The 72,089-nt window shown below is 44.0% G+C and overlaps 1 protein-coding gene across 2 annotated transcripts; it reads right to left on the bottom strand.

Annotated features, from left to right (window-relative positions):
• Positions 1 to 15,163: 15,163 nt before the first annotated feature.
• TNNC2 (troponin C2, fast skeletal type) lies at positions 15,164 to 45,384 on the bottom strand. 2 transcript variants are annotated; one of them, XM_044297749.1, is made up of 6 exons: positions 45,306 to 45,384; positions 17,479 to 17,533; positions 16,363 to 16,506; positions 16,022 to 16,136; positions 15,776 to 15,912; positions 15,164 to 15,651 (listed from the first exon to the last, which is right to left on the bottom strand). In XM_044297749.1, exons 1-6 carry the CDS (start codon positions 45,306 to 45,308, stop codon positions 15,620 to 15,622), a joined length of 486 nt encoding a protein of 161 aa, XP_044153684.1. In that variant the 5' UTR covers positions 45,309 to 45,384; the 3' UTR covers positions 15,164 to 15,619. The 2 variants fall into 2 exon arrangements, with proteins under 2 accessions (XP_044153684.1, XP_044153683.1); XM_044297748.1 differs by lacking the exon at positions 45,306 to 45,384 and adding an exon at positions 17,974 to 18,079.
• Positions 45,385 to 72,089: the final 26,705 nt, after the last annotated feature.

Below are 72,089 nucleotides of genomic sequence, written 5' to 3'. Positions count from 1 at the left end.
AGAATGATTGTCTTGGAGGAAACCCACTCCTCGCTGTACAGAAAACCAGAGGACTGTCTCTGTCCGTCTGGTGAGTTTAGGGGCGCCAGGCTGGGGGTCATCTAGGACCTGCTTGACCCTGTCCTCTATCGCAGTTTTATATTCCCATGGGGTCTGGGCGTGAGTGGTTATCTCCAGCGGGACCTCAGAGTCAAGCTGTCCTGGCCTGGGGCTGTCTTTTCTGGGCGGAGGAGTGGAAACTCCGCCGCACCAGCAAGCGTGCGGAGCGGGGCCTGTTCGCGCCTACTAGAAGTGTCGGGACCCAGCGGGCGAGGTGCAGGGGCAGCTACTGGCTGGACCGGGGCCTCAGGGAGCGGGGGTGCTACAACCTGTTGTTGCGGCCAGGTGACCGATTCTGGTGCCTCCTGTTGGTTCTTGGCGGTGGTCGCGGCCGTCTCTGGAGCTGGGAGGTCAGTCGCTGGAGGCGTAGATGCGGTCGGTGATGCAGAGAAATTAAATGATTTCCACCCACCAGCTAAGAGTGCACCCCTTGGGATTTGTGATAACAAGCAAATATCTTTAATTTTAAGAATTCAGGGCTTTATTTTAGGAGACAACCATGAGCCAAATTTAACTTTTTTTTTTTTTTTCGGGAACCTACACTGACCTTTGCCTTGCACCCACTTTGTATAGTATGGTTCTACCTATTGTGTTCTTCCTTTGTGGCCATATATCAGTTACTGCTGGAGGAGATGATAACTTTCCTTAGTTGAGGGATGTTTCTGCTCCTGCTTCTTTCTTCTTAATCCCTCCCTGCGTCCTCAAACCCTGTTTCTCTCCCCACATGGAATGCATCTATTTTGGGAAGACGCTACACATCCCCCTCCTCTGTCCCTATGGGCTGACTCTCCCTAATTATAAACAAGCTGAAGAGGGACATGCAAGCCTGCCGGCTCAGAATAGTTCACATTCCTCTGAGAAAGGATCTCTGAACGCTGCACCTGCCTCCAACACTCCCACACATTTTGAGCAGAACATCTACCGTTCTCTTACAGCCGGGGGGCGCTATACATCTGTCATATAATATGCGTACAGCGTCTTCCTGCTGTGTTTGGAGGATGGTTGGACAATGGAGTGACTTTGGATCTAGTTATTAAAGGATTAAAATGATGATACTACTTCCTACTTCCATTTTCAGCACTGTGACAACCAAGATCCAAACGTGTAACCAAAAGTCACCTATGAAAAAGAAGCCTAAAGAGCTCCTCCTAATCTAAAGAGCAATCCACCATTTACAAAAAAAAACATCTTTTTAATTGATATCAAGGTTCCAAATAATCTTGTGGAAAGTTGTTGAAAAAAAAAAAAAGACTTCTCACACTATTGCACAAATAGGATTTTTTTGGGAGGTCCATTAATATAACATGACTAGAGGCTCCCATACACATTACTGTCAGCTAAACCCTCCAGTCAACAATCAAATGTGTATGGTGAGCTCCTGACTCGACCCTGACAGGTGATGTTCGGGGAAGAGAAGGATCAGGCACATTTTTTATTACCTAGTCTTTTTGTTCCCTGGGGGGGGACTTTTTCCTCTCTCCCCAATGAAAACACATACATGGTCGGTTGAGTGTGTATGTGTATGCGGGAGATAGCTGTCGGCTGTAGGTCTATGGGGGAGATTGCTGTCAGCTGAATGATCATCCAGCTGACAGCTGTTTCAAACATAGCTAGGACCAGTCCTGTACCTCACATGGATCCAGAGGTCCACAGGAGCCCAGGGCAGGCCCAGGAGGCCTTCCAAACTGTAGAACTGTAGTAGAAATACCCAGTCTGCACTGCTAAGCTAAGAGTTAGGCTTAGCAGCGTGACTGAGACAGAGCTTAGCAATGCAATGGGGCAGCTTTTAGCAGTGTGATGGTGGGATATGGGCCAAATTCACCCCTATGCCTACCCTCATTGATTAAGTGAGTGTAAATTAACACCTCAAATTCATGCCCATGTCAGATGCTGGGATGGTCCATACCTGAATGGTGAGCTTTGGTACTACTCAGGACACTATGGGAGCCTTATACTGGGAAACATTATTACTACTGGGGGCACTATGAGAGGCATTATTACTATTGGGTACAATATGGAGGGCATTGTGGGAGGAGCATTATTACTACTGGGACACTGTTGGGAGGACTATTACTAATGAGGGCACACTGGAAGAGAATTATTATTTTTGGTGGGAGTTTCGGAAGCACTATTGCTATGGGGGAGGGGGTACCCTGTCACAGTAACTTCACTAGGCACTATAAGGCAACATTGCTGGATGAACATTACTGGATGAGCACTATTACGCAATCACTGCTTGGGTAATAATATTGTCAGGGACACTATTTACTTTTCAAAATTACTATATTATCTTTATGGCACTATTATTTCTGTAGTATAGTTATTGGGCAGTTGAGGCGCACAGCAGGTACAGTATTGGGTGAAGCAGCAGAATGACACTGGGATCACCAAAATGGGGAGTTTGTGCTGAGAAAGTGGGGAGAATAATAGAAATGTGAGGAACCTAACGTTTGTCTGACAAACTCTGCAGAGATGAGACATGGGTGGAACAAGTCATCATGGTGGACTGGGTTCAATGGAGAAGATGGGAAAAGAGAATGTCTACATCAAAGGAAACGTCACTGAATGTTATAGGTACGTAGGTCTGTATTCTCCTGTATGTTTGGTAATTCTGCATGTTATTTAAAAGTTATATCCTTTCAACAAGAACATTTCTCTTTGGCTCAGGGGGAGGGGGAATGGATCCAGAATGATTTACTGCTTGGACCTGGGTTCTTTTGAGGCCCTGGCCTCCTCCTTACACATGTACAGCCTGCTTGCTATAAATCTTACCTCTCAGCATGCATATTGTTTTGTCTAGCATTACTGATATGCAGAAGAATTACATCAACTAAACTACTATACAGTGAGCAGTGCGGTGAGAGATTTATGGAGAACTCTCAGAGAATCTGACTCCATATTTACACATCCATTAGTCTGTGCCTAATTAGCATCTTACGTAACAGCACTGTAATGGGGCCAGCCCTCCAGTCATCATAAATCACAGCTCTGTTATTGAGTGCAGATTTTTCCATAACATTTTAGAGGTAAGATGTCAAGGTGACTTGATATCCTCTGATAAAACATCGCTGAGATCCTTCCAGGTAGCTGACTGGCCTAATTTCCTGGAGGCTGAAGGCACATCAGTTTGATGGTTATCTCGTGAAACATTCAGTGTGTGTTTAGGAAATGGAACTATTCTACAGGAAGAAAATGCATCCGGGAGGAACGCGGACACATTATATTGTGATTTTAGACCACTTGCAGAACACTAGAAGAAGATGGAGGGAGTGTATTATTTATATGCGGGTAATCTAAGACTGACTTTAGCACTAGGAATTAGGGATGAGCAAATTGATTCTAACTAATTGATTCGCCTCATTAGCAAGAGTTCTTCGCCTGTAAAGAGCTGTCCCCGCAGGTAAGGAAGGGACCAGCTGCCTGTTGATTGACAGGGCAGTACATCTCGCCTTGCCCTTACAATATACGTCCTGCAACACTGTCCTGAATAGTGATGCGAGCACCGAAGCTCAGGTTCAGCTTCTGGAGCAGCGACTTTGGGGCAAGATGTCCAGCCCTGTTGATCAAGAGGCAGGTAGTCGCTTCTTCACCTGCGGGAACAACCCCTCACAGGCGAAGAACTCCATCTAATGAGATGAATTGATCCATTAGAATCGATTTGCCCATCCCCACTAGACAGTGGTGTACATAGAGTAGTAAGGGCCCAATAGCAAGGATCAAACCAGGCCTCCCACACAGGACAGAAGGGTTTCTGCCTAAACTCCTTTCAATGACCCGTGGGCCATTTTTTTCCACTGACTCATTTGCCTTAAAGTTGTTCCTTTAGAGGGTAGAGTCCTGACCAAGTTTTCACTCCCAGTAGAAGAGGAGATGATCAGAACTGGGCCCCATAGCAGTCGCACGGTCTGCCGCTATGGTAGTTACTCTGCTACTAGGAATATTACCTTACATTAGTGCTGTCTACTGTCTTGTGCTGGTGACCATTCATCTACAATCAAATCTGATTTCTATTGATTTCTGGCCACTACAGAAAGAATGGAGCTGAATGAAACCACTTCTACTTTTAGGCCACCTGCACACGTTGCGGAATATTTGCGGTTTTTCCGCGTGGATTCCCTTGCAGAAAAACCGAAGCGTATTACAGTACCAGCAAAGTGTATGAAATTACTCAAATATCATGTACACTATGAAGATTTGTTTTTCAGAGCGAAAATTGACCTGTTCAGTTTTTAAATTTTATTATGTTTGCGGTTGTAGTTAAGGATTTTACCCTTTTCAATTGAAAAAAAAAAACGCACTTAAAAACACTTAGACAATGCAGATTTTGGTGTGAATATACTGCAGAAACGCACCTAAATCTGCACGGAAATTCGTGCAGATCTTATGTGCGTTCGCCCGCACCCGTGTGCAGGTAGCCTTAGAGTACTGCTACAGTAGTGTAAATGTTGCAGATTTTCTACAGTGGAATTGCATGCAGAAAATCAACAGAGTTCACAGTAGCAGGACAAATCTCATGCACGCGCTGCGGAGAGTGTCCGAACAGGAATCTACACATAACTTGACATTCGGTGTGGATTTAAAATACGCATAATTTTAAATTTCTAGAGCAAATTTCTGTCATGGATTTACCCCTTGTAGATCAGGGGGTGAATTTCTCTGGCATTTACAGAACATATCCTCAGCATAAGTCATCAATATGAGAAGATCATCAGGTGTCCTCGAAGCTTACCAAGCACAGCACCATACATAGTATAGTCGCTGTGCTTGGTATCACTTGACTGGGACTAAGTTGCTCCCAGGCCATGTGACCGATGAACGTGACATCACATCTCCTAGGAAGATTCCTAAGCGATCACGGAGCTGATCGGCGGGGATGTCAGATGTCAAAACTCCACCGATCTGATATTGATGACCTATCCTGAGCATTGGCCATCGATATGCAAATCCTGGAAAACCCCTTTAAAAGTCCATTTAGCTCAGCGGCTAGAATTTAATATGGAGTGAGGCTGTCGTTTATAATTTCTCTATATTTGAGTTTATTTCTACAAGCTATAAGTGCCGGATTCTATCTCAAGGGAGTTTTAAGGCAAGATTAGCATTCACTTCAAAGGAGTTTCTTCTTCCTTCAGGATTAGCAGAAGAGGGGATATAACCAAAGTGGAAGCTTATCGTGGAATTTTTTTTAACATACATTACTATATTAATAGTGTAAAGGAATATAACTGTGACTCTCTTGGGGTCTTAATGAGGAGGACACCTGTTTCACCCTTCATATGCCACTAACTCTAAGCATGAGCTGTATTTAGAGATGATGAGGACGGACGGTCATTCACAGGCACAAGAATGTTAATCACAATGACATCTGCCATGGTGACCATATGGGCATACACATTGTGACCCCTTGTGTGGGTCATTAAGCACATACGATACATGTTTATTTGTTCTTCAGCTGCAATTAGAAGTCACTATTTCAATTAGCTCTACCAGGCTGGAGATGGCAAGCACTGAAATGTGATCCTTGGCATTTTGTAATGTGACCAGTCTTCTTATACACCTATCAGTCTTAACTTCAATATTGTGATGGTTCACCTTGTGTTGGCAAAACATCTCTGACCCGTTGAGGTATAGTTCCACAAGACCTCTTAAGGTATCTTGTGGTACCTGGCACCAAGATGTTAGCAGCAGATGCTTCAAGTCATGAGGACTTTTTTTTCCCATTAGATCCCACAGATCTCTGGTAATCTAAAAGCCAAGCTCTTTGTCACGTTCCAGCTGTTTGAACAGGCCGCGGCACAGGGTTGAGAGCTGTGGCCTCCTCACACCATACCAAACACAGAGCACTACATTGTTTAGTGGCTGTGCTTAGTATTGCAGCCCAGGCTGATTCACTTGAATGAGACCAAGCTGCTCCTATGTCCTATGCCATGGAACTGGCCTAGGAAGATGCCACAGCACAACTTAAAACAGCGGATCGGCAGAGTGGCCAGGAGTTGGACCCCCACCAATAAGATATTGATTTATCCTGAAGACAGGCCATCGGTATCGAACTTCTGGAAAACTACTACTACTATAATTTTACTATAATAATATATTGTGTCATATCATGCTTCTTCAATTATTTCCAGATCCTTGGTATAGCTAGGAGTCAATAGACAGCACAAAAATGCATGACATTTATATAACATTTTTGAAGGGAGAGCAATGGTAGAGCAAGAATTGATTTTGGTATAGGAAAGAAGATTTGTAAATCAAAATGTTCTTACCTTTTACATTGGTGGTCATTTGACGTTCCTCCCCTGTTTACCCATACTATAATGTCAGTGGAGAGAAAGGGGTTCTGCACATTTTCACAGGAAGGAGCTGAGCCACGTAGATTACTGTCTATGTTATGTATGCCCCAAACACTCCCAAAATTTCGAAAGATTTGCTTCATGATGGCTGAGATGCTTCTGCAACCCACATTACTCCAGCGTATTAAACTGCTGTTCTTATAAATACAGAATATCTTTCTCCAGAATCTCTAAAATTATCTGCATCTCAAATGCAATTATGTCTGGCTTCTCAAGATGTCTGAAGGTGTGGACTATTTTGCATAAAGTGCCTATATGACGAGCAGCTGCTCTCAGAAGACATCTTGCATTTTAGGATTAGTGGGCCTTTAAGGCCTCTTGCCGTTTACGTAAAGTTTTTTGCATTCCGTTTACGGATCGTATACGGAACCATTTATTTCAATGGATCCACAAAAAAAGGGAAGGTACTCCGTATGCCTTCCGTTTCTGTATTTCTGTTTCGTTCAAAGATAGAACATGTCCTATTATTACATAATGTAATTATGTTTGCTTCATGGATATGTACCTGTGATTCTGAAAGTTCTAGTCTAAATTTTCTTGCAATGTCCTATAACAGACAAGGATAGTACTGTTCTATCAGGGGCCAGCTGTTCTGTTCCGCAAAAAAAACGGAATGCACACGGACGTCATCCTGTATTTTTTGCAGATCCGTTTTTTGCGGACCACAAAATACTGAAAAAGCCATACGGACGTGTGCAAAAGGCCTAAGAGTTTACAGAAATGTATTCCTTGACAAAAGGGCTGATTGTCTGAATTTATATTTTTGCACGTATGAATCATCCATCATCGCACACGATACTGTAGTTTTTTTGGGGTTTTTTGAGACACATGAGGATTTTATAGACCCTCAGAAAGTTCACCTTAGCTGCCTCGACAACATAGTGGTTGTGAAGCTGTTTGGTTTCAGTTACATGGCCTGGTCTCCAGTTTTGGAAGGAGAGAACATATTTCTTCTCTTTTTTTTTTTAATCACTCCTTGTTTTGTCTTCCAAAACTGCATCAGGAAACCATGTGTTTAAGGGATCTTCATCACTAAAAAATCTCAAATGAGCGACTTATGTGGAGATAGCAATGGCATAAATGAGTGTTCACTGCGGACGTGCATGCAAAACTAAGTCAATTCCAAACAGCTCAAGATCTGCACTAAATATGTTCTATAGTAGTGTTCAAAAAATACCAGGCCGACATCATTAAACTGATAAATCACAGTTTTTGGTAGACATGATATTTCTATATAGCAAATAATTTGCTTGTAAGTGTAGTAGAGTAATAGAAAAAAATGACCCAACAATTAGGACCTGCATGCCGCTCACTCTGAGTAACTGAATCATTAAATAAAAGGGGCACACTCAAAATATTAGCAGGAAGAGTTAAATTGGCGAAATCATTCATTCTGTGGAATTGCAGGTGTCAATTTTGGTGTGTGGCAAATGATGCACATGTTGGTTATAGTGCATTTCCTTCTGAAATACTGGGGAAAATGGGTTGTTCCAGACATTGTTCTGATTAGGCCCCATGCACACGGCGTGTGCGGGCCGTGGAACCGCGGCCTGGATCCCTCCTGAGAGCAGGAGCGCACGGCGTCACTGGTTGCTATGACGCCGTGCGCTCCCTGCTGCCGGCACAGTACAGTAATACACTGGTATAGATCATACCAGTGCATTACTGTATTGCGGCGGCAGCAGGGAGCGCACGGCGTCATAGCAACCAGTGACGCCGTGCGCTCCTGCTCTCAGGAGGGATCCAGGCCGCGGTTCCATGGCCCGCACACGGCTGTGAAACACGGCCGTGTGCATGGGGCCTAAAGAACATACTTTGATTAAAAAGTTTATTGGAGAGGGAAAACATATAGAGAAGTGCAGCACATTATAGGCTGCTCAGCTAAAATGCTCTTAAATGCCTTAAAGTGACAACCAAAATCTGAAAGATGTGTAAGGAAGCAAGGAAATACTGTTTGAATGGATGGATAAATAGCCAAAATGGCAAAGGTTCTGCCAAAGATCTGAAGTTACCATTTAGTACTGCTACAATCAGAAGAACTCCTTGCAATGTCCCATCGTTGAAAAAAATATATCCACAATAGGTTCAACTTTGCCAAGGAACACATTAACTGGGCGAAAAGAGAAATGGTGCAACATTTTGTGGGCTGATGGAAGCAAAATTGTTCTTTTTGGGTCTAGTGGCCTCAGACAGTATGCCAGATGACCCCCATTCACTGAATTCAAGCCACAGTACACTGTGAAGACAGTAAAGCGTGGTGGTGCAAAACTCATGATATGGGGATGTTTCTTCTACCATGGTGTTGGGCCTATTTATCGCATATGAGGGATCATGGATCAGTTTGAATATATCAAAATACTTGAGGAGATCTTGTTGCCCTAAACCAAAGAAAAAATGCCATTCAGGTGAGTGTTTCAAGACGACAATGACCCAAAACACACCAGTAAATGAAGAATCTCCAGCCTAATCTGCTGACCTCAATCCCATAGAGAACATGTGAGGTGACATCAAAAATTTGGTTTATGAGGCAAAACCCAAAAATGCTGAAGAACTGAGGAAAGCAGTCCAATTGTCCTGGACTGGAATACCTGTCAAGAGGTGCCAAACGTCGGTTGACTCCATGCAACACAGATGTCAAGCAGCTCTCAGGAACAATGGTTATGCCACTAAAAATGAGTCCAGTAATTCAAAGTAGAGTGAATTTTATTTTTTATTTTTTCATTTTATACTTTACATTTTGGAGTTTTTATGGAAAAATGCTGGCAATGCTATATTTTGAACAGCTAATATTGCTTTTACATGACTTTCTGTAAAAGCGGGGGCGTAACTATAGGGGAAGCGGCTGCTTTGGGGCCCTGACCCAGAAGGGGCCCATCCAGGAGGAGGAGGACTAAAAGATTTTGTCAGGGCCCCCTTAACAGTATTGCACAATGACATTATATACAGTGGCAGTATAGTGTATAAAACGGATGGAACAGCTGCCGGTCCTGGCCTGAGAGAGCGATTTTTACTAGCCACAGGAATGGGGGCGGCATGAAAGGGAGGGGTTGCAAAAATTTCTGTGGGGCCCAGTCATTTCTAGCTACGACACTGTGTAAAGGATTAACTCAAACTGGAGAAAGTTGTTATTGGTTTGATTTGGAATTGAATGTGTTGTATTTCTAGAGCATTTTTGGGGAAATAAAAGTTATGATAATTTAGCGATTTATTTGCTTTTTTTTAACTCACTGCAAATTTTTAAACACTACTGTAAATGAGCGCAAAGGAAAAACAAGGATGAATTCACATGCCGCAGATTTGTTGCAGGAATCTAAGGGATTGTTCTGTTCATCTGCAAATATCCAATGTGCTTGCCTCCAAAACAACCTACCCGGATGTATGAAAATGACTCTTGGTGGCAGAAATTTCTGCAACAAATCTCCCATGTGTCAATAAGTCTTTACTGGCAGTTTCACGTGTAGTGTTTTGGGGGGATAAAATGTTTTATTTCCGGTATTTTTTCAGTTTAAAAAAAATTATTCTGCAGCTAGCTTCATAGTGTTTTTCTTCCGTGTTCGTTATGGTTCCGTTCCGCAATTTTTGCGGACAATGCACGGACCCATTCATTTCTATGGGTCCGCAAAAATTGCGAATGCCTTTCATTGTCATCCGTGTGCTGTCCGTTCCGTTTGTCTGTTGCTTTTAATTTAGAACATGTCCTATACTTGGCCGCAAATTGCGGTCCGTGGCCCCATAGAAAGTCATTGGGTCTGTAAAAAACGGATAGCACACAGAAATGCATTCGTATGTCATCCGTTTTTTGCGGACCCCTGGACTGAAAACATTCTAAGAAACCCCATTTCAGTTTGAACGGATGACACACGGAAGCACCACGTCCGTAATATAGGGACTTACGAAACGGAAAGATAACTGAAGACATACGGAACACACGGATCCGTGATTTGCGGACCGCAAAACCAACACGGTCGTGTGAATGCTCCCTTATTGTGAGCCAAAACCAGGTGCGGCTCTAAACACAGGACAGGTGCAGATCTTTCCCTTATACTTTATCTCTGTGGAGACTCCTTTTGGCTCACAATGACTGATAGAAATCACTGACCAAAACACTGATGTGTGAATGAGGGCTAAGTATGGTGTTTTTTTCCATAAGTTTCTTTATAGAAAAAAAGAACCTAAAAAAAGGCATGTCTAAAATAAAAGTATTTGCTTAGTTTCTAAAACAGTGCCACGTTTGTCCATAAGCTGTGTTTGGTATAGCAGGTCAGACTAGTTTTGTGGGCACAACATGACTTACCATAATTGTACAGTTCTGTATTTATGCTCTGCAATGCAGGAACTTTATATGTTACATAGTTAATACGGTTGAAAAGACAAACGTCCATCAAGTTCAACTAAGGGATAGGTGGGGATGCGAATCCCAAAAGGAATTGAGACTTAGATTTCTACACGTTTTCATAAGCATTAATGTTTTAAGAATTAGTCTAAACCCTTTTTGAAACTGTCTACTGTTCCTGCTGTGACCACGTCCTGAGGACGTCTATTCCACAGCTTCACAGTTCTTACAGTAAAGAAGCTTTGACACTTCCGGAGACTGAACTTTTCTTCTCCAATCGGAGGCAGTGCCCCATTGTCTTTTGAGCGTATTTTACATGGAACAGCTTTTCACTGTATTTTTTGCATGGTCCATTTATAGATTTTTATAGGTTAATCATGTCTACCCTTAGACGTCTCTTCTCAAGACTAAATAAATTTAATTATTTTAATCTTTCTTCATAACTAAGACTCTCCATGCCCCTCATCAGTTTAGTCGCTCTCCTCTGTACTTTTTCCAGCTGCAGTGAATTCTTTCTGGTGCCCAGAACTGAACTGCATATTCCAGATAAGGCCGCACCAGCGCTTTGTAAAGTGGTAGTATTAAATCCCTGCCCCGCGAGTCCATGCCTCGTTTAATGCATGACGTTATCCTGGTGGCCTTAGAAGCAGCTGATTGACATTGTATGCTGTAATTTAATCTACCATCCACAAGGACACCCAAATCCTTCTCCATAAGTGACTCTCCCAGTGTTACAGCACCTAGGACATATGAAGCACAGGGATTATTACTACCAAGATGCATAACTTTACATTTATCCACATTGAACCTCATTTGCCAAGTTGATGCCCAATCATTTAGAGTGTTCAAGTCAGCTTATAGTTTATGGACATCTTCCATAGACCATACAGTTCTACACAGCTTGGTGTCATCTGCAAAAATAGATATGGTGCTATTAATCCCGTCCTCAATATAATAAATAAATAAATTAAATAATAAAGGGCCCAGCACTGAACCTTGGGGTACATCACTTATAACCTGGGACCATTCAAAGTAGGAATCATTGACCACAACTCTCTGGACACGGTCCTTCAACCAGTTTTCAATCCAATTACAAACTATACTTTCCAAGCCTATAGGTCTATAATTACCTGTGAAGGACCTTGATCCTTTTTTGAATATGGGCACCACGTTTGCCTTGTGCCAATCACTTGGCACTGTACCAGTACCTAGAGAATCTTTAAAAATTATAAACAGGGGAACAGCAATGACTGAACTGAGCTCTTTAAGAGCTCTTGGGTGTAATCCATCTAGACCCGGAGCCTTGTTCACATTTATCTTATTTAACTTAGCTTGGACCATAACTACAGATATCCAACTGAGTATATCACTGGATGTACTAACAGCGCCAGCACCACAGATATCAGCTCCTTTATCTTCTTTTGTATATACAGAGCTAAAAATCCCATTTAGTAACGCTGCCTTTTCTTATCTTCAGTAACTGCCCCAGCACCACAGATATCAGCTCCTTTCTCTTATTTTGTATATACAGAGCTAAAAAACCTATTTATGAACTCTGCCTTTTCCTTATTTTCAGTGACTGCCCCCCTTTACCATTATTTAGTGGACCTACCAGCTCAGACCTAGGTTTTTTAGTATTTATATATTTAAATATTTTTTTGGGGATTTGTTTTGCTTTCTTTTGCAACCTGCTGTTCGTTTTGTATTTTTGCTAATTTTATCTACTTTTTACAGATTTTATTAATCCCTTTGTAATCTTCAAATGCTCCAGCTGACCCCTCAGATTTGTATTTTTGAAATGCTCTCTTTTTGTCTTTTATTGCCCTTTTTACAGTAGCTGTAAGCCACGGGGGGTTTAATTTTAGCCGTTTATACTTGTTACCTAAAGGGATAATATTTTGTGTGCAATTACTCAATGTGGATTTGAAGCTCTCTCGTTTATTATATACCAGACAGATTATGTTATATATCATATACAGTATGATATACTCCCAAAGGGCAGAAAATTAGGTTTTTGCCTGTGAGGTGATGGACCAGGTACAGGTTTGTACTGCAATTCAGGAACTTGAAGGTATACTTTTGCTATATGTGAGAGATTGACCCCTTCCACATGGGACAAGGCTGCCCAGGGTTTTCACCCTGTACAAAAAGTATACTGACCCCAAACAAGGGAAAAATGGATTAGCCCAAGGGTCATACCGTTTCTCGTCTGCTGGTTCATTAGAAAGGAAGGGTTAATGTGAGCCTGCAAAAGAAAGAGTTGTTCCTTTCTCATTTTGCTATGCCCCCTTTCTGTCTGTGTGATATATACAGAAGACATGTTAGATATTGTCAGTGGTTTTCTGAAAATTTTGCATGAAATAGGACAAATTATTAAATGATTAATAATAATTGTTGTTGTTGAATAATTATTACGGTAAATTATTAAATATTATTGTATAAAAGACCTTGAGATACAATAGAAGTGGTTTAGATATCAATATATGTCTCAGACCAGAAACTATTACATACATGGTCCGGATCTACCTAAAGCAGATGTTATCACAGTTCCTCAAGCGTCTAATGTTAATTTCCATTTTCCATTAGTTTCTCCCGCTGTAACCATAACTGATTGATGTGACGCTATAATTCAGTATTTGTTCTGGGAAATATAGTTATTCAGAAGCCAGAAAACCTACTTTCCATATCGGGAGACACTTGGGCTCCTTTCACACGAGCATGACGGATTGGCTCCGGATGCGTTCAGGGTGCGTTCAGTGAAACTCGCACCATTTTGCAAGCAAGTTCACTCAGTTTTATCTGCGATTGCGCTCAGTTCAGTTTTTTTCCGCGCGGGTGCAATGCGTTTTCATGTGTTTTTCACGCATGTGATAAAAAACTGAAGGTGTACAAACAACATCCCGTAGCAACCATCAGTGAAAAACGCATTGCATCTGCACTTTCTTGCGGATGCAATGAGTTTTTCACTGAAGCCCCATTCACTTCTATGGGGCAAGGGCCGCGTGAAAAATGCAGAATATAGAACATGCTGCGATTTTCACGCAATGCGGAATTGATGCGTGAAAACAATGCTCACGTACACAGACCCATTGAAATGAATGGGTCAGGATTCAGTGCGGGTGCTATGCGTTCACGCCACCCATTGCACCCACGCAGAAAACTCACTCATGTGAAAGAGGCCTTAAAAGATTTCATGTGGTCAACCGGGCCATCTGTGCTCTTCTTAAGTCTGGTTATGGCAGATAATGGACTTATGCTAAAGCACGATTAAAGATTTTTAGAAAATCTTTTTATTTTTTCCTGAAAGATGAAAAAGACTAAGCTCCTTTTTAAAAAACACTGGAGTATATTTGAAAGCTGGCAATCAGATGATAATTAAGCTACTAAATTGGATTAAATGTATATGTAGGCAACCAAGTCTATTTGGGTTGGCCAGGATTCACTCCCATTCTTGTCCATAGGCTTTGTCTGGTATTGCACCTCATCCCTGTTCATTAGATGTAGGGGCGAACTCCAATACTAGCCACAGCCCATGGTCACATCCCATGGTCAAACCTTTACTCTAATTCCAAGAGTCAAGATAGGTTGAAAGGTGTTTTGATGCAGGTCTCGTGCATAGACCGTCAATAGCTGTCAGCCTAAAGCTTGTTAAAGGGAACATGTCACCATGAAAATGCAGTGCAGTCTGCGGGCAGCATGTTATAGGGGGGAGCTGAGCAAATTGATGTATAGTTTTATGGGAAAAGATTCTGCAAAACTTGTATTTAATTGATTTAAATTCCTGCTCATTCTGGGCTTTGAAGTTCAGGAGGCAGTCCTATCAGTGATTGACAGCCATCCCTTTATGACTGTCTATACACAGATAGCTGTCAATCACTGATCGTCTCCTTAACTTTAAAGCCCAGAATGAGCAGGAAATTAAATCAATGAAATACAAGTTTTTCTGGATATTTACCCATAAAATTATATATCAATCTGCTCAGCTCCTCCCGCTCTATAACATGATATATTCGGTTTACACATCATGTTCAACGTGACCGGTAACCTTTAAGTTGATAGCTATTCCTCCCGACTCCCCTATGTATATACTCTCGCCAAGCACACATTTGTTCCCAGTAGGCAGAGGGAGGTAAGCTGCTGACAGACGCCTCTAATGCTGGCTCTCTTCTGAGAACAAAGGATTGAGCATGTTGAAAGTCAATATGCCTGATCCTTCTTTCCCCTTATATCATCTGTCAAGAACAGCAGAGAGGCATCATCTGTCGAAATAGTGTTTGGCCAACATCCAATGTGTACGGCCCGGTATCAACGACTCTTACGAATAACACACCAATAATGGACCTTAACGTTTCAAGACAATAACATGCAAAAATCATTTGAGTCTTTTAGAAATAATTTGTCATTTTATCAGTTGTAATGCATTTGTGAAGAAAAAAAAATTTGATTGAAAACAAATGATGACATTAGCCTGTTGTCTACTGCGCCCAAAGAAGCTCTCCTCCACTATGTACTTAGCATATGAGGGTTTTGAATGCAGCCCAGAGCTTTGAAAGGTTCACTAAGACTTTTAATGGTGGTTTTCGGTTTCATAAATAACATCTGAAAGTTGAAGAAATTAAGAGTGATGTAGAAAGCGGAAGATCTGGTTGAGAAAAACAGAAAATATTCTCCGCAGGCTGAACGTTGTAGATGGTGTTCATTGAACAAAGCTGAGACATGGAGGATTCTGGGAGATGCAAGATAGAGCAGGGGGAAATTACTCCATCCAGCAGAAAAAAGTAAGACAAGTATAATGTACAAGCTAGCGTCAAAACGCTCCAGAGGAATGTCCAACAGCTTATTGTACACCTTCCATCATCTTGAGGAACTCTGCAAAGAAAAAAAGACAAGTGTCCATATGGTGACATGCATGGAATGTTTTAAGGTATGGCATGACTGTAGAGAGATGCCGATGGCTTTTGCCTAACATAGAGGGGAGTTACACTAAACTTACCATCAAAGTCAATCTTGCCATCATTGTTTTTGTCTCCATCCTTCATCAGCTCATCAATTTCCTCATCTGTGATACTCTCACCAGAGGAACGGAGGATCTCTGCCAGCTCATCACTATCGATGTACCCATCAGCATTCCTGAGAGGAAACATGAGAAACCATCAGCAAAGAGGCAGGGAGACATGGAGAAGGTTACCCACATACGGGTCTATTTATATACTATTGGGTAATGAAAGGAGATACTCACTTGTCAAAGATGCGGAAGCATTCAGCCAACTCCTCTTCACTTTTTCCTTGCGCATCCTCTTTCATCTGGCGCACCATCATGACCAAGAACTCTTCAAAGTCGATGGTACCGCTGCCTGTAAGACACCATTATTAATTCTTCAGCTATTTACACACCAGTCACATCTTAACGATCAATAACCAGAGTATCACTCTCATAAATGATCATTAACTATCATATAGAGTGTACACACCATAATGTATGGACTATAAGGTTAATGGCTTCTACAAAAATAAATGGGTCCAACAGTAATATAGATTTGCTAGCATCTTCATAATTCTCTCATTTCTGCCTAAACTCACCATCTTCATCTACTTCCTCAATGATGGCATCCAGCTCTTCTTTGGTTGGGGTCTGTCCAAGCATGCGCATAACAGTACCCAACTCCTTGGTGCTGATGTCTCCACCGCCATCTGTGTCAAACATGTCAAAGGCGGCCTTGAACTCTGTTGCAAGAAGAAATACAACATTACCATCTCTGTCTCCTGGCAGGGCCACGACATGTACAATATATCTTCTCCAACTTGCACTTGCCCATGTCTTCAGCTTGGTGGTCTTTATCTCAACCTTTGGACTACATTTCACTTATGAGATAATCTAATTTTTAGTATACATTTTTCTGCCCTGATTATGCTATTATCTATTAACCTGCAGTTCTGATTTCGCAACACTAAAAAGTAAAGTCTCTTTCTTTGACAGCCACACGTCCTTTACTGCTCCTCAACCTTGTCACGTTGATGAAGTTTGTACCTATTCTATGACTAATTTTCGTATTTCGAATTCGACCTGATATTCTTTAGAAATAATAATACATCTTTGGCCATTCTGTCTCTTCTTCAAATTAATTTTGAGAATTATTCCAATATTATTCATTTTTTTAATATTCTGGACACTTTTATTATTCCCTTTTGGCTATTTTATACAATTGTATGCCATTTTTTATGCAGTTGTAAAGGCAAACATAGGAGTGGATGTAAAAGGAAAAGTTATACTTCTCCTTTCTTTTGTATCTATTCCAAAAAGTGCACCAAATACTGCATCAAAAACTGTATGTATGAACTCAGCCTAATGCATCAGGGTTCCCACCTTGTATATTAAGTCCTTGTAACCGATTTCCTGTATTTTTCATAAGTTACAGTGGCTTCTCATGTGCACTAGATAACAGGCCTAAGAAAAATATTCCATCAAAGCCTCTATACCTTGGCTCTTCTTAATTACTATAGCCGCCATTTTGAACCTTTATAAAATATGGCATCTGGGCAGTTTTTCTCTAATGCATACAAGTTGATTGTCCTCACCAGTTTACGGATATTACAGAATTACACACCTATACTCAGATACAACAAAACATACTTTTGGTATAACCACATGAGAACATATGCAAACACAGGTGAAAAAAATCAAAGATAAATTCTTACCAGCGATCATTTCCTCGCTGAGGAAGGACCTCGCATCTTGCTGCTGGTCTGTAGGCTGCAAACCAAACAAATGCATAATATGAGTGCTGGTAACCACTGATGGGGTTCCCCAACCATTATTAATCCATCCATTAACTGGGTGAGAAGAATAGGCTACAGGAGAAGGAGCTACAACTCTACTCCGCTCCTTCTAGGTAAGACACAGAGTGATGGAGTAGGGCCTAATGGTGCAGGTATTTTTCAAATTCCTTAAACCAATCCAAATTTTAAAAAGCAATCCAGGTATTTCGCGTATCCGTAGGTATTGGCTATTTCCACTGCCAGATCTGACGTAAAAAGTAGAAGAATCCCACCCATTCCCAAAAAAACCAAGGGAGCAAAAAGTAAAGAATCAAAAGAATAAAAGTAAAAAAATAAAAATTAAGACACAGTTGGGTAACCCATAAGCAAAGGTTCTTGAGCAAGGCTGGTGACACCCGAAGAATGCAGACTGACCTGCGGCATGGTGGCTAAGGACACAGGGCTTTGTCACAGCACTATGTCCACAGATGACTGAACCCCAAGAGGTTGCTGCTGGTGCCCAGAAGATAAGAGCTGGTATAATTAGCAGACTCTTCAAGGCTCCTTATAGGGAAAGGAGCTCAGAGGAGGATAGTATTACCTTCTCACATATGAACCCCCTAAGACTGGCAGAGAAGGAGATGGTTGAAGCTGCCAAACTACTAAATATACACTCTGCAGACAGGGCAGGTTTCTCTAAAAAGCACATTTAGAATTCTGTACAGACAGATCACTTCAGGCCCAGAATGCTTTGTTTTCTCCATAAGCTGTATGGCTACCTTACTTTCTATGATGATCGGTGTAGAGAAGTCAATCTATGGTCTCTGGCAGTAACTCACCTCAACAGAAACGAATATACCAAACGTGCAGGTTAATGGGGAACCAGTGGTGGTAATTGTCGGCTGAAGATCCATTAGTGGATGTCTGTGGCAAGCTTATTTTGGCAAGTTTAGATTCTTAAGAACACTTAAAGGGGTTGTCTCACTTCAGTAAGTGGCATTTATTATGTAGAGAAAGTTAATACAAGGCACTTACTGATGTAATGTTATTATCCATATTGTTTCCTTTGCTGGCTAGATTTATTTTTCTATCACATTATACACTGCTCGTTTCCATGGTTACAGATCACCCTGCGATCCATCAGCGGTGGTCGTGCTTGCACAATATAGGAAAAAGCACTAGCCTATGTGAGCACCCATGGTCCCGGCCACCAGAGAGGCTGATGCTTTTTCCTATAGTGTGCAAGCACGACCACCACTGATGGATTGCATGGTGGTCTGTAACTAAGGAAATGAGCAGCGTATAATGTGATGGAAAAATAAATCCATCCAGCAAAGGAAGCAATATGGATAATAATAACAATACATTAGTAAGTGGCTTGTATTATCTTTCTCTACATGATAAATGCAACTTACTGAAGTGAGACGACCCCTTTATGTGGTCAATAGACTGCTGAAAGATTTATTTCATTAAGACGGACAATTCCCTCCATGACATTCATGGTCATCTCAGTTACTTTTAGGGGGACTGAGGTGGAGGAAGGTGGGCTTCTGCCAGACACTTCAGCCGACACCTGTCTCAATGGAGGCAACTGAACTTGTCCAACAGTGTGGCAGATTATCAGCAGAACCTTACAAAAATGGGCAAAAATGTTACAATGTTACCACTTTAGCATAAGCTGGCCATATGTGTTAGATTAATGTTGGGTGAAGTCGCCAATTTTGAGGCAGAGAACGATTAGGCTGTTGTAAATGAACATGATTGATCATTTTGTTCTCAGGGGAAATCCTTTATTTTTTTTAAAAGCCTGTGATCCTGACTTTCTTCACCCAAGTGATATTTCAAAGTGCACAAGTATGTGGTCTTGCGCAGGCCCTTTTCAAAGTAACCTCTACAAATCTTCCCCAACCCTTACAACATGAAGGCCCTGCAAGGGTCAGATAGATGGCCTCCATTTGCCCAATTTGGGGAAGAACCCACCTTGCTCCTGGCTGCAGCCTAAATCCCTGCCAGAGGTGTCTGGCAGCAGCTTACTCCCCTCTCCACATTCAGATCTCATACACTCTCGGCCAAGCCCAGTGTGCAGGTGTATGGGGGATAGCTGTTGACCAAACAAGTGTTTGGCTGACAGCTATCTAATGTGTATGGTCGACCTTAAGCTGGATTTACATGGACCGATTATCGGGAACAAATGTTCCTATGAATTCTCTTACTCAATAATCTGCCCGTCTAAAGGTGCCGCAGATCACTTGGTAAGTGAGCGAAACGCTCATTCATGGTGTGAACACCTCAATCATTGTTCCCGGGCAGCAGATCGAGAGGTCTAAACAGCACTATGCTGCCCAGGAGCAAAGATTTTGTGTGGGGACAAGCTTTAGCGATCACTCCTCCCCATACTGTGGAGAAGATCAATGCATGTAAATACAGCGCTTCACCTCCACTTAACAAGCAGCCTATTGTCGAGAAGGAACTCTTCCTTCCCAACAATTGGCTGCTCATTGCAGCATCTAAATGCGCCTTTACACTGTATCCCATGGTCATCTGCAGGTGGATATGGTGGGAGTTGTATTTCAGGAATTGTATTAATAGAAAGTAGTTTAAATAGCACAGGTGGGGAGCGTTTAATTATTTAAAAATGCACAAGGATTGTGATTAGAAAAAAATGTGAAAGAAAAGTAATTAGCCAGATGTATAATTACCTGGTAGTTTAGGCATCACGTTAACTCTAATGTCATTTCTACACAAGCAATCAGAGGAAGAAATGCATGAGCTTAAAGAACAGGTGATGCGCATATATTTCTATAGACGCTCCATGTCATTTCATGCACAGCTTGAGTGATAAGAGGAGGGAATCTCCACAGAATATCAGCTTTTTCAGTAATAGGAGAATAGATAGAAGATAGATATGAGATAGATAGATATAAATATAGATAGATACAGTAGATAGATATATATAGACAGATATATGATAGATAGATAGATTTAAAGATAGATATAGATAGATAGATAGATAGATAGATAGATAGATAGATAGATAGATATATGATGTATAGATAGATAGATAGATATCATTGTCACTAAATATATGGCTGGTGAAGGACTTGTCAGCCTAAAAGGGTTGAATTGGACTAGAACCCATTTTCTCTACAAATAGCGCCACTCTAGAGGCTGGGTCTGGTATTACAGCTCAACACTACTGCATTCTACAGATTGAGGATAAGACCCAGGTCATGGACAAGACTGGTGCTGTTCCTCAAATTTTTTTTCTCATGTCATACCACCCTTTTAAGAAAAGGACCAGCTATAATCTTCAGACAGACAGCCACATTTTGGTTCATTATAGTCATTTTCTACCAAAATATCCAGGTATTGTAGGGTTTTCTGTACATTCAAAATCCAATAGGACTGGGAAAAATGTCACTGTGCACCATAACAACTAAGCTAGGATACGTTCACACTGCGAAAAATGTGTATTCTTAGAGAAATACGTCAGATTTTGTACGTGTATTTTGATGTGCTTTTGATGCGTTATTTGACCCGTAGTTTGATGTGTATTGTCCATCTCGGGGTGTATTCCATGGGGAATACACATCAGAAGTCACATGTTAATTCCTATGTTTAACGTGATTGTAATAGTAAAATTGCGCTGTGTGAATAACGCCACTTTTCCCATTTAAATCAGTGGGACGCTGTTTGTAGGAATTTTTAGAATTTATTGCGTTATATGCACGTAATAGATGCTGAAATACACGTGAACAAATGCACCCCAAAAAATGTGTGAAAACATGTGTGAGGTCATCGTCAGGACATTCGGCCAGTCCACCATACTGTGAGTTAAACTGGTCAACGGGAAGAACAGGCGGTCATCTGTATGGTCATCACTAGGATCTAAGCTTCCAGCATGGTCATGTAGACCATGGACACTCTTTTTGGAATGGGCAATGAGTGGAAAATATAAAACTCTACCATAGTTTCTCGCTTCTCATGACTCCTATTCGTTTCGTGCAGACCTAAATATAGCTTCTATGAAGTCATCCACCTATTGTCAGTAACACTGGGTATTGCCATATTCAACCGGCAGAGGTCTTCCGAGAGAAGACATCAATGGGTGTTTATCCTTCTCAGGCTGTCATAAGTGCATGGCGCGAAATAACGAGCACAGATATCATAAGTATCCTGGGTAAACAGATCACGCTGATCTTTAAAGAGGTCATCTAATAAATCTTAAACAGAAAGCAGCTTCTTTTACACCCGGCGACCATCAGTCATCACCTGGGAAGGTGCATCTCATCAGGACAGATCCACCAGAGCAGCTCTCCTTAGGGCTCATGGAGAGGGGTCCAGAGCGGGCACACCCTCTGTAATGTCCTAAGCCTCACTAGAGAATATGGACAATGGGGATCTTTATGAAACAACCCTTTAAGGAGCTTCAAATCAGAGGTACAGCGCGGCGGTGGGGCATCCAATATATGGCGACAAGACTGAAATGTCATGCCGTCATTTGGTGATAGCTGGTGTGCCACTTCTTGCACATGTGCCAAAGGTTGCCGACCCCTGATATAGCACCATACAGGGTCTGTGCCTAGGTCTGTGCATGTAAAAAAGCCCACTATAAGGCTACATGCACACAACAGATGTTTTTTTGCCTCCGCAAAAAAAAACTGATGCGGCCTATCCTTGTCCGCAAATGTGAAAAAAGTAGGACATGCACTATTTTTTTTGCTAAAGGGAAACACGGACAACGGATGCGGAACACAAACGGATGAACTATCAGCATTTTTTTGCTGACCCATTGAAATGAATGGGTCCCCATCCTATCCGCAAAAAAAACGGAACGGAGGCCGAGAAAAACAACTGTTGTGTATATTAGGCCTAACCAGAAGAAAAAATAAGTGTCCTGATTTCAGGTATGTAAGTATGTAAGTTTTTAAAAATGTTATTTACCACCATGAAAGGGGTTTTCTGAGACTTTTTTTTTAGTGATGGCCTATCCTCTGGATAAGTGATAAGTATCTGATCGGTGGGGGTCTGACACAAGGGACCCCACCAGGGGCGTAGCTATAGGGGAAGCAAGGGAAGTGGCTGCTTTGGGGCCCGAGCTCAGAAGGGGCCCACCCAGGATGAGGGCTAAAAGATTTTATTGTCAGGACCCCCTCAACAATATTATAAAATGACATTATATACAGAGAAACTGTAGGAAACGGACAGAGCGGCTGCTGGGCCTGGTCTAAGAGAGCGATTTTGACTAGCCACAGAAGTGGGGGTTGCAAAGGAGGAGGGGGTTGCAAAGAAGTTGCTTGGGGGTATTCAAAAATTTGCTGTGTGGCCCAGTCATTTCTAGCTACGCCACTGGACCGCACAGATCAGCTGTTTGAGAAGGCACCGGCGCTTGCACTAGCGCTGCCGTGTTCTTTCTGCTTACCAAGCACAGTGTCGTCCATTCACTTCATTAGGGCTGAGCTGCGCATAGGCCACGTGACTGATGTCTTCTCAAACAGCTGATCAGCAGGGGTCCCTGGTGTTGGACCCCCACCAATCAGATACTGATGACCTATCCAGAGGATAGGTCATCAGTAAAAAAAAGCTCTAGGAAAACCCCTTTAAGTTCAGTAGGGGAAACTGACAGAATGAGCATGTTGTCAATCAAAAAAAAAAAATCAATGCAAGAACACAAATAATTAGTTGCGATAAATAAAATGTTAGTTGTTATGTTAACTTTATAAATAAGACGGATACTAAAAAATGAAGTTGCCGTTCGGCGCTCATTGCCCAGATGCATGGTTCACTATCTCAGTACGTTCACCACATTGGCTCACTATCACTGGGCTTACACCCATCAGATTAGGCAAGGTGCTGAATCTCCTTAAAGGGGTTCTCCGGGAATTAAGAAAATTAAAATACGTAAATATTACTTTTAGGGATGAGCGAATCGACTTCAGATGAAACATCCGAAGTCTATTTGCATAAAACTTCGTTCTAACACTATACGGAGCAGGAGCTCCGTACAGTATTAGAATGCATTGGTTCGGATTAGCCGAAGTTATTACTTTGCGAAGTATCGCGAGACTTCGCATAATAACTTCATAAATCAATTTCCTCTGTAAAAAAACTTTTCCCGAACTCGGGTTCGCACTCTTCAAACACAAATAAAGTACAGTAATGCCAAATTTATAGAAAACATTCTGGTGCTAATGCAATGTTTATTCAGCAAATTTGAGATTCTTGGCAAATACACTTTGTATAAAATTATTTGGGCCCGTCTGCCAAACGTCAAGGAGATCTCTGTAAGATGGGAATCTAATGATAAAAACTAACACAAGTTCAGCTAATTAGCAGATACTAACATATATCTGGGTTAATAATCCAAAACTAAGCTCCAGCAAAAAAATAACCCTTAAAACTAGTATTCTTTATTTCACTTTAAAAACTGGGAATTGACATCCCAAATTCAAACAGACAGTTATCAGTGTGGGTCTTAAGTGTACAGACCAATAATAAGCACCCAGGGAAAAAGGAAGGTGGGAAATCTGTCCCTGTTCCTCTCCCTATTCTATTCCTCAGCCCAGGGACAGCCCCTAATGATGGGGATTCCCTGTCCTCGAACCTGGGCTAGTATCGCCCTCACGAGACCCTGGGGGGATACCAAAAAAGCATGTGGATAACTACAGTTCTCTAGTTAAGGTGCTTACAAAAAAATGTAAAAAAGACACCCAACCCTGTTAGAAAGGCCTAAGGGTGGGTCGCATTCACACTCACAGTCAAGATATTGTAGGGGACCCGGGAGTGAATGCGTAATCCACCTGTTGATTTAAATAATGCGAACAAACCCTGACGCGTTTCCCCCATTCACAGGTTCATCAGGGGGTCAATAGGATTTGGGTGAGGGATGCCAGTATATGGATAATCTGGCATCCGCAACTAAAAAAAAGATACCAATAAACATATGATAGGGCACCAATAGCCGATGGCAGGAGGAGCAATCTATTATTTACAGACAAATTGTAGTAATATGACCAAAGCCAGCCCCAGTCAGTTATTGTGCCAGTCACAGGACCTATGCGAAGTCCACGGCAGGTATCTGTAAACAAAAAATACCTAGGGAGGAGATGGTATCTCAAATAAACCTCCAACAGATTCCCATAGATATGAAAAAAATTACAGTCTGCATAAGATAAAGCATGAATCATCACAGGTCCAATGGGGGATGTTATAAAATCCTTAAAGGGATTCTGTCACCTCCCCTAAGCCAAAAAACGATTTTAAAGCAGCCATGAAGCACAGCTTACCTGGATTAGGCTGTGCTCTTTTATCTTGAAATCCGTCCAGCAGTTACTGCAAAAAACGACTTTGATCGATATGTAAATGTGTCCTGAAGGTGCCCAGAGGGGCGTTTTGTTCCTCTTAGAGAGCCCAGTACCGCCCCTCTTTCAGTGCCCAGCCCGCCTTCCTTGTACTGTCTAACCGCCCCCAGCCTGCCACAGCCTCTCCTCCCTCAGGCCAAACGAACTCTCGCACAGGCACAGCAGGAGACTGAGGGCAGGAGCTTCATCCTAGTCACTGGGCATGCGCCGAACCCAGTGACGTCCGATGCTCGCTCTTCCCTCAGTCAGCAGGGAAGAGCGAGCATCGGACGTCACTGGGCTCGGCGCATGCCCAGTGACGAGGATGAAGCTCCTGCCCTCAGTCTCCTGCTGATCGCACAGGCGCAGCCCTCAGTGGGTACTGCGCCTGTGCGAGACTTCATTCGGCGTGAGGGAGGGGGAGGAGAGGGAGGGGAGGCTGTGGCAGGCTGGGGGCGGCAGTTAGAAAGTACAAGGAAGGCGGGCTGGGCACTGAAAGAGGGGCGGTACTGGGCTCTCTAAGAAGAAAAAAACGCCCCTCTGGGCACCTTCAGGACACATTTACATATCGATCAAAGTCGTTTTTTGCAGTAACTGCTGGACGGATTTCAAGATAAAAGAGCACAGCCTAATCCAGGTAAGCTGTGCTTCATGGCTGCTTTAAAATCGTTTTTTGGCTTAGGGGAGGTGACAGAATCCCTTTAATCCATAAGGATGGCCCACGAATAGTCTGTGCCCATATACGGTAGTCTCCGTGCCTCCTCCATCAGCATGCACTCTGGTAAGATAGGTGCCCCCTTATATATGCTACCGGTGGACTTCGCATAGGTCCTGTGACTGGCACAATTACTGACTGGGACTGGCTTTGGTCATATTACTACAATTTGTCTGTAAATAATAGATTGCTCCTCCTGCCCTATCATATGTTTATTGGTATCTTTTTCTAGTTGCGGATGCAATATTATCCATATACTGGCATCCCTCACCCAAATCCTATTGACCCCCTGATGAACCCGTGAATGGGGGAAACGCGTCAGAGTTTTTTTGCATTATTCAAATCAACGGGTGGATTACGCATTCACTCCCGGGTCCCCTACAATATCGTGACTGTGAGTGTGAATGCGACCCACCCTTAGGCCCTTCTAACAGGGTTGGGTGTCTTTTACATTTTTTTGTAAGCACCTTAACTAGGGAACTGTGGTTATCCACATCCTTTTTTGGTATCCCCCCAGGGTCTTGTGAGGGCAATACTAGCCCAGGTTCGAGGACAGGGAGTCCCCACCATTAGGGGCCGTCCCTGGGCTGAGGAATAGAATAGGGAGAGCAAAGGGCCAGATATCCCACCTCCCTTTTTCCCTGGGTGCTTATTATTGGTCTGTACACTTAAGACCCACACTGATAACTGTCTGTTTAAATTTGGGATGTAAATTCTCAGTTTTTAAACTAACACTAAATCCTAACTGTTATGTGCCAAAATGGCCACCATAAAATTCAGGGAGTGCAGGTTCCACATGCATGCTGGGTGCACTGCTTTTTACAATTTTTGGTGCCATAATGGCCTCCATTAAATCCAGGTATGCAGGTACCAACATCACTCTATACCTCTCCTGGTGCCAAATGGCTTCCAATTAATACAATGAGAGCAGGCTACAGCTTTATTTTGGCACATAACAGGTAGGATTTAGTGTTAGGTTCCCGTCTTACAGAGATCGCCTTGACGTTTGGCAGACGGGCCCAAATAATTTTGCACAAAATGTATTTGCCAAGAATCTAAAATTTGCAAAATAAGCCTAGCATTAGCATTTCTCTAATTATGGCATTACTGTACTTTGTGTTTGCAGAGTGCTGCTGCATTGTGTTTGTTTCTTTGTGCTTCTACTCATGGCAGCGTGCAACTTCACATTGGGATGTGCTGACTGACCCCCCTTTTTTTTGCAGTTGTATTAGGACAGCGGCCATTTTATTTCTCCTAATGACTGCTCCCCTGACACAACGAGCCATTATAACTAATGCAAGGTATTTCGGAATATATTTATAATTAAGTAATATTTAAGTATTTTAATAATTTTCATAATTTCCAGAGAACCCCTCTAAAGAGACCAGTCCTGTACGGAGAATTACTGGAAGTACTTAATGGTATGGAGACTTATTGGCAATGCTCCATGGGAAATGAATATGCAATGAGATATCTCCCAAGAAAGGGAATCATCTCACCAGCGCCACTTATTGGAAGTGACTCCTATGAGTCAAGATCTGACTTTCTGATAAGCCTTGAGATTTGACCGGGGAATATAGCCAGACCCGATATCTATCTGGTTGCTTAGCCATCATCAGTATGGAGTGGGATTCTTTAAGGGGATTCCGCACCCTACCTAAGGCTACTTTCACATCTGTGGCATTGCGATCTGGCCACCCGTTCCGGCAGAAAATGCTTGGAAGCGGCCGCACACAACCTGCAGCGCATACTGCTTTCTGTCTGGCCAATTCTCCGCTGGATTGTGGCCGGGTCTCCGCCAGACCGCATTATAGTTAATGGGGCCAGTGGGCATTCCGGTTGTATCCAGCAGTGCCAGATCGGGAGAATTCTGGCAGGCTATCCTATGCTGGAACAGCCTGCAGGAATTGATGTCTCAAGTGTGAAACTAGCCTAATCTGGGTGAGGCACTTTCAATAGGTGCCGCTGGCGAGATGGTTTGATGGTTCTCTTTCTTGGGAGATGCTGGTCAGACTGAAACCAGTTCATGTCAGAAAGCTAGACTATACACTGCAGTACCTCGCTACCAACACTAGATGGCGCTATATGACATACCAAGTGCCAGCTATAGACCCTTGTATATCCTGTGGTGTAAAGTGTTACAATATAATTACATTTTCATATCTAATTAGATCCTAAAATGTCACCCTATAAAAGTCCACTCCAAGAAGATCACAGATTTAGAAAGTTACATATGACACCAATTTAAATCTATCTAAAGAGAAAACTACTAAAGATATGCAGTTATTACATTATGAGTATAAGTCATGTATCCCTGATCCTGTCTGTAGAACCTCACGTGTGGACTTATAACGCCATGCATAGCGGTGAGTGGGAGCCCTATATTATATCACACCGTAAAATGATGATAGTACATGAAGGGGTGACCATACACAGTGTACATGACTGTGCTGCCCCCTAGTGGATCACAGGGGTTCAGTCACCACTTAGGCTACTTTCACACTGGCGTTTTGGATTTCCGTTTGTGAGATCCGTTCAGGGCTCTCACAAGGGGTCCAAAACGGATCAGTTTTGCCCTAATGCATTCTGAATGGAAAAGGATCCGCTCAGAATACATCAGTTTGGCTCCATTCAGTCTCCGTTCTGCTTTGGAGGCAGACACCAAAACGCTGCCTGCAGCATTTTGGTGTCCGCCTGACAAAGCAGAGCCAAACGGATCCATCCTGGCACACAATGTAAGTCAATGGGGACTTGACTGATTGGCACTATAGAAACGGATCCGTCCTCCATTGACTTTCAATGGTGTTCAAGACGGATCAGTCTTGGCTATGTTAAAGATAATACAAACGGATCAGTTCTGAATGGATGCAGACGGTCGTATTATCTGAACGGATCCGTCTATGACCGATGCGCACAAAACGCGTGTGAAAGTAGCCAACTGAACACCTTTGATCCACTAGGGGGCAGCACAGTCATGTACACTGTGTATGGTCACCCCTTCACGTACTATCAAGGTTTTACGGTGTGATATAATATAGGGCTCCCACTCACCGCTATGCATGGTGTTATAACTAGGGCTACTTTTACACTTACGAAACGTATGCCAACTGAAGGCATTTTAAGACTGATCAGGATCCTGATCCGTCTTACAAATGCACTGCAAGAAAAGGATCCGTCTGTCCATTTGTCATATGGACAAACGGATCAGTTTTGGTTTTTTTTTCACATTTTTACTGGTCTGCGCATGCAGGTATTTTGAATGCCGGATCCGGCATTCAGGCAAGTCTTCAGTTTTTTCCGCCGGAGATAAAACCGTATCATGTTGCGGTTTTATCTTTTGCTCTCCATTCAGAATGCATGGGGATAAAACTGATCAGTTCTTTTCCGGTATAGATCCCCTAGGACCGAACTCTATGCCGGAAAAGAAAAAAACGCAAGTGTGAAAGTACCCTAAGGGTACTTTCACACTAGCAGCAGGACGGAATCCGACAGGCTGTTCACCCTATCGGATCCGTCCTGCCGCTATTTCGCTGTGCCGCCGGACCGCTGCTCTGTCCCCATTGACTATAATAGGGACGGGGCGGAGCTCCGGCGAAGCACGGCAGTGCACGGTGAAAGGCCACCGGACTAAAACTATGACATGTTTGACTTTTTAGTCCGGTGTCCTCTCAACACGCACTGCCGTGCTGCGCCGCAGCTCCGCCCCGTCCCTATTATAGTCAATGGGGACGGAGCAGCGGTCCAGTGGCACGGCAAAATAGCAGCAGGACGGATCCGACAGGGTGAACAGCCTATCGGATCCGTCCTGCCGCAAGTGTGAAAGTACCCTAAGGCTACTTTCACACTGGCGTTTTGGCTTTCCGTTTGTGAGATCCGTCATGGGCTCTCACAAGCGGTCCAAAACGGATCAGTTTTGCCCTAATGCATTCTGAGTGGAAAAGGATCCACTCAGAACGCATCAGTTTGCCTCCGATCAGTCGCCATTCCGCTCTGGAGGCAGATACCAAAACACTACCTGCAGCGTTTTGCTGTCTACTTGACGAAACTGAGCCAAACGGATCCGTCCTGTCACAGACTGTAAGTCAATGGGGACAGATCCGTTTTCTCTGACACAATCTGGCACAATAGAAAACGGATCCGTCTCCCATTGACTTTCAATGGAGTTCATGACGGATCCGTCTTGGCTATGTTACAGATAATACAACCGGATCCATTCATGATGGATGCATGCGGTTGTATTATCGTAACGGATCAGTTTTTGCAGATCCATGACGGATCCGCCGAAAACTGCGAGTGTGAAAGTAGCCTAAGTTTACACGTGAGGTTCTACAGATAGAATCAGAGATACATGACTTGTATGTAATAAAGGGGTTGTGCAGGCGGTATGTACTGATGTGGTAAACCAATGGCGGTTTTTATTGAGACGTCACATGGCCCATTACCGCTATATCGTAGTCCTAAATAGGTTTACACTCCAGTGTGATTTCTTCTTGTCACAGGCCGAAGCAAACTGAATGTGGGAGGAATGATCCCCATCACAGGGGCTCCACTCTCATTCACTTCTACGGATTATCGGCAGCACATTCCGGACTACACAGGGAGATGTGCTGCCGATAATCAGCCATTTTTCATCCTGTACAAAGATGCCCATCAGTTTGCCAGCTCTTCGGCTGATCGGATGATTGATTATACGGGATTATTATTAAGAACAAACATCCCTATGAGCGCTCATTCACAATAATGGGCCACAAATTGTGCAGTCTACGGGCTCATGCACACATATTTTTTGTCCGTGTCCATTCCGTTTTTTTGCGGACTGTATGCAGAACCATTCATTTCAATGGGGCCGCAAAAAAATGGAAATTACTCAGTTTCCATATGTTCACAAGTCCGTTTCGTAAAAAAATAGAACATGTCCTATTCTGGTCCGTTTTGTGGACAAGGACAGGCATTGTTACAATGGATCTGCAAAAAAAACGGATGCAATACACCGATGTCATCCGTATTTTTTGCGGACCGTAAAATATATGCGATCATGTGCATGAGCCCTACGGATCTTTTCACACGCGGCTTATTTTGTGGCAGAAAATTCCGCGACTGAAAATCTGTTCCGTTCACCATGTGCTTGCTGCCCTATTCCAATGAATGGAACTGATTTTCAGTCGCGGAATTGCCTGCCACAAAGTCTGCCGTGTGTGAAGGTGCCCTAGTAGGGTCCTGGAATAATTGTCTCATCGGTTGGAACAATTATACGACTTGGAAATGTTCCTGATTAATGGGATGATACCATTTTACACATTTCTAGCATGTCCACGGAATAGAATATGCCAAAAATGCCACATGGGTGAAGCAAGTCCCACTTTAGTAGAACAGGGACCTATATCCATAGACTCCTCAGTCTTAGGCCTCATGCACACGACTGTTGTTTTATTCCGTGTCCGTTGTTCCGTTTTTCGTGATTTTCTGCGGACCCATTCACTTTCAATGGGTCCGTTGAAAACTCGGCTAATGCACCGTTTGCCATCCGCGTCCGTGATCTGTGGTTCCAGTCCGTCAAAAAAATATAACCTGCCCTTTTTTTTTCACGGAAAACGGTTCGCAGACCCTGTCAAGTCAATGGGTCCGTGGAAAAACACGGAGGCACACAAGATTGTCATCCGCTTCCGCGCGTTAGCATCCGTATTTTTCCTATCATTTGCATGGCAAACTTGACTTAGATTTTTTTTTACTTTCCTTCATGTCTGGAGGTCCTCCAAAAATAAAGGAAGACACACGGAAACAGAAACGGAAATGGATCATGAAACAACGGAACCCCATTTTGCGGAGCGGAACACAACAACGGTCGTGTTAATGAGGCCTAAGGCCTCATGTTTTTCTCGGCCTCCGTTCCTTTTTTTTGCGGATAGGATGGGGAGCCATTAATTTCAATGGGTCAGCAAAAAAATGCTGATAGTTTATCCATTTGTGTTCCGCGTCCGTTGTCCGTGTTTCCCTTCAGCAAAAAAAAATAGCGCATGTCCTACTTTTTTCACATTTGCGGACAAGGGTAGGAATTTATTACAAGGGATCTGTGGAAAAAAAACGCAAAAAACAACTTTCGTGTGCATGAGGCCTAATCTCCATAGAAATTGATGTGCATGTCTGTGATGTGTGAGGCTTTTTTTGGATGTTTTATCGGAATTTGTATGGTCATCAAGAAACATTGCAGTTACAGCAGTATCCAGCAGAGGAAGCATTTGTACAGTAAGAGAAGGGAGCGGCTCATGAGACTACTCCATGCAGGTCATGAAGTAAGCAGATAATGAGAAACCTAAGACCCCCAGCTGGTAGATCTGCAGGTAACGGCTTATTAATACGAACGCGTTTGCCCCGCGCCCGAACTGTGAGCCGCAAACAGCCATGGGTCCGCAATTCACAAGATACTGAGCGGAGGCATGGAGCGAAGAACCCACAGAAACACTATGAAGCGCTTCTGTGGGATTTTGGTCCGTGCCTCCGCACCGCAAAAAAATAGATATCCTAGAACACGTTTGTGTGCGTGAGCCCTTAGTAACATTTTGATGGGTTAAAATGAAGCCTAAGGGCTCCTGCCAACGAACATGGTTGTCCCATGTCTGTGCTGTGGACTGTAGATTGCGGTCCACAATGCACGGGCACCGTCTGCGCACAATGCCATTTGCGGATGCGGACCCATTCAAGTGATACGCCAGAAACGGTCCACACCGCAAAAAATAGGACATGTTCTATTTTTTTTGCAGTGTGGAGGCACGGACCGAAATCCCACAAAAGCACCACTTGGGGGCGCCTTCAAGTCAATGGCTGTATGCGGGCATGGGGCACACATGTGTATGAGCCCGAAGGCCTTGTCCACATTTCCGTGTCATTTTCAAGTCTATAAAAAAAAAAGAGTCCTTGTTTCATTCGTGAAGATGTCCGTGAAGGATCCGTGTTTGGTCCGCGTGTCCGTTTTTTTACCCTCCGTGTGTCATCCGTAATCCACGGCCATTGCTTAGCTGAACATTAATTTCCAGAACATCTCCTATCAGTCTTCTGTGAAAAATGGATTCAGCACAGATGCCATCTGTGTTGTGTGTGCGATTCTCATGGACCCTAGACTTCTGTGGGCGTGCTTGGTCTGCCTCACGGACCCAAGTAGTAGATGTCCCTGTGATTTTTTACTGACGCACAGTCAGTATAAAATACTGATGTGTGAACAGGCACATTCAATTCAATGGGTACATGTTCTGTCCGCAGAAAATGCATACAGCACTCGTCAGTGAAAAACGGAAATGTGGACGAGGCCTAAGGGCTTGTTCACACGACCGTGCTGTGTTTTGCAGGCCGCAAATTGCGGATCCGCAAAACATAGATGCCACTGTGTGCCTTCCGCAGTTTGCGGAACGGAACAGGAGGCCCATTATAGAGATGCCTATTCTTGTCCGCAAAACGGACAAGAATAGGACATGTCTCATAATTTTTGCGGGGTCACGGAACGGAGCAACGGATGCGGACAGCACATGGAGTGCTGTCTGCATCTTTTGCGGACACATTGAAATGAATGGTTCAGTATATAGAATGCAAAATATGGCCCGTATACGGAACGCAAAAAACGTTCGCATGAACGAGCCCTAATACAAGTAAATTACAGATTTTTTTTTTCTGTAAGTTTTACCTTGAAGGCCATAGCCTCTTACACAATTATTTTTTTATTGCTTCAGTGAAAAATGAAGCAACTTAGCAAATGGTCTTTACTAAAAATCTACAGTTGTGCCTGCAGCTCCTATGCAGACCTACGTGTTTCTATGGTAATAGCATACTTAGCACATTTAAAAATCCCAAATTGAGACATTTAAAGGGTTTTTCCAAATTTAAGAAAACAGAGAAAGGCACAAGAGGTGTTAAAACAATTAAATAAGTTATATGTACGGGTTCAAAGCCCCACGCCGCTGCTCAATTTCTCCCCACCACTGCAGCCATGACATCATGTTCTTGCCTGCAGTGTGACAACCCATACATGCATGTGATTACTGCAGCCAGTCACCGGTGTACGCTATGGGACCGCTGAGACCAGTGAATGGCTGCTACAGTCACATGCGGTCACGTCACCACAGCGTCATGTAAACAGGGTCCGACCAAAATGGGCGGAAGCGCTGGAGTGGAGGAGGTTCGAACCAGTGAATATAACTTTAACCTACCTCTTACCATTGTTTTAAAATTTGACAACCTTTTTAAGCCCCAGCCTGGGAATACCTCCAAACCAACCAAGAATTGCTAGTTTCAAAGATTTTCCTGGAAAAATTTGGACCTTTAGCAAGTATGTAACAGGCAACAAACCAACCCTTTGTATTCTTATTCTGCAGTCACACTCCCTTCCATCCGAGCAGTCTCAGACTGGGGTTCCTTGGGCCCACCAGAGGAAATAATTATCGGGGCCCAACCCCTATATCATGAATAAAGTCTATCAGGTTTAGAATCAAAGGAATAGACTCTATGGCAAGTGAATTACTCCAAGGCAGCTCCAAATGGGATTTTTCTCATGGACTTTTGGGGCCCACTATGGCTTCAGAGACTGGTCCTACCGGAGGATCCTCTGGTACTCTAGTGGCCCAATCTGACCTGTTAAAATGCTTTCATCCGGTCAGTAAAATTTAAATGGTAACTCTTTAACAGTACTATAAGGTTTAAAGGGGTTCTCCGGGAATTATGAAAATACTTAAATATTACTTTATTATAAATATATTCCCATATACCTTTTTATTAGTTATAATGGCTTGTTTTGTCTGGGGAGCAATCATCGGGGAAAATAAAATGGCCGCCGTCCTATTAGTGCAAACAAAACCTGTCGTAATCACACAGGAGGACAAGTCACTTCACAACAGCTAAAGCTGCCTCATCCTCCTCTGCTCTTCTTGTCAGGGATTATGATCCTGAATACAGTTTAATATGATCTTCAGCTGAATCTCTGTAGAAATGGAGTTCATGAGGAGACATGAAGTACAGAGAAGTTGGACAGGACAGACTGTGGTAATGTGGAGCTGTGGTGATGGAGACTGCATACAAGTGCTGCTGCTCATTACCCCCACCTCCTCCCTGTACTTCATGTCTCCTCATGAACTCCAAAGTAACTTGTCCTGTTGTGTGATTAGGACAGGTTCTGTGTGTACTAATAGGACGGGGGCCATTTTATTTCCCCTGATGATTGCCCCCTAGATAAAACAAGCCAGTATAACTAATTAAATGTATTTGGGAATATACTTATAATAAAGTAATACTTAAGTACTGTCATTTTCTTAATTCCCGGAAAACCCCTTTAAGAAGTGCTGCTAGTCCCAAAAGAGAGGTCCAGTCTCTCAAACAGTCAAGTATATACCAAGGGTCTGCGCTGCTTCACACAACTAGAGAATAAGTCACAAATATGATGAATAAAAACACCTCAGATTTGAGATATTCCTCCACAATGTTCACCGCTTCATCTGTGTTGCAGTCAAAGACTTCCTTTTCTGGCTTGAGCCACCAAAATCCCTAGTTGAGCAAAAGAAAAGCAGCCACCCAAGATGGTGAAGCACTGCAAAAGATCGTGAACTCACAAAGTTTTACTTTAAAACATGCACATTAATAAAACTATAACTCTAATTTCACAATTTCTTCATTCGGGGCAACAACTACCTCCGAGGTCTTTAAATATCTATCACATACATATAAATTAATATAAAGACCTCACCTGGAAGAGGTGGTTGTTGCCACGGATGAAGCAGGTGTGAAAATCAAGTCGGAGTGTACGCTGAAAAAGGCGGTTTTATTGTTGTGGATGTTTTAGACTACTTCTCTGAATGTAATAAATTCAGTATCTTGGGTGGCTCCTTTCTTTTTTCTCGACTAGGAATTTTGGTGGTGCAAGCCTGAGAAGGAAGTCTGAATATCTTTGACTATGGTGATGATTGTGGTTGGCGTGGGCGTTTTATTTTCTTTTATTATTTTAGAATTTTAAAAAAAACTATTTCTGGCACATAATATGTCCCCCTAAAGGTCATTAAAAGACCACTGGGGGACACTGACACTATTTTACATTTTTTTTCATCCAAAGCCCCAGTTTCAGTGGAAAACAGACCGCTGTGGGGGCATTCCACAAGTGTATAGCTGATCAGGGACTGCTAAGACCCTGCCGCTCTCCTATGCTTGAGACAGAAGCGGTAGTTAAACTTTTGTCTTCTCGTTTGGGCCCCTGGCTCTCAGACCAGACCTGTTACTTCTAGATTGCAGGAGCAGGAACTTTAATCCTATGTACGGTGCTTGGTTCTAAGAGGGTTAAAGCCACTTTTGTCTTTGGATCAAAAACTTTAGCTTTTTTCCAAAGAAAAATTGCTTTGTGTAAAATCAGCCTTAAAGGGGTTGTCCTAAGGGAAGCATATAACGTCATTAGCTGCAGCGGCTTAAACGACCCCCGTCCATGCTGGAAGTTTACATTTGGGGACTGAAGCACAGTTAAGACAGTACTGGACCCACAGAGCCAGAACTGAGCCTCGGAGAGCAGGTAAGTATCTTTTCCTTGACAAGGCCCACTGAGGGAAGGGGTACATTTAAAAAACTATCTGAAGTTGGACATGGGTGGTTTCACACGTTGCTTTTTCTGGCCTTTTAGCGTTAATTAGGGCTTATGCACACAAACGTGTGTGGCCCATGCTGTGGACTGCAAATACCGGTCCGCAATGCACGAGCACTGGTCTTGTGCCCACCGTTGGTGGATGCGGACCCATTCACTTGAAATGGTTTGAAATCCACAACATTCAGTCCACACTGCAAAAAAAAGGACATGTTTTATTTTTTGCAATGCCGAGGCACGGATCAAAATCCCACAGAAGCGCTCCGTAGTGCTTCTTTGGGTTTCTACTCCATGACTCCGCACCTTGCGGATTGCAGAGCACACATGGTCGGTGCCCATATATCATGGACCCGATGTTTGCGGCCCACAATATGGGCATTGGCCGCACGCGTTCATGTGAATGAGCCCTTACTAGGACATTTTTTTAAACTATTTTTGCTGTTGTTGAGGATTTCAGTGCATTTCGACAACTAATATAACTGTTGCATTGGTTTAAATAGGAATCCACATCGTTATTCATGCAGCACAGATTTATCCACCTGCAGATTTGAAATAGAGATATAATTAGGTCAATTCTTGGTGTGGTTGGTGGCACATGCAAAATGGGCATTTAAATTCTTGCAGCGATTTTCATGTGGAAATTGCGGTGGGTAGCCCGCAACGATTTAGCCCTATCTGTTGGTGGGTCTGAGACAGCGCAGGACTGGAGAAGAAATCTGAAAGTCAGCTGATTCCATTGCAAATAAATGGCACATTTTTCCAGCGGGTATTTCAGCCCCATAAACCTTGTATGGGTGAATTAAATTTATATGTTCCAGGCAAAGGGTGAGGTATGAAACCCTGTAATGTTAAGCCTTGTTCACATCTCAGTCAAGCACATCTGGCAGTTGCCTGTTGACCGGACAAAAAAGTGTTGCATGCAATGGTTTTTGTCCGCAATGGTTATGCCAGAAAGTGTCCTGATCACTGACGGACCTCAGTACAGTCAATGGAGATCCAGCGGTGAACTAGAGAATCCGGCAATTCCAGATCCGGCGAAATCCAGCAGGCTGTTCTCTGCCAGATCTGCTTGACGAAGATGTGACAAGACCTTAATTTTCAGATATCAGTGACATGACCTTCATACTTAGCCTAAAACATGCTAGATATTCGACAGAATGGCTGCATTTCATACTTTGCCCGTTACCCATGAAGCAGACATGGCACTGCAGCTGACACCCATTACTCTGCATGTGACTCATATAATGTAAATTGTCAGCTGCCATCCCGATATATCTTCCCGTCATATAACACTTAGGCTTTGAATGATTTGGATATCGTCTTGTGCCGTCCGCAGTCGTTATAGACACTTTAGGAGCGTCTCCATTTACCCAACCTGCTCAGTTACTGCCCGGCCAATAACTTATATTATATACTATTTTGAGTGCGTGTAACATACTTCGCTGGTCAGTCCATAGGTTTATAATATAAGAGACTTAAGAAGATCCCTAGTCTTCTTATTCCGACCTATAAATGGGAGAAGGAGCAGACACCTGTTCCCCCATCACCAGCTGTCCTTCACTAGGAATAGAAGTGACAGACATAAGAAGCATGCCCCCCCCCATCACCCCTAATCCGTGCTACAACATCAAAGCACTAAGCAGATGGCACTATTTCATTGCAAGGCTATCAGGTTGCTTTCACAATCTACATGGAGATAGAAGAAGATTTATTGTTGGAGCCCAAGTTTTCAATGTGATGGTCTACTCCATGTGTCCCAACCGTAGGTTCTTCAGAAATCTAAAGAGTCTCTTGAGATGCTTCACTGAAAGAGTTAAAGGTGTGCTCGAAGAGAGAGTGATATAATTATAGGGCATCTTTAGGGGGTTTCATGCATTTCCTTCATGTGGTCCGTACCGCTCCCTGCTCCTGTAATTGTCCATCCGCAGTGGTTTCTCTATGTGTGGTCCTACGTTTAGGTGCATGTAAATAGTCACTTGTCAAGGGCTCAGTCTTTGGAAAATGGGAAAACATCTCCATTTCTGTCCTAAGGCTGGGTGTGCCCGTGGGACAGTGTGTCCTACTATGTGACCAAAAATGAAGAGTGGTGACTACAGTGTGAAGTTGATGTGGTTAATGTCGTTACAGTGGGAAGAATATGTTCTGTTCCCATCCAAGGAAAATATGTGTCAATGGCCGACATGCTGATATTACTTGGTAGCACATGCTTTTGGCTGGTGCTAAAATCTAAATGTGCATACCAAACTTTAAGCTGGTCATACATAATATATAAATGTAGTAATTATGATTATGTAATGTGGATGAGGTCTTTTGCTGTCCCCAAAAATCTGCCTTCAGGGGGGAGTCAGGAGGTCCCAATACACATTACATATTTAGTGCCTACTTGTGGCATAGACATAGCTGTGGTTCATCAGATTCAAATGCTGTTTTTCTTGTTGATCCAAGACTCCAGTTCTGAGTTTTGATACTTTTATGCAAATTAGACATTTGGTGCAACGAGGGCATCGCCATTGCTCTTTTGCACCCAAGTACTGCTCCTTTCTGTGCCCAGGCCCTCCCTGGCTGCTTTTTTCCACTGCCTGGCCCTGTCAATCAAAGCAACGAGGGAGAGGCTGGCCACAGAAAGGAGCGGAGCTTAGATGCAACAAGAGCAATGGTAATGCCCTCATTGCACCAAAAGCCTAATTTGCATATAAAGGAAAAGTATCATAACTCGGGAATGGGGTCTCGGATCAACATTAGAAAAACAGTGTTTTAATCTGGTGAACCACAGCTATATGTCTATGCAAACAATTGGTCACTGGTGACAGATCCCCTTTATAATAGGTGCCAATCTGTTCTCCAACAAGAAGGGGAATGTCCTTCCTGACGCCAAAGAGGCAATCAGACTAAATTATTGGATCTACCGCCCACATTAGGGTAGATTCACACAAGGCAGATTTATTGCAAAATTTCTGCTACTGAAAATCATTTCCATTCATCTGAATTTGGTTGTTTTGGCAGCAAGCGCGTGGGTTCCAACTTCCTGCAGACCACGTTCAGATCAACGGGACAGGCACAGATATTTCTGCCACAAATCTGCCAAGTGTGAATTCACCCTCCAAGTCGTACAGAGCCGTAATGCACTAGGGGTTTTTACTGTTCCTCTGTATGCCTCCAATTCCATATGGAGTATGAAAGAAAGTAAAATTGTGGCATGCTCCACCATACTTCATACTACTCAGATACTCTTCTCTAGAAACATCACTACGAGGAAAGAACATCTGTGTAATATGGCACCAAACGGACACGGAGACACAGTACAGAGCTGCAGGGACCACCTTAGAGGATCTTAAAATGTGTGGGGTATTAGCATGCAAGCCTGGATAAGGGCTGATGTGGATGACTGTAATTCTGCACTGATTGTAATAATGGGCCTATTGGTACTGCATCTGTAAAAGTAGGATAAATACATTCTAATCTCAAATAATAAAACATATTTAAAATGAAATAAAATAATAATGTTTATCATTATTCTTAGGTTCTTTTCAGGTTTTCATTAGGAGAATGTTCTGACAAGATCCTCCAGCACATGCCATCGCCACTCAATGGCCTCCATCCCCCATGGGCACCCCTGATAAAACATATATGGCACGGTATACAGTTCTTTACTGGATGCCTCCATGTGGAATAGAGCAGTCTGCTGTACTATTCCATGCAGTAAAAAAAAAAAAAAAGAACTTCTTTTGGCCTCCGTTGGTACGATTTGGGCCTATGGGTTGCCTATGTGCCAGGAGCTTTTCCAGGGCATACAGTTAACTTACACTGCAGGCACAGTGTGAAAAGACCCTTATTGTTAGAGCTTCTATTGCAGCATTGATGCACAAAGCTCCCACACACATTCTAGGTCATTGTGTCCACTAGCTTCCAAAAAATGTGTCCCAGTCTGTGCATGAGATAAGTAGATTTTTCAACATGTAGTAGTGGTATGACGTAGTAGTTAGTGACAGTAAATGATTTTGAACATTGATGGGATAGTCCTAATTCTATCCTTCAAGAAAGAAGAGTATTCAGAACATATAACCTGAAGCAAAAAAAAAACATAAAAGAAAAAGCAAACAATAAAACTATAGAGCATCTCTATAGTAATGATGGGTATATTTGCCTTTCCTATCTTCCTATCCTTGGATCATTTTTGGTTTTGCTAAAAGCCATGCTGAAGATGTATCTCCTCGAGGTGACTCCTCACTTTTTAGAAGTGTATTTGTCTTAGTACTGGAAGTAATGTGTCACTGCGGTGGACGAGGTCCAGGAGTAGGTGGTTGAGGCCAGGAGGGGCTGTAAAATGCAGCTGTGCTTCTTGGAAAGGGTGCAAATGTCTGAGTGGTAAACGATCCCTCCTAGAACCTTCACACGGAACCATCAGCTTCTCACAGCACGTTCACATGTATCTCTCTTACCATCTGATTGAACCTTCACCCATACACCCACTCACCGTTAATCCCACCTATGAATGATAGATACCAACCTCATCGACAGTGACCCATCAAGCAGGTCACAACGTCAGCCTCCTTTCTGCCTAGTTCAGTCATACACGTTTGTCGTGGGTTTTTTTTCCTACAAGAATAGACAGTAAGGTTCCCAGAGATGGAAAAACGATAAAGCTCCCCAAAGGACAACCTTCTCCCCTCCCTGGGATACTTTACTGTTCTTCCTACAAATAAAAAGACCATGTCTGAACCAGGCCTTATAGGGCATGATGTCTGTGCACCATGTTATAGGTGATGCTGGAGACTCATATTTTATCCAGATTTCATGAGTGAACATAATAGAAGTGAATGGACACCTCCCCATACACTGTAGCTTGCAAATGGAGCTTTGTTCTCGAGATAGACGATTGTCCCAGAGGTGGGACCTGCATCTATAGGACATTCATAGCATATCCCGTGGATACAGCTGTATTGTTGGCCTATGTTACATCTGTACATTTTTTGACAATGGTTCATTGATGAGATGTAGAGCTTTGTGAATATGCTGAGTTTACACATGGTGGATGTGGACCTGAAAGACCTAGTTAGTACCAGATTTATCAAGTCCAACCTCTAATCCTACTGTGTTGGTCTAGACCAGTGATGGCTAACCTCCATCACTCCAACTGTGGTAAAACTACGACTCCCAGCATGCTCCATTCATTTGTATGAAGTTCTGAGACCAGACAAGTAAGTGTACATCTTGAGAGTTGTAGTTTTACCACAGCTGGGGTGCTGGAGGTTAGCCATCACAGAGCTAGACAAAGCGTCTATGAGGTAGAAGCCAATTGCCCTATATTACAGGAAAAACACCTTCCCAAATAAATCTCTGATCATCGCCTCTTCTCCAGAAATGACCATAACTTGCCTATTTTTAAGGCCCTTCTTCAACTTGATTATTGAATCAACCATCGAAACTTCCTCTGGCAGAGATCTCCATAGTCTTACTGCTCTTACAGTAAAGAATCCTGTCTATGATCACACAGCCTGACTGGATTAGGCTGGTAATTGTAGTTCCACACACAGCCCCGTACACATTAGTGTATTGTCATCCAAACTCGCCATTTTCAGCAGGACTGGACGACAGTCTAACTTATATGGGGAGCTCCCGACTTTTTACTGACAGATGTTGTCGGGGGAGAGAAGTATTGGGTGAAATTAATTTTTTCATCCAATCCCTTTGTTCTCCTGGGAAATCAGCTGTCGTCAGTAGGATCTGGCAACAGCTTTCTCCTCTCCCATATTGACGGCACACTCAGCCAAAGTGAACATGTCTGTGTATAGGGAATCGGGAGATATCGGTGTCAGCCAACAGCTACTGAAGGTGTGTGGGCACCTCAAGTCCCACAGTATGGCACTGTATGATGAAGATGTTCTTCTACAGAAGCAAAGCTTTTATACAGGGATCAGCAACCTCCGGCACTCCAGCTGTGGTGAAACTACGACTCCCAGAATGCACACTTATCTAGCTGTTTTCAGAACTCTCATAGAAGTGAATAGAGCATGCTGGGAGTTGTAGTTTCACCACATCTGGAGTGCTGAAGGTTGCTGACCCCTGATCTAGAGGATGGTACATAATTCCACGGACAGAATCTTTTTTTGGTCTTTGGATACATTAGAGGCCCCATAGACCTCTATAGGTGCCATGTTACTGCTCTGTGCAAAGCCGCACATCCATGTGCATGAGCCCTTACTAAGGGCTCACGCACATGGAAATATTTTTTGTCCGTGTCCGTATGCGGAACCATTCATTTCAATGGGGCAGCAAAAAATAAATAAATGACTGTATGCATTCCGTTTCCGTCCATTCTGCAAAAAAATAGAACATGTCCTGTTGTTGTCTGTTTTGCAGACAAGGACAGGCATTGTTACAATGGATCTGCAAAAAAAAAAAACGGATGTAAGACGGAAATCACACAGATGTCATCGTTAACCTATGTAAATCCTCCTAGACCCAAATTCTGTAGTGCTAGATAAAAAATGGCTTTATCAGCCCCCCTCCATCAGTGATGACCACAATGATATCCCCCATACCCTGCCACAAGCTGAACGTGTCTACCACATAGTTTTCACCTCATATCAGACAACCTTTCGCTCCCCAGTCCTGATCTCTGCTCATTAAGGCTTCTTCACATTGGCGTGTGCGCCCCATGGTCGTGCTGCGGCCCGCAAAATGCGGGCCACAATGCACGACCGCAGTTCGTGGGGCAGCCACAGCGGATCGTGGACCCATTCACTTGAATGGGTCCGTGATCCGGCCGTTCCGCAAAAAGATAGGACATGTTCTATCTTTTAGTGGAACGAAGTACGGGACGAAACCCTACGGAAGCACTCCGTAGTGCTTCCGTAGGGTTCCGTTCCGCACCATTCCGCATCTCGGGATTTGCGGACCCATTCAAGTGAATGGGTCCGCATCTGTGATGCGGAATACCCACGGAACGGTGCCCGTGTATTGCGGATCCGCAAATGCGGTCCGCAATACGGCAAGAGGCCTAACACGGCTTTCTAATCACTGGTCAACCCTAACTGACCACGTCTGACCCCAATGCCTCCGCCTTCACCCACTATATCTATAAGGACAGGTGGCTAGCTAGCAGTATATATAGAATATCTGTGCAGTGCTATATCCATATCCAGCAGCTGATCCCCCGCCACGCCTATCTTTTCTACATGCACCATGGGGGAGATTTATCAAAACTGGTGTAAAGTAAAACTTGCTTAGTTGCCCATAGCAACCAATCAGATTCCACCTTTCATTTTCCAAGAGAACTGTGAAAAATGAAAGGTGAAATCTGATTGGTTGCTATGGGCAACTAAGCCAGTTCTACTTTACACCAGTTTGCTAAATCTCCCCCTTTGTATGTAATGCAGCCTCAGCACCACACCTTCCGCAAAAATCCACTGTTCACTCCTATACGCACACTGAACATTACCACAGCCCCTCTATTACTCCTCTCTACCTATACATGTGGTCCACACAGGCTGCACCATCCATAATCAGTACGTCTCATGTTACTCTCAGCTCCAGGTGCGGCAAGGATAAACTGATATGTAGCAGAGCTGAATTTGTCATTTGGCCCAATGTGGGTTATATACTGTTTATCATAGGACCCCGAGCAAACCCCTGTTAAGCTTCCTTCAGGTGCGGCAAGGATAAACTGATATGTAGCAGAGCTGAGTTTGTCATTTGGCCCAATGTGGGTTATCTACTGTTTTCCATAGGACCCCGGGCAAACCCCCCTTAAGCTTCCTTCACACATACGGTAAATTTGGTTTGATGTTTTTTTTTTTCATGTTATATGCATTTTTATGGGGGTATTTTGAGTTTTGTGGCATTTTTTTAGTACATGCATTTTTGTGCCACGCCTCTTTAAAAAAGAAAGTATGTACCCGCCCCCCCGGTCTGGTGTCACTTCCTCTGTTGATTTCTATAAAAATATACCGTAAAAACACAATAAAAAATACAGCATACATCGACATATTTTTCAAGCAGGGGCAGAAAATTAACATCACAAAAACACATAATCAGACCCCAAAAAACGCCCTCAAGTGAAGAAAAACATCACTACGAAAAGCATGTTCGTCCTGTATTTCACAATTCGTTTAGGCTACATGCACACGACCGTCTGTGTTTTGCGGTCCGCAAATTGCGGATCCGCAAAAAAAAATGGATGACATCCGTACGCCATCCGTTTTTTTTTCCGGATCCATTGTAACAATGCCTAAAACGGACAAGAATAGGACATGTTCTATTTTTTTTTTTTTTTGCGGGGCTATGGAACGGACATACTGATGCGGACAGCACATGGTGTGCTGTCCGCATTTTCTGCGGACCCATTGAAATGAATGGGTCTGCATCCTATACGCAAAAAAAACTAACGGAACGGACACGGAAACAAACAACGGTCGTGTGCATGTAGCTTTAGACTTACAGCTAACATCTGGAGGTGGTGTTTTTTTTTTTTTTTGCATAAAAAAAAGACTGCAAAAATTCACAAAAAACACAAAAAACTGTGAGGAAACAGCCCAAGCACTAGAGAGTTAAAGGGCAAACTCAGCTTTGCTACATCTCCACTTTCAAAAAGCGGAACTGACTGAATACAGGCTCATTTTGGAGTATCAGAATGAAATATTTTGGGATATTTTTTTTCCAGAGACATCCTGACACCGAATCCTTCTATAATCAATATCCACGGCGGCATTAGTCAGAAAATAATTTGCATCTGAGACACACTTGCTCTTCTTTGAAACGTCAGTTGGATGGAAAATCACCAGTGAACGCGTTTCCCCGTAGGAATGTCCGTAACGTGGGAGAACAGTCTACGGTCCTCATAATTATGGGATATATATATTGTATATGTGTATGTATTATAGATACAGTAGGGGCGTGACCCTGCATACCGGCTGGCTCTTGTTTTCCATCTTTCACGCTCAGGGACAGCGCAAACTTTCTTGATGACGAGAGTTATTTCGGCGATGACTAATGACTGAGTCCATGTGCCCCATACATTACTGTGGACACCGCGACACTTCCGTCAATCACCCCCCACCGCTCCAGTATTCATTTCACACAGGTATAATCCAAATGGTCTCAGCTGACTTACCATCTTGGTGGGTGACCCCAATGCCTGCGGGGAGAAGGGACAGGTTGGAGGATGTGTCTGCTAGCTCCTCGGGACAGGACACCCAAAAGCTTCTTCTTTAAAGACTTGCCTGTAATTTGTACTGTGCCTATTTACACACCTGCTCCCACTTCGCCCCTGATTGGACGCCGCTAACAACGACAGCCCCCCACTTCCAATCCTATGCCAGCTGATTGGAGGGACGGGCATTTGACCAAATTTAGCCTGGGTTCTAAGGAGGGGGGCCAACACATAAAAATAAAGGACCAGGTAAAGAGGGAGGGGTCAGTGACAACTATGAACACATGGCACTGTAAATAGTTAAAGGGAATTTCCAGGACTTGCTATCCCCCTCCTTCCCCTTCTCTCTGAAACCAAGACCTCCCCCCTCCCTGACAGAACTGGAGCCCCTGGATTTATGACAAGGCATAGAGGGCCAGAGAAGAATAAGTATCGGATGACCCCCCAGCCCCTTCCACCAGGCAACAGATTAGAAATACAGAAGCAGCTGCAAACGTGACCAAGCAATGGTACAATCTAGAGAGTTGTAGGCATGCTGGACAGGACCAAGAGAAGAAGGAGAGGAGCTAACGTCAGGCCAGATATGAGGCATCTGGAACAGCTGACGTCTTTTCTACATATATTCACCGCTTCATCATTTGGGCACAAGGGGTTGCACATAATGCCTAAAAGGTTACCTAAACTTCCTTTAAAACATTCTGCTCAATGCCAGTCAGCCGGCAGAAAGGTCAAGAACTGTTTCATAGGACTAGTAGTCATAGAGTAGCGTAATATGCACGCAATGACTACTTCTAGTGCTGTAGATGCTACCAAAGACGGCAAGAGTGGTGGTCTCTCTGTACGGCTGGGATTAACTACGTGTTTGCTGGAAGTTTTTCAGTTTAGAATGTTTACTATCTGGTGACTAGTAGATCTTGCATCTAAGATGATAAAACGTCCTTGCTGAGCTCTTCCCTTTTAAAGGAGTTTTCTAGGTTTTTCGATATCGATGGCCTATCCTCAGGTCATCGATATCTGAGTGGTTGGCGTCCGGTGTCCCCATGTCGATCAGCCGGTGAGTTCTGGGGCCTCCTCGCAGCTTACCAATCACAGCAGCTGTGCTTGATATTACAACTCAGGCCCATTCACTTGAGTGGGACTGAGCTCTGTCTAGGCCAGGTGACTGGTGAGGACGCAGCGCTTACCAGAGCGCTGCAGCCTCTTCGGACAGCTGATCGGCGGGGGTGCCGGGTGTCAGACCTTCTCTGGTCAGCACATCCCAATGCATAGTCTGCTCAGCATACATGCTGGTACTTGTAGCCCCTGGATTCAATGAAGGCCATTTTGGCTCCACATAGACATAAATCAAGGGGGCCCAGCATGCATGTGGGACCTGCACTTCCTGGATTCATGGTCGCTGTTATGGCACCCAACAGGTGAGCTTTAGGCCTCTTTCACACGGGCGTCATGTTTTTTGCCCGGATAAGAGCCGGGTGCGTTGCGGGAAAATGCGCAATTTTTCCGCACGAGTGCAAAACATTGTCATGCGTTTTGCATTCGCATGAGAAAAATCGCGCATGTTTGGTACCCAAATGGGATTGATGTTCTGAAGATTGTATTATTTTCCCTTATAACATGGTTATAAGGGAAAATAATAGCATTCTGACTACAGAATACATAGTATAATAGTGCTGGAAGGGTTAAAAAAATAAAAAAGTTAACTCACCTTATCCTCTTGTTCGCGTAGTTCGTTCCCGGTCTGTTCTTTGCTAGCTGTGGGCTGAATGACCTGTGGTGACGTCAGATCACATGCTCCAATCACATGGTCCATCACCGTGGTGATGGAGCATGTGATCTGACATCTCCACAGGTCATTCAGCCCAAGCCCACAGCTAGCAAAGAACAGACCGGGAACGAACTACGCGAACAAGAGGATAAGGTGAGTTAACTTTTTTTATTTTTTTAACCCTTCCAGCACTATTATACTATGTATTCTGTAGTCAGAATGCTATTATTTTCCCTTATAACCATGTTATAAGGGAAAATAATACAGTGAATAGACTGTCACCTAGAACCCATGCGTGAAAATCGCACCGCATCCGCACTTGCTTGCGGATGCTTGCGATTTTCACGCAACCCCATTCACTTCTATGGGGCCTGCGTTGCGTGGATTATCGCACCGCAGCGCACAAAGAGGAGCATGCTGCGATTTTCACGCAACGCATAAGTGATGCGTGAAAATCACCACTCATGTGAACAGCCCCATAGAAATGAATGGGTCAGGATTCAGTGCGGGTGAAATGCGTTCAACTCACGCATCGCACCCGCGCGGAATACTCGCTCGTGTGAAAGAGGCCTTAGTGTTAGGACCCGTCTTATAGAGATCGCCTTGGCGTGCGGCAGACGGGCTCAAATGATTTTGTACAAAATGTATTTGCTAAGCATCTCTAAGTTATTAGCATAGCATTTGCAATGTGATATACTTTTGCACTCTACTTTTGGTTTGTAGAGTGCTGTTGCACCATGTGTTTGTCAGATCTATCCTGAGGATAGGCCATCAATATCCAAATCTCCAAGATAAAAAAATGACATAATGCTGTCCAGGCATGTTGGGAGTTGTAGTTTTACAGTGGCCGGTGAGCTGCAGGTTAGAGACTATTACTGCTCAGGGATAATATACAAAAGATTTCAGCACATGGCAGGTGTCAAATATATTTAAAACTTGCGTGAGGGTGTTACGGGGAAGTTAGATAGTTGTGGCTAGCTACGTGCCCATCTAGTATTACATGAGTAAGGCCCCTTTCACACGAGCGAGTATTCCGCACGGGTGCAATGCGTCATGTGGAATCCGGACCCATTCATTTCAATGGGCCTGTGTACATGAGCATTGGTTTTCACGCATCACTTGTGCGTTGGGTGAAAATCGCAGCATGTTCTATATTCAGCGATTTTTTTGGACGCAAAGCTGGCCCATAGAAGTGAATGGGGCTGCGTGAAAAATGCATCGCATCTGCAAGCAAGTGCGTATGCGATGCATTCTTACTGATGGTTGCTAAGAGATGGTGTCCGTAAACATTCAATTTTTTATCACGCATGTGAAAAACGCATCAATGTGCATTTCACCCGCGCAATAAAGACTGAACAACTGAACGCGATTGCAAACAAAACTGAATGAACTTGCTTGCAAAATCGCGCAGTTTTCACTGAACGCATCCGGACCTAATCCGGAAACGCTTGTCTGAAAGGGGCCTAAAGGTACTTTCACACTTGCGTTGTTGGATTCCGGCAGGCAGTTCCGTCGCCGTAACTGCCTGCCGGATCCGGCAATCTGCATGCAAACGGATACCATTTGTAGACAGATGCGGATCCGTCTTACAAATGTATTATAACACCGGATACGGTATTTATCTTTTTCAAATTTTAAAAGGTCTGCGCATGCTCGGACTGCAAAACAAGATCCGTTTTTCCGGAACACTCAGGGCCAGATCCGGGATTAATGCATTTCAATGGAATTTTGGACTGAGAAAAAAACTGATTGCTCTCCATTCAGAATGCATTAGGTTAAAACTGATAATTTTTTTCCCGTTATTGAGCCCCTAGGATGGAACTTAATACCGGAAAAGTTTAACGCAAGTGTGAAAGTACCCTAATACTGCAGAAAGGTCTTTATATTTGTCCACTGCAGGGACAATTCACAGTTCCCCACCAGCATACCACATGTGCAGGGCATGGTGGTGTCACGTTGTTCTACACTTAGTTTGCCTGGGCGAACGGAGTGACACAGGAGAGGAACTGCTCAGCGTCCTTCATCAAGAAATCGAATCCTGGCTTTCTCCAAAAGATGCTGGTAAATCTGGCTGGTCAGGGGACTGGAGACGTGGCGCCTACATCACACGGCCACATAAGCCCTGTGGGGGCTGAACTGCAGGAGGAGGAGGACATTGGAGCACAAGCAATGTGTAGCGAAATGGGTGGTTTTTCAACACAGGTGACAGGAGAGGAGGAGCAGGAGCAGCCGGAGGAGCAAGAGGAAGATGAGGAAGACGAGGCACATGACCCAGACACACCGTGGCAGTATGCAGTGGAGATGGAGGCAGGGAGTCCCTCCGAGTCACTTGCGCAAATGGCCCGATGCATGCTCACTTGCTTGCGTAGTGACAGACGGATTGTCACCATTCGGCAGAGGGATGACTGCTGGCTCTCCACCATGTTAGACCCTCGCTACCGGTCCAAAATGGAGGCTTTTTTTACACCTGCTGAGAGGGAGGATAAACTGAACTACTATAAAGACATCCTATGCAGTCAGTTGGCCGCTGCCTATCTGCGCCATCGTCCATCCTCTTGCAAGTCTGACCGGGGGGGGGGCCCTCTGCGCTCACATTCCACTCCATGGCTGCTAGGGGGATGGGGTGGTAGGAGCAGTACCAGCTCCATCAGCAGCAGCCTGTCTACAGTCGCTAATGAGCAGCTTTCTTCATCAGCATAGTGAAGAAACTACTCACCAGCATCTAGACATAGAGTAGAACCTGAACTAGCAGGTGGTGGCATACTTGGAGTGTACCCTGCCAGCCATCATTGAAGATCCGTTGGACTACTGGGCAGCCAAACTGGATTTGTGGCCGCAACTGGCCGAGTTTGCCCTGGAAAAGCTACCCTGCCCGGCCAGTAGTGTGGCATCAGAGTGGGTGTTTAGTGCGGCGGGGGCCATAGTTACCCCAAGGAGAACTCTCCTGTCCACCCAAAATGTGGAGAGACTGACCTTTGTCAAGATGAATCAGGCGTGGATCAGCCAGCATTTCCACCCACCAATGCCTGATGCATCAGATTAGATCATCCATGCTGCCTCACCCAAACCTTGACTCAAAACCTTGCCATTCTGTGGCCTCCTTATGCTGCTGCTGCCACCTTGACACTCTGTCATTGTGCCACTCTGTGGTCTCTAGATGCTGCTGCTACCTCCACACTATGTCACCTTGCCATTCTGTGGTCCCCTGATGCTGCTGCCACCTTCACACCATGATACCTTGCCACTCTGTGGTCTCCTGATGCTGCTGCCACCTCCACACCATGACACCTTGCCAATCTGTGGTCTCTTGCTGCTGCTGCTACCTCCACACTATGTCACCTTGCCACTCTGTGGTCTCATGATGCAGCTGCCACCTCCACACTATATCAGAACAAAAAAGAGAATGGAGCTCAAACAGCCAGATGGTAAATGTAAAAAATACTTTATTAAGACATAAAAGGACATCAAGGTTGCATAAAACAATGCAGTAGGGCAGGGAACAGAAAAAGGAGCAGGGAGAGGAAAAATGGCGCCACCCTGGGAGGTGCACTCCGGTCAATATAATGGTATTTACAATCAACGGGATGAATATATAATAGAAAAATAAATAAACTGCAGATAAGGAATGTGGATGGAAACGGTGAGTCAAAAGGTAAGGGATGTAAAGCCCACACAAACATGGGCATACACACCCGGCCTGCAGGTGGAAGCCTGACAAGAAAGTAAAAAATCCAGATGGAAAGAAACCAGGGTGTGGAGAAATGAATAAGACTCACCAGAGATCAAACCAGGAGGGGACCGACCAGGATGGCGCTACCCCAACGCGCGTTTCAGCGTGCCTTCGTCAGGGGGTAACATTTTAAAATCTATACCAGCCAATCACACACCAGCACTTGCTCGTCCCCGGGTGTGTATGTCTATGGGCGCGCAATCACTCCGGAGCAAGCCACATCCGGACACCCCGCACCCGGCGTCCGGTCAAACATCCGCCCCCCCACGTGACCTAGCACATGATCGGGCGGGGATGACGTATGGACGCACAGGCTCGGGGCGCCGGAGGCGGCGCCAGATGACGCGCGCACGCATCACACCGGGGGAGGAGCGACAGACGGCCGTCTGTTAGAATCAAAATCAAAAATCAGGACACCAATGATGAGACAAGAAAAGGGAAAGAAAAAGGGCAACAAAGGATATAGGTATATATATAATATTTAAATATTAGTGAGGCCACATATACAGTTGCAAGAAAAAGTATGTGAACCCTTTGGAATGATATGGAATTCTGCACAAATTGGTCAGAAAAAAGTGATCTGATCTTCATCTAAGTCACAACAATAGACAATCACAGTCTGCTTAAACTAATAAAACAAAAAGAATTAAATGTTACCATGTTTTTATTGAACACACCATGTAAACATTCACAGTGCAGGTGGAAAAGGTATTTGAACCCCTAGACTAATGACATCTCCAAGAGCTAATTGGAGTGAGGTGTCATCCAACTGGAGTCCAATCAATGAGATGAGATTGGAGGTGTTGGTTACAGCTGCCCTGCCCTATAAAAAACACACACCAGTTCTGGGTTTGCTTTTCACAAGAAGCATTGCCTGATGTGAATGATGCCTCTCACAAAAGAGCTCTCAGAAGACCTACGATTAAGAATTGTTGACTTGCATAAAGCTGGAAAGGGTTATAAAAGTATCTCCAAAAGCCTTGCTGTTCATCAGTCCATGGTAAGACAAATTGTCTATAAATGGAGAAAGTTCAGCACTGCTGCTACTCTCCCTAGGAGTGGCCGTCCTGTAAAGATGACTGCAAGAGCACAGCGCCGACTGCTCAGTGAGGTGAAGAAGAATCCTAGAGTGTCAGCTAAAGACTTACAAAAGTATCTGGCATATTCTAACATCCCTGTTAGCGAATCTACGATACGTAAAACACTAAACAAGAATGGATTTCATGGGAGGATACCACAGAGGAAGCCACTGCTGTCCAAAAAAACATTGCTGCACGTTTATAGTTTGTACAAGAGCCCCTGGATGTTCCACAGCAGTACTGGCAAAATATTCTGTGGACAGATTAAACTAAAGTTGAGTTGTTTGGAAGAAACACCCAACACTATGTGTGGAGAAAAAGAGGCACAACACACCAATATCAAAACCTTATCCGAACTGTGAAGTATGGTGGTGGGGGCATCATGGTTTGGGGCTGCTTTGCTGCGTTAGGACCTGGACAGATTGCTATCATCGAAGGAAAAATGAATTCACAAATTTATCAAGACATTTTGCAGGAGAACTTAAGGCCATCTGTCCACCAGCTGAAGCTCAACAGAAGATGGATGTTGCAACAGGACAACGACCCAAAGCATAGAAGTAAATCAACAACAGAATGGCTTAAACAGAAGAAAATACACCTCCCAAGAATATTGCTGAACTGAAACAGTTCTGTAAAGAGGAATGATCAAGAATTACTCCTGACCGTTGTGCACGTTTGATCTGCAACTACAGGAAATGTTTGGTTGAAGTTATTGCTGCCAAAGGAGGTTCAACCAGTTAGGCCCCTTTCACACGGGCGAGATTTCCGCGCGGGTGCGATGCGTGAGTTGAACGCATTGCACCCGCACTGAATCCTGACCCATTCATTTCTATGGGGCTGTTCACATGAGCGGTGATTTTCACGCATCACTTATGCGTTGCGTGAAAATCGCAGCATGTTCTATATTCAGCGTTTTTCACGTAACGCAGGCCCCATAGAAATGAATGGGGTTGCGTGAAAATCGCAAGCATCCGCAAGCAAGTGCGGATGCGGTGCGATTTCCACACATGGGTTCTAGGTGACAGTCTATTCACTGTATTATTTTCCCTTATAACATGGTTATAAGGGAAAATAATAGCATTCTGACTACAGAATGCTTAGTATAATAGTGCTGGGAGGGTTAAAAAAAATAAAAAAAGTTAACTCACCTTATCCCCATGATCGCCTAGTTCCCGGTCAGTCTGTTCTTTAGCTGTGGCTAAAGGACCTGTGGTGATGTCAGATCACATGCTCCATCACCATGGTGATGGACCATGTGATTGGAGCATGTGATCTGACATCACCAAAGGTCATTCAGCCCACAGCTAAAGAACAGACCGGGATCTACACGATCATGGGGATAAGGTGAGTTAACTTTTTTATTTTTTTTAACCCTTCCAGCGCTATTATACTAAGCATTCTGTATTCAGAATGCTATTATTTTCCCTTATAACCATGTTATAAGGGAAAATAATACAATCTTCAGAACATCAATCCCAAGCCCGAACTTCTGTGAAGAAGTTCGGGTTTGGGTACCAAACATGCGCGATTTTTCTCACGCGAGTGCAAAACGCATTACAATGTTTTGCACTCGCGCGGAAAAATCGCGGGTGTTTCCGCAACGCACCCGCACATTTTTCCGCAACGCCCGTGTGAAACCAGCCTTAGGTCCCTTTCACACGAGCGTGATTTCCGCGCGGGTGCCATGCGTGACGTGAACGCATAGCACCCGGACTGAATCCTGACCCATTCATTTCAGTGGGTCTGTGTACATGAGCGTTGTTTTTCACGCATCAGTTCTGCGTTGCGTGAAAATCGCAGCATGTTCTATATTCTGCGTTTTGCACGCAGCCCTGGCCCCATAGAAGTAAATGGGCTGCGTGAAAAACGCATTGCATCCGCAAGCAAGTGCGGGTGCAATGCGTTTTTCACTGATGGTTTGCTAGGAGACGTTGTTTGTAAACCTTCCGTTTTTTATCACGCGCGTGAAAAACGCATCAAAACACATTGCACCCGCACAGAAAAAACTAAACAACTGAACGCAATCGCAGACAAAACTGACTGAACTTGCTTGCAAAATAGTGCGAGTTTCACTGAACGCATCCTGAACGCATCCGGACCTAATCCGCAACGCCCGTGTCAAACCAGCCTTATTAAATCCAAGGGTTCACATACTTTTCCACCTGCACTGTGAATCTTTACATGGTGTAGTCAATAAAAACATGGTAACATTTAATTCTTTGTGTGTTATTAGGTTAAGCAGACTGTGATTGTCTATTGTTGTGACTTAGATGAAGATCAGATCACATTGTATTGCCAATTTGTGCAGAAATCCATATCATTCCAAAGGGTTCACATACTTTTTCTTGCAACTGTATCTGTGTGGCCTCGCTAATATTTCAATATTATATATATACCTATATTCTTTGTTGCCCTTTTTCTTTCCCTTTTCTTGTCTCATCATTGGTGTCCTGATTTTTGATTTTGATTCTAACAGACGGCCGTCTGTCGCTCCTCCCCCGGTGTGATGCGTGTGCGCGTCATCTGGCGCCGCCTCCGGCGCCCCGAGCCTGTGCGTCCATACGTCATCCCCGTCCGATCATGTGCTAGGTCACGTGGGGGGCGGATGTTTTACCGGACGCCGGGTGCGGGGTGTCCGGATGTGGCTTGCTCCGGAGTGATCGTGCGCCCATAGACATACACACCTGGGGACGAGCAAGTGCTGGTGTGTGATTGGCTGGTATAGATTTTAAAATGTTCAATCTGCAGTGATGGCGTTACCCCCTGACGAAGGCACGCCGAAACGCGTGTTGGGGTAGCGCCATCCTGGTTGGTCCCCTCCTGGTCTGATCTCTGGTGAGTCTTATTCATTTCTCCACACCCCGGTTTCTTTCCATCTGGATTTTTTACTTTCTTGTCAGGCTTCCACCTGCAGGCCGGGTGTGTATGCCCATGTTTGTGTGGGCTTTACATCCCTTACCTTTTGACTCACCGTTTCCATCCACATTCCTTATCTGCAGTTTATTTATTTTTCTATTATATATTCATCCCACTGATTGTATATACCATTATATTGACCGGAGTGCACCTCCCAGGGTGGCGCCGTTTTTCCTCTCCCTGCTCCTTTTTCTGTTCCCTGCCCTACTGCATTGTTTTATGCAACCTTGATGTCCTTTTATGTCTTAATAAAGTATTTTTTACATTTACCATCTGGCTGTTTGAGCTCCATTCTCTTTTTTGTTCTGATATTGTGCTCGGGAGCTTTAGCCAAGTTATTTCTATAGGGGTGTTATAGTGGGTATATTGGGTGAGCACTGGCTCTTCCCTGATTCTCCTTTCCCCTCTCTTTGGCGCCCTTAGGGTCGTCCCCCTCCCTTTCACCTCCACACTATGTCACCTTGCCACTCTGTGGTCTCCTGATGCTGCTGCTGCCACTCTGTGGCCTCCTCGTGCTGCTGCTGCTGCTACCTTCACACTATGTCACCTTGGCACTCTGTGGTCTCCTGATGCTGCTGCCACCTCCACACTGTCACCTTGCCACTCTGTGGTCTCCTGTTGCTGCTGCCACCTCCACACTATATCACCTTGCCACTGTGTGGTCTCCTGATGCTGCTGCCACCTCCACACTATGTCAGAGGGCCACTCTGTGGACTTCTCATGCTGTTCCCGCCCTCCCCACTTCATGAGTGGGCCACTATTTAGCCTTTTTGGCCTGGCTGACATCATCATTTATTTGACCCTTCTTCTGATCTGTCAGAAGGAATGAAAAATGAGACACACAACGAATCCTGTCTGTGTAGCAGCTGTAAGGCCTGTATGGTCCCATCAGAATTAGCTTATGATTTGGTAGCCAAAAGCAGGCGTGGGTACAAAGCACAGAAGACATGCAAATATTCCATTCACATGTCATCTCAGTTTTTTTTTTTTTTGGCATAGGCAATACTGATTGATTACTGACCAAATGTGGACCAAGTCAAGGCGGATGCTCAACGAACAGGATCCGTTTTTTGGGGGTTATTGTTCTGACGGATCACAGGAAGGGCAAAAACACAAACGTACTGCTGATACCCTCTCCACTCTGGCAGGGGGCTCTACTTGTTTAAGCGTTTAATAGAACAGGTTCTGTAGACATCTATGTGGAATCAGCTGACGACAGTGTAAAAGGAGTCCGCTCTTTCACGCTATAGTAGGATCTTGGGCCTTTGCACGGTTCTTTATACCTGACGCTAACATCGACCTGTAAGGCTGAGTTCACACTTCAGTTATTTGGTCTGTTTTGGCCCCGTAACTGCCTGCAACGCCTGTCATGTGCGTGTCATACTGACTCACAGTATTGTTTCACTACCACAGCAGACTCCCCATGCATGTTACTGCAAGGCACAGTGTTCTACACCACTATACAGGCTCTGCAGCCAGAAAATAGCTGTTCGGATCGAATCAAAGCTTTTCAGAAAATTCGCTCATCTCTAGTCACCACGCATGGGATTTCGGCTGAGATCTTCAATCAAGATGGTGGCTGGCGGCCCGTCGCAAGCAAATGGAGGAGGTAAGTATCAATTTTTTTGTTTTTTAAACTATATCAGGTTAAATCGATTCACTAACATGAAGCACGAGAAAATTCGGCTTCGAGGCGAATCAAATTTATCCTAAAATTCAGATCGAATTCCACTTCATGGGATTTGATTCGCTCATCTCTAATTATAATCTATATTACTGTATCCCTCACTGTATAAGGGCTCATTCACACGGATGTAAGGGCTCCTCCGTGCCTGTATTGCATGAGCATCAGCTGAGCGAATCTCGTATTGTGGTGCGGACCCATTGACTTGAATGGGTCCACAATCTACAAAATATGACAAAATATTGGACATGTCCTATCTTTTGCTGTGAGACCCAAAAGGCCACGGGAGTGCTTCCGAGAGTTTCCTTGGGCTTCCGATCTGTGCCTCTGCTCCACAAAAGATAGGACATGTCCTATCTTTTTCCATACCTTGTGGATTGCGGACCTATTTAAGTTACCCGCCATTCGCGGTCCGCAATACAGGCAAGGGCCCCTAAGGTTATCTGAATGAGCCCTAAGAAAGAGCAGCAGATTATGCTTTCCTGTACAGTAAAAAGTTATACAGATGTATACCAGCCTGGCGTATTACAAAAGGACACTGTTTTGGCATATGTTGGGCGCATGGGGGTCATTCTTCAGTGCATATGATGAATGTCTTCACTAAACAAGATGAAAACTGGGGTAAAGACAAGCACAATATAACTAAACTAATGGCACATATACAGTTGTTTTATTGAGCACACTGAGTAGACATCTGTAGTTCAAGTAGGAAAAGTCTGTGAACTTCTGTGTTAAAGAGGACCTTGCACCACTCCTGACAGGCCTATTTAGCGCCATGCATTCCCCCCCCCCCCCCCCCCGATGGTAAATAGAGTCCACCTGTGTGTAATTTATTCTCAGTATAACCACAGACTCAGAGGATTGTTAGAGAACATTAGTGATCAAACAGCATCATGAAAACCAAGGAACACACTAGACAGGTCAGGGAGAAAGTGTAAAGCAGGGTTTAGTTATAAAACAATATCCCAAGCTCTGAAAATCTCATGGAGCCCTGTTCAATCCATCATTCGAACTGCAAACCTACCAAGACATGGCCGTCCACCTAAACTGATAGACAAGGCAAGGAGAGCATTAGAGAAGCAGCCAAGAGGCCCATGGTCACCCTGGAGGAGCAGAAATCCACAGCTCAGTTGGGAGAATCTGTCTACAAGACAACTATTAGTCATGTATGCCACAAATCTGGCCTTTATGAAGAGTAGCAAGAAGAAAACAATTTTTGAAAGCAAGCCATAAGAAGATCCATTTGCAGTTTGCCTCAAGCCATGTAGAGGACACAGCAAACATGTGGAAGAAGGTGCTCTGGTCACATGAGACCAAAGCGAAACCTTTTGGCCTAAATGCAAAACGCTATATGTGGCAGAAAACTTGCACATCAATCTGTACACTACATCTCCACAGTGAAACATGGTGGTGGTGGCATCATGCTGTGGGGATGCTTTTCTTCAGCAGGGACATGGAAGCTGGTCAGAGTTGATGGGAAGATGGAGGGAGCTAAATACAGGGAAAACCTGGTAGAGGCTGCAAAACACTTGAGCCTGGGGCGGAGGTTCACCTTGTAACAGGGCAACACCCTAAACATATAGCCAGAGCTATAATGGAATGGTTTAGATCAAAGCATATATATGTTTTAGAATGGCCCAGTCAAAGTCCAGACCTAAATCCTATTGAGAATGTTTAGTAAGACTTGATGTTCACAGACGCTCTCCATCCAATCTGAGCTTGCAGCTGTAATTGCAGTGAAAGGTGGTCCTACAAAGTATCGACTCAGAGGCGACTGAATACAAATGCACACCACACTTTCCATATTTTTATTTATTTATTAAAAATTTTTAAAACCATACCTGTCACATAAAATCTCAATAGAATACATTTAAGTTTGTAGGTGTAGTGTGAAAAAATGTAGAAAGGTTCAAGAGGAATTAATACTTTTTCAGGACACTGTATTATGCTCCAAATCTGAGAAACTCATTAAGATGCTTGAGAGTCACAGGTCTGTAGAAAACTTAATGCCAGAGACATGTCATCAGCCAAAGGTGAATAAGTCACAAACAGCAGGGAGCGACAGCGGATGATGACATAAAAACCATACTTTCGAACATCTATAGGTTTGCACTGGCCACCAGAATACAAGGAGATCCTTCAGTGGTCCCAGATTCTCACACAATAATGGGTCCCAACACCACATAGCTCCAAGAGCTCCAATGGTTCAAGCAGAAGACAACCCCATTTGGAGCCAAGCAATTTTTCACTAGGGTTTATTCCTCATAGGTTGATTTACAACCTATGACCTGTTTGTATAATGATAACAAAAATACGATGAGATTAAAAGTAGATTTCCATGCGCTCTGTATTGATGGAGAACAGGTCTTGACGCACAAGGTATTTTATTATTTTTGGGTTGTGCTACCAGTAAATGTTATTTTGATATAATTCAGCATGTAAAACTAGTTACCGTACTTTTGTCATTTGTACTTTATGTTACGAAAATACTCCAGTTGTGAAATATTCTCTTTACTTCATTATAATGGTGCCCCCTGGTGCTTGATCTCTATAGTAATGTGCTGCTGAGGTGGTCGCACACTCTCAGTTCCATCCTTTCACTGCCACCAGCCTTATCTAGCTGTGACTCTTACAGGGAGAGAGCTGCAACAGAAAGGACACGATCCCTGAGAAAGAACATACCCCTACGATATGTCTCCTTGAGCTGCCAGCTTGAAATAAATCTAGTAGAGCAATTGGAGCAATGATTGGGGAGATCTCTGGATCCATGTGAGGTACAGGGCTGGATCTAGCTTTTTTAGGAAGAGATTGTCATCTACTATATGAAGTCATTTTTACATGAATTATGGTTTAAGGGCTCATGCACAGGAAAGTATTTTATTTCCGTGTCTGTTCCGGTTTTTGTGTGGACCCTATGCAGAACCATTCACTTCAATGGGTCCGCAAAAAAAACTGAAGTTACTCCGTGTGCATTCCGTTTCCGTATGTCCGTTCCACAAAAAATAAATAAAACATGTCCTATTATTGTCCGCATTACAGACAAGGATAATACTGTTCTATTAGACGCCATCTGTTCCGTTCCGCAAAATACGGAATGCACACAGATGTCATCCGTATTTTGGGCGAATCTGTTTTTCGCAGACCGCAAAATACATACGGTCGTGTGCATGAGCCCTAAGTCTTTACCAATTACCTAATAATCATCTCTTTCTCACTTTCAGTTTAGCGTTCTTTATACTCATTCTCTCCTTGCTGTAACTGAATGCGTTGTTCATGCACTGGCTTCCTGGTGAACCTGCGCTGGGCTTGTGTTTATACACAGCAGCCAATCTGAGGAGGCAGAACTGCAGGGGGAGTGAGCAGCCTGAACCAATGATGAGACAGGAGGCACGTTTCAGACTACCTCAGACTCCCTGTAGGCACTGTAGCTAAGCTGTAGTCACAGATCACAGCTCTGCCTTAAAAGAGTTTTCAAAGACTTTTATGCTGATGACTAGAGATGAGCGAAGTTTTGAAAAATTTGATTCGGCAACTTTGCCAAAGTTAGCCAAGAAATTAGATTTGTGTATGGGAGACCTCTCGACTGCCCTCATGGAAAGTTATAAAAGAATATGAAAGTTATAAAAGAAAATGATATTCTGGATTTCAGTACATAATCCATTTTCAGACGCCTAAACTGTTGGAAACAAAAAGAGGTGAAAAGGTTTGTCTAGGATCCTCATGGTTTTCATCTAGCCACCTGATACAAAAATCATACTCACCCGGACTCCACCGCTCCAGTCCTGCACCCTGGCTGTGTTTGGTGATCTTCCGGTCCTATGCTTGTTTACTCTGTCCGAGCTGCGGGGAGGGCCATCTGCTCCGCTACAATCAAAGACTTACCTTAGCGGTGATGTGTCCCCAAGCATCACCTCACTCCTGGGCCATGTCCCACCTGGGGACACGTTTCTGCTGAGGTCATTGGCTGCAGCTGTGCACATTGTCCTGTTTGCAAACGGGCTGTACTACTTTACACTGTTGATTTGGCCCAACAAAGTAAATAAGAACCCTCTAGTGAGTCCAGATCTTGGCACTAAAATGGGGCCTAGAACAGAGGAACCTTGGAACCGATCTTTTTCCACTATGGTTTTAAATGAAATACATTTTATTGAGATTTTCAAAGATTTATAACACATCATACAAAAAGACACAATCCCCCACCCACCCAAACATCTATCCCCGTGGTAAAGAGTGTCCACATCCACATATCAGTAGTTGCTCCTGAGACAAAAGAAAGCATACATTTATCTGGCTGAGTAAGTGCAATAGTTCACAGTGAAGCACAACACACTCAATGTTTAACCCAGGATATAAGTACAGTTCTCAAATATGCTATAGGTGGCAGAGACCTCTGTCCCTCAAATTTCTTAGAGACTGTGCTAAAAACACAGTCCGACGCCTGGTACCACCACTGATCAGCTGTTTGAGGAGACGGCACGTGCTGTTTACTGTTGCTGTCCCTTAGACATACAGCAACAGAGCAGGAAAAGAGAAGGGAGACGGAACTCGCACACATCGTCAAAGGTGCCGGGTGTCGGACCCCCGCCGATCTGATCTTGATGACCTATCCTCAGGATATGTCATCAATATGAAAAAACCTGGAGAACCTCTTGAAGCTACTGCTAATACTGTGTCTGCTGTAATCTCCCCCATGTCCACAAACACTATACTGCCCTCCAAGACTGCCCTCATTAGTAATAGTGCCCCCAATAGTTATAATACTCCCCAAGATAGGCCCCATTAGTAGCAATGCCCTCCATATTGCGTCAAATAATAATAATGCCCCTACAGTACTCTAGTAGTAACAATATAACCATAATGCTCCCAGTGGCTCTAATGTCCCCCTGTAGTGCCCCCCACTAGTCCCAATATATAATGCTCCTTCATAGTGCCCGTATATATATAATGCCCCCCCCCATAGTGCCAGTATATATATATATATAATGTTCCCCCGTAGTGCCAGTGTATATAATGATCTCCTTCCCCCTTCCCTGGTGCCTCCAGCATTGCGGACATTTAGTGTAAAAAAAACACCTCCCTCCCGTCCCCCTTCCCTGGTGCCCCCAGCAGACCACAGTATTATCTGTTACTTGTGTTGCTGCGTCCTGATGCATGCCGTCCCAATAACATCACCACTCCTGCTCCGGGTCTCACACGATCACGTCATCATGTAAGACCCAGCGCAGGAGGTTGCGTTGATGTCATTGTGGCTTCTTGCACTGTTCTAATGCCTCACAGGTTTGAGGCCTAGCAGCCTGAGGCTTGTGAAGTTGGAGCTTGTGAAGCCATGAGTGCGCCCCCCCCCTTCATGGGTAGTAAAGTAGTGCCCTAGGTGGAAGACTACTCTCCCCTATCCATCGTCCTGGCCCTAATTCAGAGCACATTACCGCAGGAGGTATAACAGGAGAGGACTATAACTCCTAGCATGTCTAAGCCATTTAAATATCAGCGCACATTACAGGGTGTCGTATAAGAGGATGGGACAACAACTCGCAGCATAGCCAAACCGTTATTATGTAATATCAGAGTACACTACAAGAGGAGGTATAGGAGAAGACTACAACGCCCAGGATGTCCAAGCAGTTATTATGTAATATCAAGGTACATTATAAGATGAGAGGACTACAACTCCCAGCATACCCAGGGTGTTGTAATGTACCCTATCACATAATAATAGCCTGGACATCCTGAGAGTTATAGTCCTCTCCTCTTATACCTCCTCTTGTAATGTACTCTGATATTATATAACAAGCTGGACATGCTGGGAGTTGTTCTCTACTCATACCTCCTCTTGTAATCTATTCTGATAGTAAATAACAGGAGGTATAAGAGGAGAGGACTACAACCCCCAGCATTTCCCTGGCTCTTACATTGAATCCATCCTTCACTTCTTTCGATGCATGGATGGTCTTCTTCTTCATTGCTTTACCGCACTGCTGAGCTCAGCCTCCTGTTCTGGTCACATGATGGTGAGGTCATCGCAGGTCCTTCATCCCCCTCTTCTCTGCTGAGCGCCACCTCCTGCACGTGACATTATGGCACGTCCTACAGCTCCAGTCGAAGGCGCTGCTGGTGTCCGGAGCTGTCAGCACTAGGGTAATGATTTCTCTTATATGTGAGGGAGAGGACCTTACCCTGCATTGTAAAGAACAGCTCTTAAACTGTCCGCCCGCTCGCTTCCATGGACGTTCAGCTGAACATCAGCACTGAAGCAGGGGGCCCCTTAGACGATGGGGGCCCTGGGCAATTGCCCAGTTTGCCCACCCATAACGCCGGCCCTGCTGATATACCAAGGAGATGATATGAAAGACCCCTCTAAATCCTAGAGTACACAGATGCATACCTCCTAACGTTTAAAAGGCCCAAGAAGTGACAAAATCAGCGGAGTGTGTAATTTTGTTTACACCATGCCACGCCTCTTACTCCACCCAACGTCTGGCTATGCACTTCCAGTTCCCTTTGTTTCCCCTTACAGTATTTATGTCCCCTTAGTTCCCCCTTACAATAGTGTTGCTTCCTTACAATAGTGAAGCCCCTGTAGTTTTCTTAACAAATATAAAAAGCAATACTCACCTAGTGTCACAGCCAGACATCTGAGAAGCTCTGACAGACGTTCTTCAGAACCTCCTGCTTGAGGTTCTTTTGTTTTGCTTTCGTTTTGTCATCTCGTTTCCCTCTTTCAGCTGTCATCTAGTTGCACTGATTGCATCCCTTTAAATCCCCTCCCATACTGCATCACTTTGCGGTTTATACAACTTCCTGGAGTGTGTGCATGCTGGATGCTACAACTGATGCTTACATAGTACATAAGGCCGAAAAAAGACATTTGTCCACCCAGTTCGGCCTGTCATCCTGCAAGTTGATCCAGAGGAAGGCAAAAAACTCCTGTGAGGTAGAAGCCAATTTTCCTCACTTTAGGGGAATAAAAACTCCTTCCCGACTCCAATCAGGCAATCAGAATAAATCCCTGGATCAACGACCCCTCTCTAGTAGCTATAGCCTGTAATATTATTACACTCCAGAAATACATCCAGGCCCTTCTTGAATTCATTTATTGTACTCACCATCACCACCTCCTCAGGCAGAGAGTTCCATAGTCTCACTGCTCTTACCGTAAAGAATCTACAGATAAGTAAGTTCATTTATTTGTGTTTTCCTGTTTGCTTGATCTTAGGTGACCCTGACTCCCTCCGTATTAAGTGTAGGGAGCCGGTGGTCGTGTCCCCTCACTATTATAGGGTGTTCAGGTGTCATACAGTCGAGGCACGAGGGCATGCAATTTTCTATCATAGAGATCTTTGCATAGGCTGAGAAGACAGGGAGAGTTTCAGGGCTTAAATAGGGGTCACCCTTTTGTTCCTTAGTTTCGGATCAAGCCAGTCGGATCCTTATTTGTAACTTCTTGTTTTCTGTTACACCATCCGTGACACCTAGCCCTGTTCCCCTGATAAACACTGTACAGCTGAATGCAATGGTGAAGCGGGGATCCGTCAGCTCCCTGCTACATCATTCCCCGGCTTGTGCACAGCTGAGCAGGCGTGATGACATCTCTGCATCGCGCTTGACTGCTGGGGAGCGCACAGTTTTTTTCTATTTATATTATTTGCCTTTGCAGGGAATAATAATATTATTATTATTATATTATTTCTCATTGCAGGGAATGTATCAAGATGGCCTCCAGTAACATGTCCTAGAATGTGGCTAGGATGGTTGCCTTCATTTCTATAGCTGCTTAGGAGCAGGGGGGCTAGTACCTCTTTACACTATGCTGTCATGTATAATTACATAGAATGTGTCGGCAGATAAGAACCATTTGGCCCATCTAGTCTGCCCAATATACTAAGTACAATGCATAGCCCCTGGCCCTATCTTATATGAAGGATGGCCTTATGCCTATCCCATGCATGCTTAAACTCCTCCACTGTATTTGCAGCTACCACTTCTGCAGGAAGGCTATTCCATGCATCCACTACTCTCTCAGTAAAGTAATACTTCCTGATTATTACTTTTAAACCTTTGCCCCGCTAATTTAAAACTATGTCCTCTTGTAGCAGTTTTTCTTCTTTTAAATATTCTTTCCTATTTTACCTTGTTGATTCCCTTTATGTATTTAAAAGTTTCTATCATATCCCCTCTGTCTCGTCTTTCTTCCAAGCTATACATGTTAAGGTCCTTTAATCTTTCCTGGTAAGTTTTATCCTGCAATCCATGTACCAGTTTAGTAGCTCTTCTCTGAACTCTCTCCAAAGTATCAATATCCTTCTGGAGATATGGTCTCCAGCACAATACTCCAAATGAGGTCTCACCAGTGCTCTGTAGAGCGGCATGAGCACCTCCCTCTTTCTACTAGTAATGCCTCTCCCTATACACCCAAGCATTCTGCTAGCATTTCCTGCTGCTCTGTGACATTGTCTGCCTACCTTTAAGTCTTCTGAAATAATGACCCCTAAATCCCTTTCCTCAGATACTGAGGCTAGGACTCTATCACTGATTTTATATTCTGCTCTTGGGTTTTTACGTCCCAGGTGCATTATCTTGCACTTACCCACATTAAATTTTAGTTGCCAGATTTTTGACCATTCCTCTAGTTTTCCTAAATCCTTTTCCATTTGGTGTATCCCTCCAGGAACATCAACCCTGTTACAAATCTTTGTGTCATCAGCAAAAAGACACACCTTACCATCGACGCCTTCTGCAATGAATTGATCCATTATTATCTATTGTAGTACAATGTGGTGCAATATATGGTGTTAATGTGATCCTCTGTCATGCTGGCAGCACATCTCGGCAGTATAAAGTGAATGCAGTGCCAGTGTGCAGTATAGCAAGGCCGCATCCCTCTTATCTTCCCTAAGCAGATGTAGAAATGGAGGCAACCCATCCAAGTCACTTTCTAGGGTGGGTTTCTGAAGGACCTTACTATATTATTCCCAGAGGAACCACTTTAAGGGGAGGTCACATCACATCTAGTCATTTCAAAATAATGGAGGTGCTGGATCTGGCACATAACTGAACCAAACAGGGACAAACACACCCCATTGACTATAATGGGGTCTGTTCAGTTTCCATTCAGGAGTCTGTTTTTTTTTGTCATACAGTATGTTTTTGTCAGAATCTGCGATGGAAGCCCCAAAATGGAGCCTCCAATACAAATGTAAACAAGTCCTAACTGAAAAGAAAATACGGATTACAACATATAGTCCTGTAATTCACCCTTAGCTTTCCTGACTCAACTGTATGAAAGTAATTAAAACTCTGACAAAACTCTGACAAGAAATAAGCTTAAAGGTTGAACCAAGCTTCTCTCTCCATCAACATGCTACTCTTTTGATGAGACTAGTATACTGGTTCACAATGAAGCTAATATAATGAATGGGTAAGCATAGAAAAAGACATCATCTATTTGTATCTTAGATCTCTTCCTTGGACAATACTGACAGAGCAGCCCTCCCAACTTTTGCATTCCCTACTGAACATTTCCTAAATTGTGGGAAAGGCTACTGATTACAAGAGGTCTTTCTCGCAGATGTGGAATGATGACCCTTCTTTTTGATAGCCTAGCCTTCTCCTGGAGGTCAATAAGGATTTTTATGTTTACATGGTCTTCCTTTGAGGACATCAGGCTATTCTATACTCTACAGACTTCTGTTGGACAACTCAGAGGACCAGACTCTTACATACATGAAAGATCTGAAACAGGAGCTAAACCTAACTTTTGACTGCTACATAATCTTTGTCTTAGGTTGCCAAGCCCAAAAAAATATCTTGAAAATTTTAACCAGATGGTACCAGTGACCTCAGGTACTACATAAATACCTTCCTAGATTATCTGAGCTTTGTTGACATTGTGATGCAGATCTTAGGACAGTGCTTCATATTTGATGGAGCTGCCCTGCTCTACAACTATTTTGGAAGAACATCTTTGATATATATGCCCAAATCACGGGCTCGAGAGTGATGGCCACCCCATGATCGCACTCTCACTCTGAAATAAAAGTGTCCTTAGACACTTCATAACAGCTGCTTAAATGGTCATTCCCAGACATTAGAGGTCAACAGACACTTCCTCTGTTAAAGGGAACCTGTCACCAGTTCTATGGTGTCCTAACTAAGGGCAACATAAATAAATAACTGATTCTCTTAGCAAAATGCTGGGTCACTTTCTTTAATTGACCTAGTCAATCTGCCAACATCTTGTATTGAAAAGCTCCAGCTGATAATGATGAGTCATGAATATTCATGAGCTCTTGACTCTCTGCGCCCACCTGCTGATAAATGCCAGTTTTTTTCCCATATGAATCAGCAGCAGGTGGGCAGGGGAGTGGCTATAGCTCTGAATTAAAAAAAAACGCTGGACTCACTGGCATCACGCTGGACTCAAATCAGCTCATTAGCATGCGGCATCTTTGTGTGTATATTATGAGGTAACCATCTGTCACACCAGTAAGTGAATACATCTAAGGTACTTTTTAGTAGTTAATGATTGTATATAATTAGTTAGATTATAATCAAATATCCACATGACAGGTTCCCTTTAAGGAGTGGGTGTCTGAAATTTACTACATTTACAGATTAAAATCTCTTACAGCAGAGGATCATGATAAATCAGATCAGACCATTGATGCCTTGGACCGTCTTTAAGAGTAGCCCACTTTTTGGTATCTTAAGACCCATCTCTTAGTAGGTCAGCCAAATGTCCTAGACCTACTTGCCCCTGAGATTCCTACTACCTCCCTTTTCATCTATCGCCCTCCACTTTTTTTTTTCTATCCTCTCATTTGCCTTTTTTTTTTTCATCTCAACGTCTTTCACTTCACTCTCATGGTTTATCTTTTTCATCTTTAGACACCCTGTCTTGGATGCATAACAGTTATGGGGGAGATATACCAAAACTTGGTGAAAAGGCAAACTGGCTTAGCAACCAATCAGATTCCACCTTTCATTTTCTTAAGGAGCTCGGAAAAATGAAAGGTGGAATCTGATTGGTTGTTATGGGCAACTAGGCCGGTTTTTCTTTTCACCAGTTTTGACAAATCTCCCCTTATGTCTAAGGCCCCTTTCACACGGGCGAGTTTTCCACGCAGGTGCAATGTGTGACGTGAACGCTTTTCACCCGCACTGAATCATGACCTATTCATTTCAATGGGTCTGTGTACATTAGCAATGTTTTTCACGCATCACTTGGCGTTGCGTGCAAATCGCAGCATGTTCTATATTCTGCGTTTTTCACGCAACGCAGGCCCCATAGAAGTGAATGGAATGCGATTTTCACGGATGGTTGTTAAGGAGATGATGTGAATAAATAGGGATGAGCCCCGGGACCCCATTAAAGTCCATTTACTTTATTATTTTCCATTATAACATGGTTATAATGGGAAATAACAGCATTCTTTAATACAGAATGCTAAGTAAAATGACCATTGAGGGTTAAAAAATAATAAAAAAAATTACCTCATCCACTTGATCGTGCAGCAATTATTGTGTTCTTTCTTGTTCTTGCAGTACCTCCAAAAGGACCTGCGCTGACGTCATCGCGCTCACCATGTGGTGAGCGCGATCAGTGTCGGACTGGGGTGCCTCGGGCCCACCAGTAAAATGTATTTTTGGGGGCTGTCACACAGTGAGAGGTTTGGTCTGGGAAAACAGGTATTTTCCTTCCAGCATGTGCTGCTGGGCTGATTTACAGCCAGGTGAGGTAAAATACCGGACCGGATTTTAAGTGCCGGTCCTTACTTTGGCAGCACCTGGCAAATAGGCAACTAGGCACAGAAGCCATGTCTGCGTTCTGGGATCTGAGGCCTGTGCTGGGCTGGAGAGCGGAGACCCGTGTGTCAGGGAAACAGGCTGCCTAAAGCCTGTATTTGGACTTTCTGAGGCAGAACTGCCACCAAGGTGACTTTTGTTATATTAACTTGCCATTGGATGTGAAGTAACACCAACACTGCAAAAGTGACGTTTTGTTTTTGGCACCATGTGTGAATAAACACTGAAGTACTGCGCCCGCTTATGCTAACTACCAGAGCGAATCACCACAGGGCCCACCGTACAGATACATTCAAATATTACCTGCTCACACAGCAGTAAGATTCTACTAGATGATGGAAACTGGGGGTCCCTGCAGCTACTTTGAGAAGGCAGGTCCTGGGGAGAAGAGGATACTGGCAGCTTCCCTCTATACCTAGAAGTCATCTCAGCTCTGATTGTGTCTATAATAATAAACTGGGAAGTTTCTTCAATAATCTATCCCATTTTTTTATATGAACATAGACCGGTTGAGGTGCTGTACATGGAATATATGTATGTAGTGCAATAAGTCTACTGTGTTATGTGTCACTTGTGCAGGGGGTGGGAGACTAGGGGCCAACCTTGCTCAGGGGCCCACCGGGGTATTCACCTGTACCCCTGTGGGCCAGTCCGAGCCTGAGCGCGATGACGTCAGCACAGGTCCTTTTGCAGGCCCTGCAAGAAGAAGAAAGAAGACGATAACGGCTGGCTGCACGATCAAGTGGATGAGGATGAGTAATTTTTTTATTATTTTTTTAACCCTCAGTGGTCATTTTACTATGCATTCTGTATTAAGAATGCTATTATTTTCCCTTATAACCATGTTATCATGGAAAATAATAAAATCTACAGAACACCGAACCCAAACCCGAACTTCAGTGAAGAAGTCCAGGTTCGGGTCTGGGTACCAACATTCAGTTTTTTATCACGCGTGTGCAAACGCATTAAAACACTTTGCACTTGCACGGAAAAAACTGAACAACGCAACGCAATCGCAGACAAAACTGACTGAAATTGCGTGCGCACTCCCGCGGGTTTTCCACAATGCATCCGGACGTCTTCCGCGACGCCCGTGTGAAAGGGGCCTAACTTCATAACTTTCACCTGTGTGATATTGCTGTACTGTTGGCAAGGCATCCTCTTCTTTGTTCGCCTAGATTGGATTTAATTATTATTTTTTTATAAAAATTTGATTACATTTTGATTCATTATCATTATGAAAAGAAAAAATGTAACATATCCCTGAAAAAATTCTGACTGATGAGAGGAGTACTAAATGATATTATTGTCAGACCAGGCCCCCTTAACATGCGGTAACATTGGGGCCCGGCCACGTTAATTCATGAAAGGAAGGGCCCACTGCCTGCATATAGTTACGTGCACGCTGACAGCTTGTCTTCCTTGTTTCCTGTAGGTATGTGCCCTGCTGCAGTTCACATAACAGAGAGAGGGCATACTGCAGATTGCTGGCATGAGGGCAGCTAATGGTTCTGGCTAGGGTTGAAAGAATCAAACTCAACAAAGTGGAATTTGATCTGATTTTCAGGGAAAATTCGATTTGTCGCAAAGCAGAATTTCCTCTTGCTTTATGGTAGCGAATAAATTTTCCCTGAATGGCGGTAAAAAAATAAAAAAAATTCATACCTATCTCATCTGTTTGAGCGCGAAGAGCCAGCCACCGCTAACTTGATCTTGCACAAAATCCCATGATGTATGATGTCACCACGCCGGCCGATGTGATTATGTCATTACGGGCCGTGCGAGATCCCGCGCTAGATCTTCAATCAAGATGGCGGGGACGGCATTTTGCGATCAAATGGATGAGGGTAAGTATTATTGCTGTCATTTCACTTCACTGCACCAACTACTTACAAAGAAATGTGCTTTGTGAGGAAGTAATTCGGCGAAGCAACCAAATCCAATTTTTCAATACTTCGATCATCAAAGGTCCTGGCATTGGGCGCATGCGTACATAAGAGTGCCATAATAAGCACTAGTAGTGGTGGAGCAGCGGGGGCAGAGGCTGCCATGTACTGCATGCTATAGTACAGGAGGTTTACAGAGGAAGGAGTGGGCAGAGGTTGGGAGATGGGTTCTGGCTCTGTCCCTCCACTGCAGGCTCTGCAAGTCCTGGGTCTCTACACAGAGTGGCCTGTGATTACTGCAGCCAATGACTGGCTGCAGCAGTGAGGTCTCACCCATGCATCATGTCACTGCATCACCACAGTGGCCAGTCATTGCGATTTACCTGGGCCTGGTCTGAAATAGCGATCTTGACTATCTGCAGGAGTGGGGGGTTGCACGGGAGAAGTGGGTTGTGAAAAACTTGGCAGTGGTGGTGGTGGGGCCCATATAAATATTTTATGTCAGTTCTAGCTAGTCCATTGATGCTTAGTATTCTGAATGCGCACAGATAAGGCGCCAGTCACGCGCTACATGCAGCGTACATGCTGGTGGTCAGTCTATTGGTCTCACCCATGCTATTACTCAGGCTGTCTGATCCAGCACCACTATACGTATACTCCACAAGTACTGACACCCCATTATCCACAACATACCAAGGTTCTGCATCATCACAGTGCACTCCACGTAACCACGTGATTACTATCTTATCGAAGCCTTAGGGCGGGTTCACATCAACGTTATGAATTCCGTTATTTATTTCTTTCATAACATGGTTTTTATAGAAAATAACGGAATTCGTAAGAAGAATTCAGAACAGAAACCTTTAGAGACATTCCGTTTTGATCCATCATAATAGAGGTCTATGGGCAAGCATAACGGATACGTCTGGTTTACGTTATGCAGGACGGAAAAGAAACTCCTGTCGACAGGTTTCTGTTTTGAATTCCGTCTTACGGATTCCTTTATTTAGCAATAATGGAATTCATAACGTTGATGTGAACCCGCCCTTATTTGTGTGCATTTAGAACATTACGCTTCCACCCTCCTCATGAATGACAGGCGTGTGAGTAGATGTTCCTCAGGATTTTGCACCTGTGCAGCCTCCGTCACATACCACTGGGGCCTGACTGTGTCCTGCAGTGAACTGGTGTCTTGTATTAGTGAGTTTGGCATTTATTAAAGTGACCCTTTGTTTAAAGGGTGAAAATATTGTGCAGCGATATACAGGGATTAACCCAACCCATATCAGTCCCTGTACAAGTATCTGGACTAAGCTCCAGAGGCCACCAGGCCACTACCCCTAAGAGTAATCTCTTCTCAAAAGTTGCTGAGGGTCTAGAGCGGGCATGCTCAACCTGCGGCCCTCCAGCTGTTGCAAAACAACAACTCCCAATATGCCCTAACATCCTACAGCTATCAGCCTACAGCAGGGCATTGTGGGAGCTGAAGGGCCGCAGGTTGAGCATCCCTGGTCTAGAGACACCAATGTGTGGCACTGAGAGGACAGGCAAAAGCGTGGTCAGTAGACAAGGAGAGCTCAGGACAGGCAAAGTTCAGGGCAAGTGGCACAGGGACAATCCAGTAAACAGGCAGTGGTAAGGCATGGGAGATTAGAACAATAACAAAGGGAGCAAGCATCAGGCAGTGAGGGATGCAACAGAACATAGCACTCCTGTGGCCATTATTGCCGGGAGAGGGGAGATACCGGTGGCTCCAGACCATCGGCATCACAGACGCACACAGTAAGGCCATTTTTATAGAACCCCAGTCCTATTTTTGGCGTATGGGAGGCAAACGCAAGGAAGACATAAGAGTTCAATGAATATTTTACGTGCTAGACAAA

The sequence above is a fragment of the Bufo gargarizans genome, chromosome 6 (assembly GCF_014858855.1).
Source record: "Bufo gargarizans isolate SCDJY-AF-19 chromosome 6, ASM1485885v1, whole genome shotgun sequence".
NCBI classification, from domain to species: domain Eukaryota; kingdom Metazoa; phylum Chordata; class Amphibia; order Anura; family Bufonidae; genus Bufo; species Bufo gargarizans.
The sequence above is the reverse complement of the archived record's forward strand: the minus strand, read 5'-3'. Positions and strand labels throughout refer to the sequence as shown.

What these genes read in the sequence shown, in the direction of transcription:
- TNNC2 (XM_044297748.1), bottom strand. An exon ending in CAGCGAGGAAATGATCGCTG is followed by an intron (nt 16,507 to 17,478) that starts GTAAGAATTTAT and finishes TTCTTGCAACAG; the next exon opens with AGTTCAAGGCCGCCTTTGAC. An exon ending in TGGCAAGATTGACTTTGATG is followed by an intron (nt 15,652 to 15,775) that starts GTAAGTTTAGTG and finishes TTTTCTTTGCAG; the next exon opens with AGTTCCTCAAGATGATGGAA.